The sequence below is a fragment of the Solanum tuberosum genome, unplaced genomic scaffold, assembly GCF_000226075.1.
Source record: "Solanum tuberosum cultivar DM 1-3 516 R44 unplaced genomic scaffold, SolTub_3.0 scf00237, whole genome shotgun sequence".
Taxonomy (NCBI): domain Eukaryota; kingdom Viridiplantae; phylum Streptophyta; class Magnoliopsida; order Solanales; family Solanaceae; genus Solanum; species Solanum tuberosum.
Genome location: NW_006239161.1, coordinates 290,985 through 363,073, shown reverse-complemented (window position 1 = coordinate 363,073; position 72,089 = coordinate 290,985). Strand labels below are relative to the sequence as shown.

The window sequence follows — 72,089 nt, the reverse complement described above, 5'->3', positions numbered from 1 at the left end:
ATATGGAATAAATATTTTCATTTTTTCCCTACACTAAATTAATATATAATAATTATAAAAAAATAGTAACATTAAGTAAAAGTCCTATTTATTTATGTAAGTATAACAATTTATTAGAAATTCAGCTATTGCACATTAATTTTTTAGTTATAACATTATAAATTTTCTTAGTTATTACAAATTATTGCAAACGTTATTCACACTCTTTTACATTCTTTAGTTATAATATTATGAATTCTCATAGTTATTACATTAATTATTTATATCTTTCATCTTTCCTTATATTAACCTTTGACCAATAAATTTTCATATTATTATACCGCCCCTATATATGTGATAATACGGTGTTGTCAACCAAGCATGAATCGTCCAAGAAAAAATAACAAGTATCTGAACTATATCTTTGTTGGGTGTAAGATAAACAAATGATTATATATATGATTTCATATATAGTATATATTTTTTAATTTTAATTATTAGTTTTTCGGTAAAAAAAAGAAAACTTTTCTCAATTAACTATGGACAATCAGATAACTATCTTTGATTTATGTAGACAATCAATCGAGAAGTCAAATATGTGAGCCAACAATAAGAACGTCATCTATTATGTTATAACATATAAAATAAACATTAATATACAAAAAATAGTTCTAAAAAAATAAAATATAGTTGTTCTCTTCACATGTTCATATGACATCTAAACAGTTTAACGCGGAATACACGTGCAAAGCACATTTGGTTAGGTGACAAGAAAAATGCACAACAAATATCATCTATAAGATAATATTAGTGAGATACGACTAATTAATCACATGATTGAACCCAAACAAATTGAAATAAATATATACATTATTGCATTTAACTAATACATTTTTTTATTCACCATCTTCAAAAGTTCGCGTGAATAAGCGATATATATGAGGTTCAACATTGAACATTCACAAAAGAATCTGTAATATTATTTGTGCAAAGCTTATTATTCAAATCTTTGCTTAAATAAGCAATACTATTTACTATAACATATATTTTCTGAATTGGTAATCACGTGCAACGCACGTATCGAAAAGCTAGTTACCTTAAGAGCCTGAACTCCTAATTTGAATGTTAAATTACTATAATATAACTTAAAACACTCATCTATATCTATTTGAAAAACATATGTTCTCTTGAAAGGTTGTGATTTTTTTCGATGAGTTGTGACTTTTTTCGATAAGTTGCGACTTTTTTCAAAGGGTTGTGATTTTCCGATGTGTTGTGACTTTTCTAAAGAGTTGTGAATTTTCCAAAGGATTGTGACTTCTAGAAATATCAAGATTTTTCAGATAAGACATAAAAAACACTTATTCATACTATCCTTTATTGACTATAAATATATGGGTTTCCTCTCATTTTTCAACGACAATTTTTTTAATCTTCTACTCTTCTTCTTCTTGAATTTTATAAAAAAATGTGTGATTTATTTTCATTGATTTATTTATTTGGGCTATTTATTCAATCTTAGTGAGTGATTCATATTATTTAGGAAAAATTACCTAACTACACATCATTTATCATCATATTTTCTTATTTTCCCTACCATTTCAAAAAATATCAAAAATTCCCTCTTTTGCTCCCATCATTCCCTTTTCCGGATACATTTATTTGAAATCTCATACCATGATTTTCTTTCCTTTTTCCAAGCCACAAATCTCTCTACAGTTACCACATTAATCCACTTTTGAATTTCAAATCTTTTCTCTTTCCAATTAATGATTTCAAGTTATTCAACAAATAGATTTCTTTCCATCACTTCAATTTTCAACTTCTTTTTTTTATTTTTTTATTTTTTCATCTTAAAAAATTATTGAATTTGTTAGTCCCGATCTCTTTACTGGAAGAGGGGTGGAAAACGTTGCTAATGCAGAAAGTTCATCTTGGAGTGCATTTGAAATTGTTCCAGAAATTTCTAATGGCGGTCTTGATACACGTCATTCCATTAAATCGATCTTTTAGTAGTGGGCTTACCCAATTAGTCTGAGAAGGATACATCTTCGTTGCTTTCCGTTGATTAGATTGTTGATTTTTTTTCCGATTGTTTGGTGGTTCATCTTTTCTGATACATATAGGTTCAAATTTTTTAATGTATCTAGTTGATTTTGTTTCTTAAACTAATGTATACTGCCTTTGTTTCAACATTATGATACATTACAATTCTAGCATGCACAATGTATCGTGTTCAAATATTAGTTTAGATACATAGCCTTAATTGGTATTGATACTTGATACAGAAATTCTACTAAATGTATCATTATCATGTATCAGCCTTTTCATCTACAAATTTTTGATACATATGGATTCTGCTCTCAAACAAAATAAGTCACATAAATAATAATGTATCATGCACTAATTTTTTAGGCATGATACGTAAATTTGAATTTATACTAAATGTATCTCATACATAACAATTACCAAACAGTAATGTATCGATCTCAAACCTAACATCTTATGGGCAACAATTTTTTATTTAATGTATCTAGTAGAAATACAACACTTGTCAATTTAAATAAAATACATAAATAGTAATATATTGATAATCTATCCATCTCGGAAACATAATTCAAAAAACGATTACTTAACATTATAAAAGGTATGAATGATCCATCAAAGCTATGCATTTCTTCAACCTTTTTGTTTGTTGTATCAATGCATAACAGATACATTGAAAATACAAACTCTTGTTTCTTCACGTCAACGATGTATCAGATCTCCAAATTTTTTTCAACTCATCGATTTCTAAGTCAATTGCAATGACTGATTTGAGATTCACAAACTTCAGTTAGTTCTCTCCACAAAACAAAACATATCAACCTTTGAATCTCAAATTCTGATAAAGATCCAAGATTCTTAAATCACTGAACCAAAAATCTCATTTTTAAACAGATAAAAGCAAAAAATACAAAAGGGTGTTGATTAACTACAAATTTCACATCAGTCACTACTCAAAATAACATCTCAAATTCCAAGAAAAGAACCCCATTTTGAGAAAAAGGGAAAATGGAGTTTAGCTGGGGGGAAAATGGATTGGATTCTCACCAGAAAAGATGAATCTTGATGAACAATAATACAGTATCAATGGAGGTTCTGTAATTGAAAAGAAAAAGTATTAGAAATAAAATGTGAAATTATAATTAGGGTAGTAAAAAGTAGGTGAGGAAAAGACGTGGGATTTTGGGTATCCATTGGGAGCAATTTGAAATTTTGAATTTCTTCGTTCTGGATTTTCCATCGTACTGATTGAGAGTAAGAACAAAACTAAGCGTAATTTATGGGATTTTATTAGATTTTCAGAATTTATTCCCTTTTTAGCACAACAGAAGGCTTCTTCTTGTATTAGAATTAATGTATCCGGATGGTGAATTAATGTATCCAGATGGTGACTTATGTATTCGGAAGGTACACATTTTAAGGGATTATTGTAATTAAAAAAAAAAAAGGGATAAAATGTAATTTACTCCTTACACTATGGGATTTATGTAAGTTTTGAGGAACGTAATTGTTTGATAGCTTGATCAACAACTGAACTCTATCGAATTTTGATTTTTAACTTTAATTTTTGGTTCTTCAAAATAACGTGTTTGGGCTTGGCTTAGTGAGTTTTGAGGAATTTACTTATTTTATATACATTTGTTATTATTTAAAGTAATATATATATATATATATATATAAATATTTATTTTTATTTTTAGAAATAATTTAAAACATCTTATATTTTCTCTATCATTTTTTTTTATTTTGCTTTATAGTTGTGCTATCAATTCTGGATAAAGTATGTCTGGTTTGTGTTTAAGTTTGATTTATTTGTACTAATGATCTTTTTTTTTTAACATGTACAAATTTCATTTACAGGTTTATTTTGGCTGTAATTTAACTGTAATTTTTTTTTAACTTGATCAAAACTATCATGAATTTCACGAAGTCTAATTACATTTTTTTTCTAAGGATTAATTAATCTTTCTTGTACCATAAAAAAAAGATAAAATTTCAAGAATTTAAAATTTTGTAGTATTCCAACTTGCAACAAAATTATTATACTTGGTCAATTACATTGTAAACCTCCAATTCTAATTAAAACACGACGTAATTAAATATATTTGACTTGTTATAAGTATATTTTATAAGAATGATGTTACATTTACCTATAAAAATTTATCGATTTATATATTTGGTTATGTCAAGAAACAAGAGTAGAAAAAAGAACAGAATATATTTATGTATGATTAAAAACCAAATAGTCGAACCAAAATCAATAAAAATCTATTTTGGTTTGATTTAGTTTTAATAATTTTAAACCTACTAAAATGATTTGATTTTAATTTTAATCAAAAATCGATCCAGACTACACGAACACCCCTGCCTCCACCTATAAGAAACCGGCTTTTGAAGAGAAAAAAAGTCAGCAGTTCACTAGGTTTACGTTAGTGTTTTTCGTTTACGTGTAACTTATTGATGGTCTTGTCTTCTATTTCAAAGAGAGCGGTATTCACACATTTGGGCTACTTTGAAATCGTCAAAAATGTGTTTAATAGGTACACGTTTGAATCACGTTGGAGTGCTTAATAGGTGTAAATTACCTTTAGTTCAACTGGCAAAAGGAAAAAGAGTCAAAAATACCTCTAAACTATTCAAAGGAAGTCAAATTAACCAGCGTTACATTTTCGGATCGAAAATGCCTTCACTATAACATTTTTGGCTCAAAAATATCCTTAACTATCCAAATGAACAAAATATACTCTTTCGTCTAACAATTGTTCCAAACCAAGGAAAAATGGGGCAATTTTCACTAGAACTATTTGAAATGGATTAATTTTGTCATCCATTTAAAGTTCAAGACAAGTGCTCTTAATTTTAAAGATTTATTTTGAAGATTATAAGATTAGTTTAACTATTTTAAATGGCAATTATATATCATACAATGGCAGCTTTATAAAATATTAAGTTTAATTATTATTAATATTATTTTTTCAAATAAACATTTATTCTATTGTTTCTCTTCAAAACTATTATTTGAAATCTGGGATGACTTAAAAGTTGAAATACTTATAAAGCATATCAAGGTATAATTGAAATTGATTTCTTTTATCAAATCATTCTTAGAGTTAGTAAGAAAAAGATACATAATATCATATTCAGAAATAATAACTCACACCAAGTATGCAAGGAACCAGGAGTAAAAAAGAACAAGCTATGACATCTTTTTTATTTTTTTAAATGGGAAGTGTTTATTAAACTACTCAGTTTCTTATCTTATAAAATTTCTCACATTCAACAATCCTACTCCCCCCAAAAAGAAAAAAATTTAAAAAAAACAAGGGCAAAATTGTCTCATTTTGAATAGTACAAGGGTAAAATTGACTCTTGTCCCTTGTTTTGGAACAACCGTCATAAGGAAGGGTATTATTTGTCCAATTGAATAGTATTTCTTTGTTAGCTTATCTTTCTCATCTCATTCTAAAAAAAAGGCTTAAAAATGTAACTTACCAATCAAAGAGCTACACATGAAGAAACTAGTCATTGCACAAAAGAAGCCAAAAACCGTTGGCTTATAATGTAGATATTAAATAAGATAACTGTGACTTAAAGCTGATATTCTTCTGATATCATGTTTGATGGAAAATGGCTAGTAAAAACATTATGCAATACTGTTCAAATCAAATACCTAGAGGCTAAGCACAAAGCAGCAACTTACTATAACGCAATTGCTTGTGGATAACAAGCGTTAACCTCCATTTGTAGGGATGTCCAAATTTGATTGCATCTTTCTTGCTTTGCCTTTACGCGAGTCAAAAATGTCTCTACCCATGGTTCATCCATTCCCTCCAAGCTCAAGTCATATGGCACAGAGAAACTGACACAGAAAAAGTCTAGCACCGTAAGAAAACAAAAGCTAACGCATAGTATAAACCAATATCAAAAGAATGAGTTTGTCAATTCCAAATGTTCAATGTAATCAACAGTGTGAAGTATAGAAACTACATTCGATTGATACTTGAATGAAAATAATGATCTTCTTGGCGCTTGTGACAATCTTTAAAGACATCTAAAGCAGCAATGCAGGTATGAAGATAGAAATTGAAAAGGTGAAATAGGCCAAAAGCAGGAAGCCTCTAGTCAAACATAACCACTAGGTATGGAGTAGGAAGAGAGCGACAAATGACAAAAGAAGGAAGCCTCTATCCAAGCATAAACTCTTAGAAGCATACTTGAAAGAAACTTATGTGGCTTCATTACTTCACTATCTAACTGAAACATACGCTTAAACCAGGTGTAAACTGGTAAGGTCAGAAACCGATCTTTTATAACTTGGAAGATGCAAAGGTCATATTTAGGCGGTATTCAGGATATTGAGAGGTCGCTTCATTTCATTTGGTGAATATTTGAAGTATCCAGATAATTCAAGTTGTCCCTTAAAGCACAATGGCTGCATCACTGGTCAAAAGTTGCACAAAGCATAAAATCAAGAAGAGAATGAAAAGCAGCAGTAATGTCACTTTTGCTTTTGCATTGGATACATAGCATCTCATTTCAGCTACCATTCAATATTGGGCCTAAACTGAAAGAAACAAAATAAGGTCCAAAAATGCAGATTCAGAGCATAACTCCACCTCACTCCTCCAAAAGAGGAACAATAAGAAAACAGAAAAATAGACAGCTAGTAATAGGAATGTATCATACTATGATGCAGTTAGTACGGAATGTCTTTTCACAGCTGACTTATTCAGACATAAGGTGATTCAGATAACAAATGCTGAACTGTATCATATGCACCTTCGGAAAAATATAGTGACCTCAAAAAAAAAACAATATTTATTTAAAATGAAGGTGGCCTTCATTTTGTCTTAACCATACCAAATAGAGAAACATGCTCCTGTATTATTACATTGTTGCTGCAATCTGAGAAGCACTTTTCCCAAGAACAATAAAAAGAGTAAAGAGAGGCTGAAAAAGCTTTTGGTAAGTTCTCAAAAACACAGAACTGAGAAAAAGAAGGAAACATCAAGATGCACACTTGCATCAAAGGAAGAGTTATAGAAGATGGAAAGAAAAGAGAATGTTTTCTAGCATCACACAATTGGGAACCCTACCTCATTAGTTCCTCTTTTTGAGCCTGAGATCCTTTATTGCATCTGGCACTCCTGTAAAATTTTGAAGTTGAGAATCAGAAGACTGCTAAGCCTTTCTAAATCTAATGAAAACTAAATATTCATAAGAATTCAGAAGACCAAAGGTTTGACACTGATGTTGTCAAATTGATGCAGGAAAGATGGCCAGAGGGTCATAAAAGTCAACAATCAATTCTTTCAGGTCATTCCAAAAATAAAATGCATCCCTCCATAAACAAGTTGCAGTTACTAACTTCAATCAACACATAAGCCTCAATCCCAAACTAGTTGTGATCGGTGATAGGATCCTCCATAATTCTGGTTTAAACAGTTAAAATTTGATGACAAAAAATATCATGAAATGTGGATAAAGAAATCAACTAACCTGCAAACAAGGATTTGGAAAAGATTCAGAGACTTGGTAGAGAGGTTATATATGGCATTTTCAATATGAGCCATTCCAAATAGGTAAACTATAGGATAACCAAGCAACCATCTGCAGCAAGATTGTAATTGAATACATGAAAATCATTAGATGATGGCAGATGGTTCTTAGGAAAATAAGTAAAAATTACTACCTGTTATTCAGAAGATTTGCATGCTAGATAGTCAACTTTAAATATCCAAAAGAAAATAGCCCAATTTAGGAACAGGACATGTTGCATCTAATAGGCTAGTTGCAAAACTGTGAAACACAACACTCTTTCTTTATAACCGAGAAATCCTCGAAGCCACGCACGGTTTTGGAACTCGATGGATAATGGGTCCATCCCTCCACCGTTCTCCACTTTAATATCAAGATTTTGCTTACAGTATGATTCAAACCCTGATATGTGCCTAACCGACACATCACTCATTGCACTCTTACCACTAGATCAAAAGTCTTAGAGGCTGGAGAGACACTACTTATCAAGTCAAGTCACTTTAGATACCTGATCAGTTGGTCACATATCCCCTAGGCCATACCTACCAGTCATAAGCTGGCAAAGGGTTAGAACACACATTCAGACCTTCAAAAGTACAGTTTTTCAAGGGAAAAACATTTTCTTTAGATCTAGAACCATTTTGCAAACATCTGGTATGAGGGAACCTCCTGAGACAATCTTTGATGTAGTTCCTTTTTTTTCCAAATTGAACTTCAAGTATCACAATTTTGTAGCCAACTTAAAATTTTGTAGAGAAACAATTCTCCTTCACATTATTTTCACAGCAGTATAATTTGTTTAGTGAAACAGTCAAGGGTTTCACAATTCATGATGCACTAGAAGTATAAATTGGGAGAGATACCATTGGTCTCATAAAGACTGTACAATAAATGAGACAACAAACTTAAAAATTACTGCATACTTCCTTCTGTTATAAGTTGAATGTCACTTTGACCTTTTGAGGCCAAATTAGATTCTTTTCTGTAGGATCTTCAATAAATAAGAAGAATATTCATCTTTATAAGAAATATTATCATATAAAGTTAAGTAACACAGGATGCAAAGAAATCCACAAAAGACTACATAATTGTCGATCGACTCTGTTCCACTTAGTTCTTTAAGTACAAGTAACTTCACTAAAACTCTTAACTAAGTGATCATCACATCAGTGACCCATAAACCATAACTCAGTTGAAGCAGACCCTGATAATTAATTGAAATTACCTTCCTGATTCACAAAGGTAATAGTGGGAGAACTTGAAATGGAGGAAAATATGGGTTTGATGTCACCTATGTTTGAAAGTGACACCTTTCTCTGTCATGTTGAAAAAACTTGATGATTCTGGACTGAAAAAGGAAGATATTAAAGCCCCAAAAGTACAGACCAATTGAGGGAGTAAAAAAAAGAAGTAATTTTGAGCACCACAACTTTAATTTCGTTAGTGAAAGCAACCCGATAAGTGGGCGATATTGACCTGGCGGACTCACTAGCTCCAGGCGAATCGATTGTTACTGGTAGCAGTTGGTAAGTACTCAAAACAACATTCAAAGCAAAAGATCCGACAAAAAAGGTCGCTGCGTAATAGGTCCCTTTCCGGGGGATGTGTTAGACTCTAGTGAGTGGAGAGGCATTACAAGGATTTCAGTAGTAAATTTTAAGGGAAACCATTGTTGAGAGCCTGAGACCTTGCAACCTTCCTAGAGAGGTCTCAGCCTTGGAAGGTCCTAGGAATGGGAGATGAGGCTCCGACAGTGAAGTAGTTTTCCCTAGTGAGACTCAAGCCACTTTCTAACAACTTTTAGAATCTTTAGAGACCAGCTCCCTGGTTATGACACCACAAAGAGATTGAGATTTTCACAAACTCGATTATTTCCCTGAAGCTTGGTTGGGATTTATAGTAATTACAATATGTACAATCTTTGTAATGTATAATTAATTACACATCAAAATCCTAATCATATCCCTAATGAAATCATTCCTACACATATGATATCTGAACACAATGTTTAAATGATTACATAGATGTTTGAAACCCATAAAAGCAATAAAAAATCTCATCAAGTGTAATATAAACATGCTGATTTAGACAAGGGAGTTACCCATTTAGAGTTGGGACTGTAACATGACTATCTTTAATGCATTCAGTGAGATCAATTACATCCGAAGACGGTGAAGAAGTTGGCTTATATAAAGATGAGTCGGAGTTTGCTCTAACTTCTGGTTTCTGATGTTCCAAGTGATCCATCTTTATTCCATTTTCAGAAAAGACGGACGAAAATGTCTTTTGTGCCAATACAAGTTCTGCAGCCACACAGCTTTCTTCTGCTTGTGTTATCATCTGTAGTAACTCTATCAATCTTGGTAAAGAAACATGAGAAGGAAAGGACATAAGAACAAAATGGTTCAATGCTATAGAAGACAATAAAGGAGCTACCTTTGGAGGATCATGTTCAAGGTCTACAAAGATCAGTCTCGTCTCCAAGTTCAAACTAGACTTAACAAACTCCGCAAATGCTCTTGCGTGAACCAAGTATATCATATCTTCTATAACCATGACATGTAAAGGCTTAAATATTGAGCAATCCTGAAAGCAATAGCAGATAGCATATTTTTATTATGTGGTACTTCAGTTTCCTACACAAAAGTCCAATATATATATATATATATATATTGAGTCTTTATCATGTTTATACTTGAAGAATAACCATTATAACATGGACTTTGACGGGTAAAATTGGGGATTTGAGACACAAGCCCTAAGAACACTAAATTGATTGTTTGAACATCGAAACGAACTTGAATTGGAAATTTAATTATAGATTTGACTCATAGGGTTATGGGTACCCCGTGCACATAATTTATTTCAAGGTTTGACCATAGGGTTTGGGGTTTATTTGATTTTCATCGTGACTTTAATTATGAAATACACCTCTGCGGCAAAATTTGACATCATTGCATGATCTTTAAAAATAGATTGGAGCCGTCTGATGGAATCCGAAAGCGGTAAAGCTATTTGGAAGGTTAAAGTCTCCTAGGACTGAAATAAGTGTAAGACTTTGACCTCAATGGGGAAATTTCCCCAAGTTGATATTACCTTCATCCCAATTTAAGTGTCTTAGTTTGACTTGAAGAAAAAAAGTGCAGCACCAATAAATCCATGAGAGATTATTTGTAAAAGGGCTCCATTAAGTCCCGTATCGGTTAGAGAGAACACGTACGTCCTCCCTCTTATTGTCTTGTCTTTGTTATGGTTTTAGGGCCTACGTCTACCTGTATGGAGCCACCATCATTCGCAAGACTTGCTTTACATTGGACCCGGTGAAAATATGAAATAAAAAAAGATTATGATGTCAAAATCTTGCGCCCTTGTGTCGTTTTGATATAAGATTTTATCTTGTTTCCATTTTATTTATTATTCCTAATCCGGAAGTAAGCTATGCGAGCCTGTCACTACGCTCCTTTGTTACAGAATTAATGGTCAGAAACTTGTCTTACGAGTAGGCAATGCTTATGGAAGACGGAAGTCAGACAAGGCGATGACACATCATACCAAAGTCGTACAATTAGGACCTCAATATGGTTTTATTCTGCGAGAGCCAGGAACGCAATAAAAAGAATTTCCCTCTCCCTGTAGGTCGAGCTGAATTACATCCACCCTCTCACTTCGTTCCAGCGACTTTGTCCTTGAAGTCATTCTATTTCATATCCACCGAGCCGTGGAAGAGACCAAGGAAGAGTAAGATAGATTTAGGGCCGGCAGGCGAAACGAGAGTAAGGCTTTCTCCATGAGAGAACAGATTGACTACTTGCACGGAGTTTAAGAAACAAAGGGAGATTTTGAATCTTGTGGTCTCAAAATTAAAGATCTGTGTAGTGTTTAAAACTTGCCATGTAGAATGTTGGATTGGAAAACCTACTAAATATAGAAAGAGACTTTTTTTGGACAGACAAATAAGGAAAGTAAGACACTTAAATTTGGATGGAGGGAGTACTATTTTACATATAGTATGTATCGAGGTACCATATATATGAGATGATGCATATATATGCGAACACCGGGATTGTAAATGTTGTGCAGGGTATAGGTTGATGTTGATATACATGCTAGCTATGTTCTTTCATATGTCATGACTACTTTAAGCATTTTTACACTATTATAGGCACTATATTTATGCTAGTTTAACAATAGGAGCTATATGTGTGTCAGATTACATGTTGAGCTGATAGTCATGCACTGTACATAGGCATTCTAATTTGCACATCTGCTTCCACACCTGGATGAGGCTATGGCACATGAGGTTGTTCATGCAGGTTTATGATATAGAGTGTGAATTGTCCGTGCAGGTTATGTTATGGCACGTGAGTTGTTCGCGCGGCATGTGGATATGAATTCGTCCCTCATGAGTAGTTGCATCACCTAAAACACCCAAGCAGTGAACATTCAGGATTGATATGTGATGGAGCGCTGGTGCTGAGTGAAGCTTGAGTTTTGTTCAGGCATATTAGATTATTGATTCATGTTCACAGAATTCATATAAATACTAAGTTGTGTATATCATTATATATGTTAATTTGGTGCATTCGATGCATTGAACTTGGATAGTTGAGATAGTGCATTCTATGATATGTTATATTTGTACCTATTTGTATATGCTTTTGTTGTGCATATTTAATTGAGTTGTTTTATGTGCTTCATAGTTCATACTACACTTGTTGCACTTTGTGTGCAGATATAGATTGTGTTGTAGCGTAATTCGTGAGAGCTTTGAAGATCTACAAGCATTACAGTGTCGAGTTGTCAGCTAGTTCGTGGTAGCTTAGAGTCCTTAACTTCTGTTTTTTATTTCAAGCAGATGGTGCATTATTCATATCAAAGTCTTATTTCCTATTCCTAGTAGCTCGTCACTTGTGACATTTATATTAGATTACACGGTATTTGATGCCCTTATTTATGTTAATGTCTTTCATATTGGGAGTAATGATTATTCCCCTGATGAAATAAATTAGGTTAGGTGTCATCACAGCTTTCTGAGATATGGATCGTAATAGTGTTCGGGATCACTTCTTATGTTTCATTGTCATAGAAGTGAAGGAAGCCAATATTCCCCTTTTGGCCAAAATATTTTCCTTGGAGACTGCATCTCCCACAATTGATTACAATTAACCACAACATTGACAAAATAAATAAAATATAGCAAACATGTCAAAGAAATATGAACTATGAAAACTATAAGGGAGTGCGGGAATCAATTCTTTTTAGTTTTCAATCCGTTCAAGGGACAGAAAGTCAGCATATATCACTATACTTTGAACTTGCTAACCTCTTTGCAATGCTTAAGGAATGCACAAAGCCGTTCTTGCAGTTCAGGCATCTTCCCTCCATAGTCCACCATTACAACTGGCCTCATCTCAGTGCACAAGGCCAAAATGTCTGTCCAAATTCTGATTAAGATTATCTACTCATGCAACTAAAGATGAAAACACTGCTAAAGAATTCATATTCCATTGATACTAACAATTGACAACTTGTACATTAGTAAATTCTGAAAGCTCACAATTCCAACTTAAAAACAACAGCCAAGTAAATAAAAAGAAAACAATATAGTATTTTTCTATAATCAAGAAATATCCGAGGGCCAGTGGCGCATGGTTTTAAACTAGTATAACGGTTCTGCCCTTCTATCCTTCTCCACTTGAATACAACGCGAGTTTGAACCTGTGACTTGTAAGCATAACTCATACACCATGTGCTATGCTCTTATTATTTTCTATTGGGCTTGATTACAATGATATTTTCTCTCTTGTGGCTTAAATAACATTCTTCCACCTTTTCCTATCCATGGATATTTTTATCTTTGACTTTTTCATCAGTTGGACATTAAGAATGTTTTTTGCATGGTGACCTTGAGGAAGAAGTTTATAGGGAGAAACCACCTGATTTTGTTGCTCGCTCATGGGGAGGCTAGTAGCCCTATATGTCAATTTTGTCGATCACTTTATGGTCTTATACAGTCTCCTCGAGCCAAGCTTGAGAAGTTCGGCACAGGTGCACACTAATTCAGGAGTTAGGCATGACTCGTAATAAAGTTGATCACTCTTTAACTTTTATGGGCATTTTGCTCCAAATCTGTGTATTTATTTGGTGGTTTATGTTAACGATACCGTTATCATCGGCAACGATCAAGATGGTATCATTGATTTAAAGCAACACTTCTTTCAACATTTCCATATTAAAGACCTTGATAGACTGAAGTATTTTCTAGGTATTGAGGTTGCTCAATCCAGATCAAATATTGTTATTTTGTAGCGCAAGTATACCTTAGACATTCCTGGGAATATTAGAATGATGGGATGTAGACTTATTGACACTCCTATGGATCAAAAAGATAAACTCTTGCTAGGACAGGGGAGCTACTTAGGGATCCTGTAAGATATAGGTGGGTGGTTGGTAAATTGAATCATCTCACAAGTCACAATGATATTTCTTTGCTTATGAGTGTTAAGAATATGAATAGGAGGAATCGGATTGTATATAAGTTGCTTATAATAGGGCTCAGATAGATACACAATTCATTACTATATTCCTCAAATGCATTAGCCAAAAACCTTTTTTTGATTTTGAATAAAGTATACACAAACTTCATTCTCGGCATAAATGTGACACAAAACCTCGAAACTGAATTAAATTTCAATTGGAAGGAACTAACTCATAAAGAAAATAATCTTTCACTTCATTTTCATCATACAATCGCAAGAATAAAAACAAGAGAATGAGTAACCTGTTTCAAGGCGACGCTTGGATGAAAGTTTGAGGCGCCATTTAATTTGGGACAAAGCAGATTCAAATGTCTTCAGTACCGTCTCCAATTCTGCAACCTCCATTGTTGAGTACTTGGAAATGGTTGATTCGTTTCAAACTTACTGTAAGATTGTTTTTATTTACCCTTTCTCTCTACTCTTTTCGACCTATGTACCTCCGTCAAAGGTTTTGACCAACTATTGGAGTAGCTCTAAAATAGTTTTTTTTTTAATCTATATTTATCGAATTTAATTTTTGTTAAGTGTCAAAAATACTTAAATTTTATTTTTTTATAGTTTCATTCCTAAATTATTCAGAGTGTGAGTTTTATATCTAAATTATCACTTATTAATTTGAGAAATATATTTTTCTCTTTTATAATACTCTCATTATGATGGGTGTAATACACTCTCTTTTAGGCTTAAGTCATCGACAATCACTTAAAGTTGTCCTCATAATTCATTTGAACACCTCAACTACAACTAAGGTTTGTACCTATTGAACACCTCTACCCCTCAGAATTGATACATTTTTGATATTTTTTTAATAATCAGTCAAAAATTTAAAGCGTTTAAGCTACACTCGCGATGATATGGCACAATAACGAATTAAATTATGACATGTGTCATTTGGGTTCAAAAAATTATTTCAGAAAATATTATAATTTTTTAAAAAATAAATAAAAAATAATAAAAAGTAAAATTTGGCCCACTCAAAGCCTTCCGGTACGAATCAGCCACCACTACAGTCCGTCACCCCAGTCGGTCCACCAGCTCGGCCACCACAGTCTGTCCACCCTTATTTTTGTCATCAACACCATAGATGCCATCTACTCTCTCCCTTTTATTTCGATTTGTGATTTTCGTCACCACCATAACTGCCATTTCTCCAATCTCATTTTCTTCTTCAAACATTAATTAAAATTTGTCGATAATTTTTGTATTGTGAGTTCTTTAGAGTTTGAATTCTTCAACAATTTCAAAAAAAAAAATCAGATTTGTATTAGTCTTGCCGGAAAAAATGGAGGTTCACCGAATTTTTCCACTTTTTGATCCAAGTTGGTTTTTATTCTTTTGATTTAATTCCCTTAGACAACTTTAACTCTTTTGAAATTTTCAATTAGAATTTTTCAGATTTATATCAGTTCTTTTGCATTTTTCTGATTTGACTGTCATTTGTTTAATAGGTATTTTTCCGATAAAGATAACGATGACGATATTGATGATGACGGAATGATATTAGAAAGGAAACATGAAGGAGAATATAGAGAGGGGTGAGGCTGGGACGGTGGCAGAAGGATTGGGCTGGTGGAGAAAGGTGGAAGATTAAAGTGGTGTGGAATTTTGAGGAAGAAGAGTGTGCTAAAGATTTATTTTAAATTTTTTCTTATGTTTAGAATTTTGCTCAACTTTTAAAATGTTGACATGCCAATATGTGAATGGCTTGTAACTAACTTTTTTTTGTTTCACGCGCTAACCAAAGGTGTAATACATCTATGATGTCATATCATTAAAATGTACTTAATAGGTACATGTTTTGAATAAAATAAGTGTTCAATAAGTACAAACATTAGTTGAAGTGTTCAAGTGAATTATGGTTAAGTGATTGTCGATGACTTAAGTCATCTCTTTCATTTAAAAAATTGTCACATCACACTCCACATGGACAAAACATTTCACCTTGACAAAAATTAAAATTAAATTATTAATATTGGTTAAAATTAAAGATTAAAGTTATTATTCAAAAAAAATTTACAAAATAAAATGTAAAATATTTTTTTACCTCACTCCATCACTTCTTTTCATCATACCCCCCCCCCAATTTTATATTTTTTTTGTTTAAATTTCTTTTATAAAAGTATTTAATTTTTTTACTTCATCCTCCCCCTTCAAATACTAATTTAGATATTATTTTATTTTAAAAAAAATAATAACTTTACCCACTCCATCTAACCCTCCGCTTCCATTTTTTCTCGTTTTGTGTTAAATATATACATATCGAAAATACTTTTTACTTGTTGCTGCATGACTTTTTTTAAATAAATTTTTTATTTATGTTATATTCGGTACAAAAGTAGAAAAAAAATCCTAAAAATATATGTACATATCTAACACAAAACGAGAAAAAAGTAAAAATAATAATAATAAATTAAGAAATTCAAATTTTTTTTTAATTTTTTTTTTTTTTTTGGGATAGTAATACTTTAATCTTTAAATTTTAATTAATATTAATGGTTTATTATTTAATTGTTGTCAAGGTGGAATATTTTATACATATGAAATGTCATGTGTCAAGGTTTTTCGAATAAAAGAGAGAATGCATTACACACAACACTGAGGTGTGTTTCTCAAACTAATAAGTTATAGTTTAGTTATGAAACTCACACTTTCAATAGTTTAGGTATGAAACTCAAAAAGGGGATAGTTTAGGTGTATTTTTTTATACTTATCTCTTCAAAATATTATTAAGTTTGGTCTCTTAATTATATGCTTACCATTTTTAGTTCCTTAACTATACATTTACTAGTTTGAGTATGTATGACATTGCTGCTAAAAACAACTTTCAAAGCCAAATAATCTATAAACAAGCAAGTAATCACAATCACTTTCCAGAAACAACAACACCCACAATAATTCCCTTGAAAGGTGGGTCAATCAATACAGTACCCAATTTCAAAAATTAAGGTTTGAATCCAAAATTTAATACTTGAAAACATTACTTAAGGTTTTAGGAATTCATTAGGGAAAATCATTTCGAAATAGGACTTGAAATCGGTTCACAAACTCTATTTTACTTAAGAACTTGGATTCTTGAAAAACCTCATCATTCACCAATCAAAATCTCATATTTTGATGTTAAAACTCATAATTAATCAATGGAAAATGAAGGTTTAGGATCAAGAATACTTACCATGTTGATCTAGCACAGATGCCACCAAGGGTTTCCAAAATAAAAAATGGTGATATGGGGCGTAACCCTGAAATTTGCATAAAAAACCCTCTCAGGTATCGCACAAGCGACCTGAGTTTGCTTAAGCGAACGAGTCTTCGCTTCTGTGAAGCTCGCCATTGCGAACAGGTCCTTCACTATTGTGAAGGTCAAGGGAAGTTGACCATTTGCGAAAGAGAACAACACCTCGCAAAAGCGAGCCTCGCTTAAGCAAGCCCTTCCTCGCGATCGCGAGAGACACCAGATTCAGGTACTAGAAAAATGATCAACTCTCAAAACATCAAAAGGACCCTCGGGATTCGTTTGGAACCCCATGCACACAAACCACATATAAAAATTAATTATACTCAACATTTCAGACTCAATGGAGCCGTCAAAAAACAAATCTGAGATCTCCTTGACCCGACATTCGTGAAAACCACAAGAAACTAACTCACGCCTAAAAAGGCTAAAACAAGCTCGAGACCTCTCAAAAATCAACCAAGACCTCATCTAGGCCTAAAATCATTCCTCAAATCTAATGGAACTCTCGAAATTCTGATTCAAGCATCCAAACTCCAAATGTTGAGCAAAGTCAACCCAAAAGCTAAAATTTTAAAAATTCACAACTTAGGACCTCAAAAAGACTCGGAATCTGAAACTGGCAACTCTCACTTATCAGATTTCACATTTTCAGACTGATGGAATCAACATAATTTCATTCAGATACTCAGAACTCAAAAGACACCAAAAATCACTTTCTTAACAACTTAGCCTTTTAAACTCAAAACTTACCAAATTTTCAACTTTTTACTCAAAGTTCAAAGCCAACTTTTTAAAATTCAAACACAGGAGACTCGGGGTCAATCACGGGAGGAAAAAATGGTAATTTCCATGAAAAAATAAAAAATAACCAACTGGGTCATTACAAATTAACTTCACCTTAAATGTTTATGTGGCAAAGTAAGTGCATTTCACTCTTCTTGAGATAGTGAACACAATAAATAAACATTAGAACTTTATTTTTAATAATCTCTCTTTTTTCTTTTTTTCTTTTTTACCTCTCTTTCTATCTCTGCAAAATTTCTTCATCAATCCTAATTCTTAAATCTACTTAGTTGTTACTTTTTCATTAATTTTTTAAAAAACAACTCTTTCCACTAGAATTCATATCAAACAAAAATAAAGAAAAATCTCCATTTTTCAATACCACCACATACTCTTCTCTCAAATGTGGACTCCAACAAATATGAAAAACAATTCCATCCTTGAACAAGTTTTCATCAGTACTATCCACATAATCTCTCTACAAAATACAAATCAAGACCCAAAAATAATATAACTAGATGAACAAATATCATTAATTTTACTACTTGGGTTCACTAACAACCTCCGAATTCTAAATTTCAGCTTGTGATTATGCTAGAAAAAAATGATCCATTCTTAAATTTCTTAATCATGAATTGGGTATCTTCAAAAGCAAGCATAAAAAAATTAATTTAATTTTTCACAGTTGAAGAAGGTTTGCTATTTTCACCAACATTAGGAAGAGGTAAAAATTGAATTACATTAAAATTGTGAATTGAATCAGAAATCTATGGTGTAAATTGTGCAATAATAAAAGAAGCTATTGAAAAATTGAATGGGAATATCAATATTACGCCGACTAGGAGATGATTCTTCTATCTATAAAGAGTACTTCTACTCATCGAAAAAATTTATTGTTCTTTCTCTTGCAGGCAGGTTAGACTCGACGAGGAACTTATGGATTGAATTTAGCAGTGATGATGCCATCAATTATAATGAAGATTTTGTAATGGGTATAATTTTTTTTTAAAGATAGAAAAATAAAGATAAAAATAATTATAAAATTTATTGTTTTTATATGTAGCGTTGATATGGCATTGACGTGACATTGATGTGGTGTTGATGTGACGCTGACATAGCTTGGGGGACAATTTGACCATTTTTTCAAAATCTATTTGATGGGCCAATAGTGTATTGCCGATCGCCATATTATTCACTAGTTTTTTCAACCGAAGGTGGTTGTTGTGTTATTCATTTCCACCCGCCTTTCATAGATTTTTTAGCAAACCTTCTATTTGTAGAATGAAATAAAGAAGAAATTGGGAGCTCTCTTTCCTCCAAGAACGTTGAGTTAATCGACTCCATAATATTAGTGGTCATCACATCAATAACTGAAACATAAAAACATATGTATATCAACTAAGAATCAAAACTATAAATAACTAGAAAGTGCTTACACAATTTTCTATTATTTTTTTAAGCAGATTGATTTGCTTAAACAATCACGTGTTGTTTATAATGTACATGTTGCTAGGAAAATGTGCTCTACTCTATCTCTGGAAATCAACCTTGTCAAGATATTCAATAACTTTCATATTCAATGATATGATCAATTGAGAAAGAGGAAGTTGAATCAGCTGCAAGTGTTCTGCAACCTCCCACTTTTCTTTTCTTGTTTTTTTTTTCTACTTGAGATGTTTATCTTTTATTGGTTTTTTAATTTTATTGTTGGTGGGTTGTACACTTTGGGTCAACCCATTAGTTTTTTTTTAAAGAAAAATCTTTCATATTCAAACTCTTAATTTGTTGAAAATGATCATTAAACTCGTCTCTTCGATATGCTTTTGCTGCATCATAAAAATGGTGAATCCAATCTCTATAGTGAAGATTTTTACGGATGCTTTCACCAAGGTGTCTCATGCAAACTTCATAATGAGTGTTGCGGAAGCCGAATATATAGAGAGTAATGAAATCACAATTGCTATATCTAAAGGTAGCTAATAAATAGTAGATGAGACAACAATAAAAAGAACACCAGGAATTAACGAGGTTTGACAAACTTTTGTTTTCTTTTGCCTACTCCTCGGACACAACCAACCAATTATTTCACTCCAAAAGAGTACAAGTGAAATACTACAAGAGAGAAAGAAGATCAAATGCCTTTGAAGATGAGAAGGCAAGTGAGAGGTGTGTTACAAATGAATTAGGAACTACCTATTTATAGGAGTGAATTCTTCCTATTGATGTCATCCATGACATCACAATGTGTCAAAATGTCAAGATTTACCTTGTGAAACCATTTTATGGTTCACCTAAATTTCACCTACAAAAGATGTTATCTTGACTTTTGTACCAATGAAGAATTATCTTCCTAACTACCAAATCTTCACATTAATTCATCTTTGAATCTTGTCAAATTTAACAAATCTCCACCTTGGCAAGATTCTCCATTTTCAACTTTCTCTCAACAACTTTTGATTGTGTCTTCAACCTTAATCTTCAATGTTCAACAATGTTGATCAAGTTCAAACAATGTTGAAACTTGACCGCAGTCACCACCTTTGTCAGCATATCAACAAGATTGTCCGTAGTATGAATTTTCTGCACTGTGACTCTACCTTCTTCTATGATGTCTCGTATGAAATGATATCGGACATCAATGTGCTTCGTCCTTGCATGACAAACTTGGTTCTTTGCTAATTGAATAACACTTTGACTATCACAAAATATTGTGATTCCTTCTTGTCCAATACCAAGCTCTCTAAGCAATCCTTGAAGCCAAATTGCCTCCTTCGCAGCCTCTGTAATTTCCATATACTCTGCCTCAGTGGTAGACAAAGCAATTGTTGACTGCAAAGTAGACTTCCAACTAACTGGTGCGTTTGCAATAGTGAAAACATAACCAGTAGTTGATCTTCGTTTGTCCAAATCACCTGCATAATCTGAGTCACAATATCCAACAAGATATTGACTATCTTTATGCTCATAAACCAAGCCAATATCTACAGTATTATGAATATACCATAGAATCCATTTTACAGCCTGCCAATGATCCTTTCCAGGATTATGCATGTACCTGCTTACAACTCCAACAGCGTGTGAAATATCTGGCCTTGTGCAAACCTTGCATACATCAAGCTACCAACAACATTCGCATATGGTACTCTTGACATATATTCTCGTGCAACTTCATTCTTTGGCGACATAACATCACTAAGCTTAAAATGAGGAGCAAACGGAGTGCTAACTGACTTCGTTTTCTCATTCATGCCAAATCGATTTAGTACCCTCTTCAAATATTCTTTCTGAGATAAAAAAAAGCTTCTTTGAATGTCGGTCTCTTTTTATCTCCATGCCAAGAATCCTCTTTGCCTCACCCAAATCCTTCATCTCAAACTCCTTTTTTAGTTGAATCTTTAGCTTCTCAATTTCCTCTTGACCTTTAGAAGCTATCAACATATCATGAACATATATGATAAGATATATAAAGGAATCGTCTTCAAGCTTGCACAAATACACACAATTATCGTATTTGCTTCTTATGTACCTTTGCTGCAACATAAACTTGTCAAATCGTTTGTACCATTGTCTAGAAGATTGTTCAATCCATACAACGATTTTTCAAGTTTGCACACCATATTTTCTTTTCCATCAACTTTGAATCCTTCTGGCTGAGTCATGTAGATTTCTTCTTCCAAGTCTCCATGTAAAAATGCAGTTTTTACATCCAACTGAACTAGTTCCAAATTCAACTGTGCTACCAAAGCCAACAAAACTCTAATGGAGGAGTGTTTCACAACTGGAGAAAATACCTCATTATAGTCAATTCCCTCATTTTGAGCGTATCCTTTGGCCACCAATCTTGCTTTGTAGCGAACATCTTCTTGGTTAGGAAATCCTTCTTTCTTTGCAAATACCCATTTGTCACCCAATTGCTTTCTTGCCATCCGAGAGATTGGCCAATTTCCATGTATGATTCTGATGAAGGGACTGCATTTCTTCATCCATGGCAAACCTCCACTTATCTTCTTCTGAACTTTGGACTGCATCTTTATAAGTGGTAGGAATGTCATCCGCTGTAATTGAGTCCGCACAAGCCACCACATCTATAAGTCGAGTAGGTTTTCTTATTGTCCTTTTTGGCTTGCTGGTTGCTATTGATTCAAGTTGTGGTTGAGGTTCTTGAGATGGAACCTCCCCTTCGACTGGCTCTTCTTCTAGAGGAAAAACTTTTGTTGTTTCCTCATTTGATCCATGTGTTGGGAAAATTATCTTTCCCTCAAACTCCACCTGCTTTGAAGCACCATTAGTTTGTTTGACTTCTTCAACTGTTACCTTATTTGTCAAGGAAGATTCATCAAAGGTAACATCCCTGCTGAAAATAATTTTTCTTGTCTCTGGACACCATAAACGATATCCCTTGACTCCAGAAGTAATTCCCATAAATAAAGCTTTCTTTGCTCTTGGGTTCAATTTTGACTCTCTTACATGATAATATGCAATTGAGTCAAATACATATAAAGAACCATAATCTTCAGTAGGTTTTCCATACCATTTTTCTAATGGTGTCTTCCCACCTATAGCAGCAGATGGTAGACGATTAATGAGGTGGCATGCTAATGTTATTGCCTCAGCCCAAAATTCTTTACCCAAGCCAGCATTGGATAACATACACAAAACCTTCTCCAGCAAAGTTCGGTTCATGCGTTCTGCCACTCCATTCTGTTGTGGTGTATTTCTGACGGTGAAATGTCTGACGATGCCATTTTCCTCACAAATTTTCTGAAAAAGATCATTTTTGTATTCTCCATCATTGTCTGTGCGAAGACACTTGATCTTTTTGCCACTTTGAGTTTCTATCATCGCCTTCCATTTGAGAAAAATTCTCAATACTCCATCTTTTGTTTTCATCGTATACACCCACAGTCTTCGGGAAAAGTCATCAACAAAGGTTACAAAATAGTGTTTCCCACCTAATGAAGGTGTTTTTGGAAGCACCCCAAACATTTGAATGAACATAATCCAAAATACCTTTAGTATTATGGATAGCTATTCCAAATTTAACCCTTGTTTTGCTTTCCCTTGACGCAATGCTCACAAAACTCCAAGTTGCAAGTTTTTACTCCTTTTAGCAATCCTTGATCTTATAAAGTTTTCAAGGATTTTCCTCCAGCATGTCCCAAGCGCATATGCCACAGCCTGGTCATTTCTGCCTCCTTGTCGTCATTGGATGTTGTTGTTGCTGTCCCAATAACTGTACTACCTTGATAGTGGTACATGTTATTATTTCTTCGAATTGCCTTCATTACCACCAGCGCACCGGAGCATATTCTCATTACGCCATTATCTGCAATGACTTTGAATCCCTTTGACTATAGGGCTCCAACAGAAATGAGATTCTTCTTCAAATCTGGTACATACCGAACATCTGTTAATGTTCTGGTCAACCCATCATGATTCCTCAATCGAATTGAACCAACACCATATGCAGTCAGAGGATTATTGTTTGCGGTGTGAACAACTCCACATTCTCCTTCTTGTAAATCAACAAACCAGTCCTTATTGGGACACATATGATAGCTACAAGCTGAGTCCATCAACCATACATCAGATGATTTGGATGGATCTGTTGTAACTAGTGAGTAATCAGAGTCATCACAATCAGCCACATTTGAATCCATGACAGCCTTCCCATTATTTGGTTTGGCTTTGTTTTTCAACTTTGGGCTGTCTTTTGGCCAGTGCCCTTTTTCTCGGCAAAAGGCACATTTATCTTTGCTGAGTCTGGATCTTGACTTGGATCTCCCATTCTTTGTTCTCATATGATTTTGAGAACGACCTCTCACAATCAGAGCTTCTGCTTCTCCGTCCCTTTTTTTTTTTGTTCATAACTATATAAGGCAGAACAAATTTCTTTGAGAGGTACTTCATCATTCCCATGTAGTAAAGTAGTTTCAAGGTGCTCGAACTCATCGGGAAGTGAACTTAACAACATTAAGGCCATATCTCCATCCGTAAAAGTCGCGTCCATATTCCGCAAATTTGTCGCCAACTTAATTAAGCTGGTGATATGATCATTCATTGTACTACCAGGAATATAAGTGAAGCGTAACAGTCTTTTTTTCATGTAAAGTTTATTTTGACTGTTTTTCTTCAAGAATTTCTCCTCCAATGAATTCCATAATTTATTTGCAGATGTTTCCTTTGTGTATGGATACTTTTGTTCTCTTGCTAGGTAAGATCGAATGGTACCACAAGCAACACGGTTGATAATCTTCCAATCTTCTTCTCCTACACCGTCTGGTTTCTTTTCTTCTATGGCAATATCTAGCCCTTGTTGAAAAGAACATCAAGGACCTCGCCTTGCCACATTCCGAAATGTCCTGACCCGACAAAAATTTCAACTGCAAATTTTGCATTTGACACAATTCGTGTCATAAGCGAAGATGTCAATGATGAGGTATTATTGACATTCGATGTGGACTAATCATTTTTATTGTCTCCCATTTTTGCTACAAATACTATTTACTAGCTAACAATGCAAAAACCAAAGTAAATCTTTTCTGATGTGGAAGTTCAGACTGTGCTGCAACCACAGAGCATACTTAGATAATACCTTGGCTCTGATACCAATTGTTGCGGAAGCCGAATATATAGAGAGTAGTGAAATCACAACTGCTATATCTAAAGGTAGCTAATAAATAGTAGATGAGACAACAATAAAAAGAACACCAGGAATTAACGAGGTTCGGCAAACTTTTATTTTCTTTTGCCTACTCCTCGGACACAACCAACCAAAATTTATTTCACTCCAAAAGAGTACAAGCGAAATACTACAAGAGAGAAAGAAGATCAAATGCCTTTGAAGATGAGAAGGCAAGTGAGAGGTGTGTTACAAATGAATTAGGAACTACCTATTTATAGGAGTGAATTCTTCCTATTGATGTCATCCATGACATCACAATGAGCTCAAGTGAAGATTTTTTAAACTGCTTTTTTTATAGATGGATGGCGGTATGAAATTATGCACAACTCATTAGTATTGGAAGCAATGTCGAGCAATTGTCCAAAAAAAATTGGTAAGACGTATCATACTCTGAACTTACTACACAAAATGCCACAGAAAAAATGTGATTTCGTGTATTTTGTGCCATAGCAGATAACAACACTTCACCATACTTTACACTCAAATGCGTTCCATCAATAACTAGAACTTTTCTTGTATGAACAAATCCGCCAATCCAAGCTCCATAGGATACAAAAAGATGCAAGAACCTTCCATAATCATCAACCTTCAAATTTGTCTTACTTTTTTCATTTACAATATGAATCATATAACGATAGTTATTTATCACTTCATATTCATGTTCTGGTGTACGTTTCATTTGTCAAAGACTTTGCAATTCGACTACCCATCAAACACTTCCCGTAACTAATTTGACATTCATTTCTACACGAATTATTTCTTAATATCTTTGGTAGATAATTATTTTCCTTCAACAAATTTATTTTGAATGTATTTAGCAATGACGTCAGCTGATGCATGTCTATGATGACTTGTAAGATGTGTACTCCATAAGTGTGCATATTGTTGTACTGGCTTATATAAAATCTATCAACACCCTTAAACTTCATAGCTCGTAGTCAACACTTGCAATTCTTATTTGCACATTTGACATTGTTGATTTTTTCGTGTTTTTTACATACCTAAAATAGAAATTATTCTTCAGAGTAGCAAGGTTCAATGGCACTGTTAATTTATATTATTTTTCTAAAAGTTAATATAACACATCAGATTTGGAAAGAAGGAAGAATGTAGTTTTTGGGTTGGTGTCTATGTCTACGGGTCTCATCTACGAACAGTAGAAACTTCTATGGGCCATAGATGACAACCGTTGAAAGTGGAAAAATATTTTTTTCAAAATAAGTCTCAGTACCCTTTTTACGGTTTACCAAGACGGCCCATCATTCCATGAAAGAGTCGTAGATAGGTCTCGTAGGTGACCCCCAAACTTAGTGAAATTTTAAAACTTAAAGTTGATTTCTATGGTTGGCATGTATGGTCTGTAAGAAGACCTACGAGCCGTACATGGGTTCTGTTAAAAAGTTGGTCAATTAAGAGTCTCTGATCATTTTCTACGGTTGACTAGTACGGTCTGTAGGTCCAAACCGTAGATGGGGATATACAATTATTTTTAAGAGCTTTTTAGTCTTTTCCCTAATCGACTAATGCCTAAACTCAGTCGTTTTGATCCTAATCCTAAGCCCTATATAAGTTTTCTAAGTCTAAAAACTACCCATTCTAAAGCATTCTTCTAAAATTCCTAAATCCCTTTCAAGACCACCCCCAAATTCTCTCAAGTCTAAGGAAGAAGAAGAAGAGTGACGGTTCAACTACAAGTCTCCAATCTTTGTGAGTTTTTAACATTAAGGTATGATAGTATTCACCTATGACGTCTTTTCCTTCATAGGGTTCCTAAATTCTCCAATTTTACAAGTTAGATTTTCCAATTAAAGTTGGTTTTATTCAATCTTCAAGGGTTCCTTTAAATTATGATCTAATTGATTGTTTCTATCATTCTAAGCATGAATTGAAGTAATTACATGTTATTAAGTTGAATTCACATGAACCCATTCATGATCCATGATTTCCAGACTATGATCATATGATGAACCTTATGAACTATGAAAGATGAATTTATGAAGATATGCATGTTTCTTTATAAAATTGATATAGATGATTTAACGTTGCTTTGAGAGTAAAAAATCGATGTTATTGTTGTTGTTGTGAAGGATTTCTCACATACTACTCAAAACATGATTGTGAAATGGGCTTCTCAAAAAAAGAATTCATAAGGTTAAAATGTTTTCTCATCTAAATTAAATCAAGATTAAGGCGCTATCCTAAATATACTCTAGCTAAGATTGACTACTTAATTGTGTCTTTCCATGGATAATAAGATGAATATGATTAATGACTATTCTGTGAATTTATGCTTAGCACCGAATGGAATAACGGTGATTACTCATGTCCCATAACTATGTGTCAGCATGGGTTTTTGTCTTAGATATACATTAGCTAGTGGATCCACTTTACCTCAAGTTTATGGTTTTTACCTTGGAAAGTACGGACATCTCTTCGGTATGGGATAGACACGATTCCATGGTATAGCTCACATGGTCTATGTCAGTTAAAGGTAAACTTCCCACAATAATGAACTAAGGTTACTTTTTAAAGTATCTCACAAGTGTTTTATAAGATGTTTAGCTTGCATTGACTATGATTATGACTTATGTTTTGTAACATGTTAATTTATGATTTAGCTTGGTCATTGCATGTCATATAAAGTCTTTTTAACATGATATCATAATTCTTATGCATTGCTATCATACTTGGTACATTCCATGTACTAACACATATTTGTGCCTATATTATTTCACTAATGTTGGGTTTGACGCTCCTATTCCCCATACTGGTGGCTAGTTGACCCTTTTGAGCTTTTGAAGATTGGTGAGTCCTCATGATCCGAGGGTCAAGATTCTTTTATTGTTTTCATGTCATTTTCTTTTCCAGATTTTGTATGTGATGTATGGGGTACGTCTCAATCACTTTCTTTATGATGTAATAGATGACTTTGAGACTTATGTTTAGACTTTCACTTTTGTCACACTTTTTTGTACGAAATGATAATTTTTGAACTCTTTACTTCTATTATCTTGTATGATGTATGCTAAGTGGCTTGTATAGGGCATCCCAGGTTCTATATGTCATGTTACGCCTAGGGTCTACTTTGGGTCATGGCAGTTAAACCAGCAAAAAAACCTGTGCCGTTTCATAATTGTGGCAGCTTTGTGTTGAGCCTTCAACTCTCTGGAAAATTCTGGACTTTCCTTTGGCCTTTCAACTCCTACAGTATTGTAATTAAATTCGGACATCTATAAAGTGTTTGTTGTATCTTCTACTTCTTTTACCTCTTCTACCTCTGTGGTATTGTAATCAAATTGAGGCATCTTTGAAGTATCCTCTATCCTTATTGTATAATTGTGAAATTCAAATTTTTTTACCATTTCTTCTAATTCTATAGTATTGCCAACAACTTCAGGAAACACTCCAGCTACTTTTTCAAATTATGAAACTTTCAAAAGCTCAATTTCAAGTTTTCAACCACATTTATTTTGAGAATGGGTTGAAGATCGGCGTTACCAATATCAGATAAATAGAAGTCCAAATCACCATCATCCTTTATTTAAGAAAAAAATGAGTTTTTTTGCGATGCAACAATATATTGAGCATGTAAGTTACTAAAATATATTTTGGCTCACAACATAACTTACACACCTAGTAATGATAATACTAACAAACTCATTGTATGTAACATCCCTCTTCACCCGTATTGATACTGTACAACCTCCTTTCGACTTCCAACCATAACACTTATTGTTCTCTATCCATTCTCCATGTAAATCAATTCCTAGTAGTACTTGATCCCTCATAATTATTTGTCACTATACCTGCAAATGTTATAGAGATACATGTATTAAAAATAGTAACAATATTATAATTTGTATATGCAGATTGTTTTCGTGTAAACAACATGTGGATGTTTAAACAAAGTATGGTTGTTTACATGAAGCGTGTATGTACAATATTGCAAACTCTTAGTATAAACATCATGCAGTTATTTAAACTGAATATAAATGTTTAAATACATCAGAATGTGCATTTTTAAATGTAAATACAACAAGGGTGTTTAAATAAATAATGTAATATTTATGTAACATCATACAATTGTTTAAACAACAAGCAAATATTTAAGTCTTTGTATAAATATTTCATGCTTACTAAAAATAACTAGATGTTATTTATTAAAAGTTCAAAAGAAGCAAATGTTTATTTCACAAAAAAATTACAGAAGTTAAAATATTACCTCAAATAAGAGAAATGGTCCGTCTTTTCCTCTTAAAATAACGTCCAAGTAATGTATCCACAAATCACTATAAAGAATAAAAAATAAATACATATTAAAAAAATGGTTCAAAGATGAAGAGAAAGATAAATATAGATATATTATGAAGATAAATGAACCCTAATTTGAAAATATCAATTTGATTAGAATATTGTAATACACTTACATTCAAAAAACAAAAGAAAGGAAGAAGCAAAGATAACCTGAAAAATCATGAAACTCTAGAGAGCGATGCTGATGAGTTGCGGATGTTGCTGAAATGAGCTAAAATTTTGGGCACTTTTTATTTTTTATATGTTAAGTTGTTGTGTAAATACTCAAATTTTAAAGTACGTAAAAAAGTATGTTTTATATAAACATAATCCTAATTAAAATGAAATCCTTTTTACCAGATATTTAAGACTTGCTTCCCTTTTTTATTTACTAGTTTTTCGACACGTGCGTTGCACGTGATTACCAATTCAAAATATATATGTTATATTAAATAGTATTGCTTATTTAAGCCAAGATTTGAATAATAATATTTGCATAAAATAATATTGCAGATTATTTTGTGAATTTTCAATGTGGATCATCATATATATCTCTTATTCACGCGAACCTATGAAGATGATGAATGATAAATTTTATTAGTTAAATGCGATAATGTATACATTTATTTCAATTTGATGAGGTTCAATCTTGTAATTAGTTGTATCTCACTAATATTACCTTATAGACGATATTTGTTGTGCATTTTTCTTTTCATCTAACCAGATGTGCTTTGAACGTGTATTCCACGTTAAACTGTTTAAATGTCATATGAACATGTTAAGAGAACAACTATATTTTATTTCTTAAAACTATTTTTTGTACACATTAATTTTTATTTTATAAGTTATAACATAATAGATGGCGTTCTTGTTGTTGACTCTCATATTTGACTTCTCGATTGACTGTGTACATAAATCAAAAATTGTTATCTGACTGTCCATAGTTAACTAAGAAAAGTTTCCTTCTTTTTTTACCGGAAAAACTAAAAATTAAAATTAAAGAATATATTCTATCTGTGAAATTATATATATAATCACTTGTTTATCTTACACCTAACAAAGATATAGTTCATATACTTGTAAACGATTTTCAATTTATTCAACCAAGCATGATTCATCCAAGGAAAAATAACATCACCATGTTATCACATATATAGGGGCGGTATAATAATATGAAAAATAATTGGTCAAAAATTAATATAAGGAAACATGAAAGATAGAAACAATTAATTTAATAACTATGAGAATCCATAATATTATAACTAAAGAATGTAAAAGAGGGTGAATAACGTTTTCATTTTTTTGTTATAACTAAGAGAATTTATAATGTTATAACTAAAGAATTAATGTGCAATAGCTGAATTTCTAATAAATTTTATACTTAAATAAATAAATAGGACTTTTCATTAATGTTACTATTTTTTTTTTATAGTTATTAGATTTTAATATAGTGTAGGGACAAAATGAAAATGCTTATTACATATTACTGAATATAAAATTTATTTTGTAAATGATAAATTTTAAATGATTCATATATATTCACATATTTTCACATTTGTTGTGAGTAAAAAAAAACTCAAAACATTATAAAATAATATATTTTGAAGTTAGAAGATCTTTTTAGTTTTATAATACATTCGTGCATTAATGAAAATATTTATCTCATAAAAATTATTTATTAAATAAATAATAAAATTTAAACTAGTACCAACTTCAACTGGCATTATTACAAGTCATATGAACTTTTCTTTATCTAAAATACTCAAGTTTTAAGAAATAGTAAATAAGTAAAAACAAAAGGGCAATATTTATATAGTAATAACTATTTTGAAGCAAACTTCTTGACAATCTAAATCACATAAGTAGAATTGATAAATAAAGTCATTCTTTTGTCTTGAGCATCAAACACACAAATGGTGACAATTATCTAACTCTTAAGAAGTATAATAATTTTTGAAAAAAGTTATTCAGAAGCATATATCTACATCACAAGAAAAATTGTTAACAAAAACAAATGAATTTAGACTACATCATGTTAACTTAATATATTAGAACATTACATACTAATATATATACTAAGTAAAAAAAAAGTTATTATATCATAAAAATTATTTTTCTCAAGTACTCGAGGTTATGGAATATACAATCTTAGGATAGAACGATTTACATCATCAGAATAGTGGTACCCCATATTCCGCTAAACATTGAACTCACTCAATGTCAATAAATCACACGATTTTTTTTTAAAATGCAAGAAGAAGAAGAGTAGAAGATTAAACAAAAATTGTGGTTGAAAAATGATAGGAAGCCCCTCTATTTATAGTCACAAAGGGTAGTATGAAAAAATATTTTTTGTGTCTTATCTGAAAAGTCATGACCATTCCGACAAGTCACAACCCTTTGAAAAAGTCACAACTTATTGAAAAAGTCACAACTCTTTGTAACAGTCACAACTATTTGGAAAAGTCAAAACTCATCGGAAAATCACAACCCTTTGAAAAAAATCACAACTTATCGAAAAAGTCACAACTCATCGAATCACAACCTAAGTTAGGGATATTATATAATTTAACATTCAAGTTAGGAGTTCATGCTTTTAAGGTAATATATAAGATATAGATTTATACTCTCAAAGGTCTTTTTTTATTTATTTATACACTCAAAGACTTAGGAGCCGTTTGGTTGCTGGTTAGAGTTATGCAGGTATTAGTAATACATGTATTAGTTATGCATGTATTAGTAATACATGTATTAGTTATGCATGTATTAGTAATACATGTATTAGTTATGCATGTATTAGTAATACATGTATTAGTTATGCATGTATTAGTAATACATGTATTAGTTATGCATGTATTAGTAATACATGTATTAGTTATGCATGTATTAGTAATACATGTATTAGTTATGCATGTATTAGTAATACATGTATTAGTTATGCATGTATTAGTAATACATGTATTAGTTATGCATGTATTAGTAATACATGTATTAGTTATGCATGTATTAGTAATACATGTATTAGTTATGCTTTTAGCAGTAACTAAGCTCAAGTAGATGCTATAGTTGAAATGACTGGAAACATACTATTCTGTTGTACAAAATCAAATTTTCTGGGAAGATGAACAATCACTCTAGATCTAGAAATGTGTAGAGAGGATCTGAAAGTTTTCTAAAAAAAAGTGAAGTATATTTGATTGAGAGTGAAGGGTAAAGTTGTCAATTTGTATTTTTATTCATGTATTAGTTATTCAGGTATAACTTATTCCATCTACTATCCTGCATAAAATAATACATAAATTGACTCATAACTTATTCATGTATTAGTTATGTAATTTTCTAATTTTCTAACCAAACGTAGTATTATGTGTGTTGAATTTTATACCTGACATAAAAATGCTACCAAACATAGTAAAACTTATGCAACATTTTATACTAACTCATGTCTTATCCAGTAACCAAACGGGCCCTTAGGTTATTATTTTGAATTAAGTTTTCTTTTTAAATATATTTTTTCAATTAAATTAGTTTTCCTTCATATTGTAAAAAATAATGGATTTCATTAATAATATATTTTAACCCCTCAAGAAAAATAACTAAACTTTTAAGTTCCAATTATCCACAACAAACATTCATCTTATATAGTACATTGCGTTTGCTTTGTGAAGTGCTCCTTCCCAAATTGAACCACAATGCTTGCTGCACCAATACCACCAGCCCTGACAGTCGGATGTTTCAAATTCCAAAAGCCATCTGCGAATGTTAATCTTGTACAGAGAAACGCTGGAAGCAGTAATTGCAAAAGGGTTGTGGTTGCAACGAAAGCTACATACAGTCGTGTGCCTTTGGACACTCCTGGGGCTTACCAGCTCACAGATGAAGACACTGGAGAAAAATTTATTGTTTGGGGAGGTGCTGAAGATGACTCTTCTAACTCTCCTATCCCTTCCAACGAAGTTCTCTCTTGGAAACCTCTCCCTTCTCCCAACAACAACAACAACGACATCACTATCAATCAAGGTAACGAAAACTGTTTTGGCTTGTTGAAGCACAACCTTTGATTTTAGGGTCTGTTAACTTTTGAATTGTACTATCCAAAATGAACGGGTATATGATGCTAATTGGATCTGTGTATTGAGATTTTCTTGTGAAATGTGTTGTGTACTAGCCAATATGAGCTATCCGAAGGGAAAAATGAAACAAAAAAGGACTGGGTTCTTTTATTTGTTTCAGTCTGTTTTCTACTAATGGAGAATATGAAGTTTACGCGTATTTAGTTTATAGTTTCCAAAACGAGGTATAAAGTATAGAGGAAAGGAATGTGTGGTGCTGTTTACAGTGTATATGGAACAATCTTCCCCTTGTTTATTTGTTTACTCCCGTTACTTATCCTCTTATAGAGAGAAGTATTGAGTTCACTGTTCATAGGATTGTAACTTATTTATCATGTTTAAATTATCAATTGAAAAGAAAACGTATATAATTTAATTTGTTAGCTACTTGCCAAGCCATGTTGTTAGATAGTGTACGTTCACCAACTGATTATAACATGAGAATTGAAGGATTGAAATTTCCATAATGTTTCGGATGTGTATTGCTTTCTGTTTTTAAGTCAAAAGAATAATCAGATATGTTGTATCCCTCTAGTAAATCTGCAAATGTGCTTGGCAATTATTTTCTAAGGTTTTCCTTGAGATGTTCTGTGTTACCGTTCTGCAGCTTCTAATAGGGGATCGACAGGGAACTTTGGCAGACTGAAATTTCGAAGAATGAGAGATCTAGTTCGAAAAAGCTACACAAAAAACAAAGAACGTGATGTTATTGAAAACGATGAGCACAATGTTAGAAATGCCTCTTCTCAATCATCAACAAGTTCATATGGTGAACCCGATCATTTAAAAGAGAAACAAAAGCTCAGTGCTCGAGCTCTTGCCAAAATTCAACAGCTAGAATCCAGAAAAAATTCCCCAAAAATAATCAGAATGGAAGATGAAGGCTATAATGGTGATTTTGATGCAGAATCTGCACAATTAGTTGATTCTGGATCAAAAGCTTCTGCTTCTTCCTTGCGTGGATGGGGCGGAGGGCAATCAATTCATCACAGATCTATGGGGGAAGAAATTTCCAGAGGAAGGCAAAACTTGGATGATCGGAACAATTTCTTTAGTAGAAAATCCTTTCAGGATATGGGATGCAGTGACTATATGATAGAAGCCTTAAGGAATCAGCATTTTGTGCGCCCTTCACATATTCAGGTAGATTATTTATTTTATTTCCAACTATATTGCTCGGACTCTTCAAAAATGCTGATGGGTGCGTATCGGATCCTCCAAAAGTAGTGCATTTTGAAGGGTCCAACAACAATTTTGAAGAGTCCGAGCAACAAAGATTTCCTGCATTGAATAGTCAATGTTCCAGTCTACCTCATTGCTTTGCTGCAGTTCTGATGCATAGTAGAGGTTAGCATGCCAACAATCTCGTGTATATGATAATATGATCTGCATCATCAATTTATTTTTGGTAATGGTAAGGTATTATAGATGAAACAAAGCAAAAAGAAAGTGCTACAAAGGTTTACAGCTTACTGCCTCATCAATATATCTATCTTGGTATCTTTACCTCTGCTTCAATGAACTATTACATGGCCACTGAATAGACTGCTTTTAAAATATTTCATCTGCATGTTTTCAAGCTATTCGTGATTTCATGTAGTGATTCCTGTGAAGCATCATTTCCGTCAAAATACAGTCCAGTAATTCCAGCTTTAAGTATTTTTTCGTGTTGCAGTCTGTCATCTGCTTTTAGATGGCTCCCCCATGTTTTATTTTGAGAAATCTCTGTTGATGCTTCCTACAAGGAGTAATTATAGACTACTTGCAGTCTATGACATTTGAACCCATTATGGCTGGAAAGAGCTGCATAATATCTGATCAAAGTGGATCTGGAAAGACCTTGGCTTATCTACTACCACTTATTCAACGTCTTAGGCAAGAAGAACTTCAAGGACTTAGCAAACCGTCACCTCAAAGTCCTCGTGTTGTAATATTGGCACCAACAGCTGAATTGGCTTCTCAGGTTTGTCAAATTTCCTCTTTCACTAATGAACATCTGCCACTTATCCCCCAACCCTCTGCTAACCACACCGAGAAAAAGAGAAAATGGAAAGAGAAAAAGAAGCATAGTCAATTACCAGCAGATACCTTTACGTGTGTGATATTTTCCAACTTCACCTAAATCATCAAAGATGTGTGAGAACTGCTATAAAATATATTTTGCACTGATTTCCTAGTCAAGGTCCCCATGCTGTATTTTTATAATTTTCATGGTGTATCTTCAATATAAAACATTTGCTGCTTTTCTACCATATGTACAGGGAAAGTACAATTTGCCATTACAGTGATTACTGTTATGTAATAACTCATTGGCTAACTATTTTTTGTTAGCACCTGAATCTCGTAATGTATGAAGGGTAAAGAACCTAAACAGGTGCTATTCCTTCCTTAGTTTCAAATAGACCATTCCCATGATTCGGCCTTGATACTTTTAGCTTTTCATGTATTCACCTTTTCTTGCTTCTCATTCTTTTAATAGTTAAAACTTTAATTCATTCAGCCACTTACTGGGTTATAATAGTAGTTCTTGAGAGAGATGTTTGTAAATTAGAGTATGTATTGATTGTAAGTCTAATGTTTTGTGGATAAAGCACATGAGATTATCAAAAATTGCAAATGGTTATAATATACATCATGCTTTATCACCCCCAATTACTTTCTCTTGCCAGTTCAAATTGCTTGAGAGATCTATATAGTTTATACTCAGAATTTTACATTTTGAACAAGAATTGATGATTTTGACATCAGTGTCCCCCTTTTCCCAAAATGTGTAGCTAGAATTTCGGAGCATGTTTTGTCTCAACCAGCTAGTACACCGTTTGGTTTAGCGCTTACTGATTTTTTTGCCTGATGAAAGGATCTTCTGTTTGTAGTTTGACATTTTTTGGTTTCTTTGAATCTCTCTTCCAAGTTCCAAGGGTGAATTTCTTGTTTCACATGCTTGTTCTTTCTCTTTCCCTCCTTTGTTAAATCTGATTTTTCTAATTCAAAGCCTCATCATACAATCTATTGATAGACTATGCTGAAATTTGAATTGTATTTTTTAATACGTAAGAACTTACATTGCTTAGCTGTATTTTACTTGTCAAAATGACAAAACAAACTTACTCTGCTCCTGCAACTTTTGCAGGTCTTAAATACTTGCCGTTCATTTTCAAAATCTGGTGTTCCATTCCGTTCTATGGTTGTTACTGGTGGTTTTCGCCAGAGAACTCAACTGGAGAACCTAAGACAGGATTTGGACGTTCTTATTGCAACTCCTGGTCGGTTTATGTTTCTTATCAAAGAGGGTTACTTGCAGTTAACTAACCTCAAGTGGTATTAACATTTTGCTTGAATAGTCAAAACTGTTTAATTTGCCTCAGTAGTATTACATTTCCTCGAGTAGTTAAAGCCGTTTTTCAATTTCTTGCATTTTAATATCTTTAATGCAATTGTTCAATTCTCACTTTTACTTGGGGGGGCTGAAGGAATTGATGTTGACGTTGTGGATATATTTACTGTCTTGTTTTTACTCCCTCCGTTACAATTTGTTTGTCTGGTTTTGACTTGGCTCGGAGTTTAAGAAAGTAAAGAAGACTTTTGAATCTTGTGGTCTTATATTAAAAATATGTAAAGAATGTACCAAAATGCCCTTTGATCTTGTGGTGTTATACATGCCATGTGGTAAGTTAGAATTAAAGAGTGACCAATAATTAGAATTAAAGAGTGACCAATAAAAGGAAAGAAGCATTTTTTTTGAAATGGACTAAAAAGGAAAGTAAGACAAACAAATTGAAATAGAGGGAGTATTGTGCAAGGTCTGATGAGCTTTGGCTTAAAAGTAGTAGTCTTAAATCAAATAAAACTGTACAATCACCATTCACCAATGGCTAGCATATTTGAGTGTTGTTGCTTTCATAATACTACTATTTTATCCTTCAGTTAATTTGATAACTATTGGAGATTTTGACGGTCGAGGAAGGTGTTTTTTCACATGGCTAGCTGCTAGAGGGGTGATCTTGACTGCCAAAAATTTTAGGGAAAGAATTTTGTGTGCATCAGTTGGTGTTACTTATGCAAGGTGGCGGGTGAGGATATAGATCATCTTTTACTACATTACAGCCTGACCACCAGACTATGGTGGGATATGTTTAGCTGGTTTGATATATCTTGAGTGATGCCTAAATTTGTGAAGGACTTGTTGTTTTTTTGGAAAGTTGGATGAAGCAGGAGGAAGAGCAGGAAATGAAATGTTTGATGTTGTTACTTTGGTGTTGATGTGGATCAACTGGAAAGAGAGAAATAGGGGTAAAAATAAGTTCTGGGTTGATGAGTAGCTTCTGATCCCTCATTATTTTTCTGTGCACCCATGTAGTTCTGGGATGTATAGAGGATTGAGCGTCTTTTGTAGAGAACCTTATCATTTTGTAGGTTCTTTACTTTTTGGTATACTTGTATACTTCCAAATACTTGCTGATACTTTGAATGGAAGAATAGGAGCTCTTCCTACTAACTACTTGGGCAGTGGCCATGACATTGGGAGAAAAGAGAAAATCAAGAGGGGTATGGAATGCAATACTAGAGAAGTGTGAAAAGAGGTTGACCAATTGGGAGAGTCAATTCATCTCCCGGTGAGGAAGATTGACCTTGAGTAACAGCGTGCTTGATGCATTACCTACATATATGATGTCTATCTTCCCTGCTCCTGATAATGTATTACAGAGATAGATACTAAGGAGGAATTTCTTCTGGCAAGGCAATGAAAAGGAATATTAGAAAAAGTTTCACTTAGCCAAATGGGAAATTCTGACAAAAAGCAAGATACATGGGGGAATGGGAATAAGGAACATGAAGATTCACAATAGAAGCCCAATGACAAAATGGTTTTGGAGGTACAATACAGAAGATAACCAGCTATGGAAGAAAGTTATTAAAGCTAGGTATGGAGAAGAGGACAACTAGATAACACAGGTGATGACAACTCCATACGATTGCAGTATCAGGAGATGCATCAGAAACCTATGGCCAATCTCCCAATCAAGGGTAGACTTCAAAGTGGGGAATGGGATGAAAATATCAACGAGAAATGGATAGGGCAGGACACACTAAACCATCTATTTCCAGAGATGTACACTTTATGTGAGAAACAACAAGCAATAGTGGCTGAAGTATGGAATCTCAATCTTAGAAGATATCTCAGGATTGCTGATCTCTATAACACCCTAGTCCAGTTCAATGGTTTGACAGAAGAGGAAGACAGATTGGTTTTGTAGTATGATGTTAAAGGAAAATTCACTGTTAATTCTGCATACAGAGATCTTAATGCCTCCAACAATCAGGTGGGTTGTTGGCCATTGAAGATGATCTGGAAGTTGAAAATACCTAACAAGGTAGCTTGTTTCACATGGCTCTTGGCCTAAGAAAAAGTTCTGACTCCTAAACATTTGAACAAAAGAAGAATTAATTATGCTCCAGATGCTACCTTTTAATGAACAGGCAGAGACGATTAGCCATCTTTTTTACCCTGTAAATGGACAAATCAGTTATGGAAGATTTTCATTACTCTGAGAAAAATCAAGTGGGTCATGCCAGGTAAAATAAAGTATGTTTTGAATTGATGGAATGGAGATGGAAATGCAGCTTACAGAGAAGAGAGATGGAAGATTGTCCTTGCATGCATTTAGTTGTCCTTTGGACAGAAAGGAATCAGAGATGGTTTGAGGACAAGCAATGTTATATTCAAAAGTTCATGATGAATTGCTTAGTTCCCTATAATACAAACTGAAAATATTTTTGATGTTTTAGACAGGTTGTGTAAGTTCTTGGTTGATGGGGTTCCAATTTATAACTGACCTTCTTTTGAGGACTACACTGTTTTGGTGTAGTATACCTGTTGATATTAACATAACTGTTACCTTTATAAAAAAATAAGCACCTAAGGGTGTGTGGCCTAGTGGTCAATTAAGTAGATTGAGAACCATGAGGTATCAGTAGGTTTGAATCCCAGCAGAGACAAAAAACACTAGTTGAGTTCTTCCCATCTATCCTAGTCTTGGTGGATAGAGTTACCTGATACTTGTTGGTAGTGGGAGGTGGCAAGTACCCTGTGGAATTAGTCAAGGTGCGTACAAGCTGTCCCGAACGCCATGGTCATCAAAAAAAGAATAGGGATATGAAAAGTTCCTTTAACTAGAAAAGTAATGGCAAAAGAAAGATTAATGAAGTTGAAGAAGTTGCCACTTTTATTTTTTTTGAGATAAGCTGCCATCTATATGGTTGCTACATGATATTTAATAAATTGCAGATGCTCTTTAGTTTACCAACTTTACTTGTACCCCCCAAAAATTGCATGGCTCCTCTTTCTTAATCTTCATGTGTTTTTTGAATAATACTGTGTAACTGTCTATCAAACCTTAAAAGATGGAAATCACTTAGGGCCTAATTGGAAAGCCACCCTGGTAATTAGATTTGGTGTAATTGGGTGTAATTACACTGTCTGGTGTGTTTGGTTGACCATGTAATTACTTGTTGAGGTAATTGAGTGTAATTGCCAGGGGCTAATTACACTATCCAATTCTCAGGGAGAGGCTGTGAATTGCTGGTAATTACATGGTGTAATAACAAGCTGATTACTTTTTAATTTCTTCTTTTTATTTTTTCGTTTAATTTTTTTTTTTTTTTTTTTGAAATTGGTAACATGTTAACCCTAAAAAAAGGCCTGGTATATCATATCTACAGATACAACCTCAAACAGAACTTACAAAGAGGCCATAAAGTCTAGTAATGATTCAACATCATCAACTAACTTTTCTTTACACCAAAAATAGAGAAGAGAAATGCAGGAGTTCTTGATCTTCTTGATTGAACTGCACCTGCCTTCAAAACATCTTGCATTCCTCTCTTTCCAAATTGTCCACTATATGCAAGCTGGAACAATCTTCCACCACTCTTGACAAGTTTCTCCTTGTATATTGTTCCAACCACATATTAGGTCAAACGTACTCTAGGGCATCACCCAAGCAATTTGAGCTAATGCTGCAAAAAGTTGCCAAAGTTGTCTGGTAAATGAACAATGCAAGAAAAGATGCCCATTGGTTTCAGCTTCCTGATGGCATAGAAAACACCTAGAACATAGATGAAAACCCCTTCTTTGAAGTTTATCATGAGTGAGACAAGCTTTCCAAACAACTAGCCAAGTAAAGCAAACCACCTTAAAAGGAGCTCTTGCTTTCCATATCTCTTTCCATGGCCATGGGTCATTGAACTGCTCCAAATCCATTAAGTAGTTGTAAGCTATTTTGACAGAGAAAACAGCCTTGGTGCCGCCTATCCAAGTGAGAGAATCCTCCTCCTCCTTTAGGCCTGAGAAACCTTCGAGTTTACCAAAGAGATCAGTAACTCTTGGGATTTCCCAATCATTAAGGAGCCTTCTGAATACAATATTCCACCCTTGTAGAGTCCAAAGTTCTTCAACTGTAGCATCAGGAAAGGAGGATAAAATGAACAGATCATGAAATTGATCTATCAAAGGCCCATTCCCTAACCAGTCATCTCTCCAGAAAGAGATTTTCTTCCCATTGCCCAACCTGACCCTTGTATTTGCTATAAACACCTCCCATAGATTCCTGATGGATTTCCAGTATCCCACTCCATAGGTGGATGTCACTGGTTTGGTAGTCCAGTGTCCCATTTGTTCATGCCTGCACTGTATAACCTGTCTCCATAATGCTTGCTCTTCAGTGTTATATCTCCAAAGCCACTTAAATAATAGACTCATATTCTGTATTCTGAGATTCTTGATTCCTAGTCCTCCCGCCTTCTTACTAGAAATGAGGGTCTTCCACTTGACCAAATGCAAACGTTTGCTATCCCCGTTCCCCTCCCAAATAAAGTTTCTCCGCAACTTATCTATGCTTTTCCTCACTTTGTCTGGAATAGGAAGGGAGTCTAGAACACTGTTGACAAGAACGACCCTTCCCCCTGATGACAGGTACTGAGCTTTCCATCTTGCAAGCCTCCTTTCACATCTATCAAGTACCCCTTCCCATATATCAACAGCTTTGTTTTTTGAGCCCAAAGAAAGACCCAAATATTTAGTAGGTAGAGCACCCACCTCACAACCTAAAATACCGGCAAGAATTAAACAATTTGGGACTTCATTGACAGGAAACAGTTGGCTCTTTCTCCAATTGACATGAAGGCTGGAGATACCTTCAAAAACAGTAAGAATCAGCCTCAAATGCATTAGTTGGGAAGGCTCTGCATCACAAAGTATCAAAGCATCATCTGCATAAAGAAGATGTGAGATCTGTAAGATGTTTTCCCTGTTTTGAACAGTGAACCCCCTCAAATCACCATTGGTTGTAGAGATTCTCAACATACTGCTAAGCCCCTCCATGGCTATGATGAAAAGAAAAGGAGAGAGAGGGTTTCCTTGCCTTAATCCCCTTTTGGATTGAAAAAATCCTTCAGGGGATCCATTAATAAGAACAGAAAACTTCACTGTACTAATACAATAATAAATCCATTTAAGCCATTTGTCCCCAAAACCCATGACCCTCATAATATTGATCAAATACTTCCAGTTAACATGATCAAACGCCTTTTCAATGTCTAGTTTACAAAGGATTCCAGATTTCTTAGCCTTCTGCCTAGCGTCAACACATTCATTTGCAATAAGGGAAGCATCAATAATTTATCTACCCTTAATGAAGGCCAACTGGTGTTTGCTTACTATCTACTCAATCACCCTTTTCATTCTTTCAGCTAGAGTCTTGGAGATAATATTGTAAATACTACTAATCAGACTGATTGGCCTATAATCTCTCAATTCTTTGGCCCCATTAAAACTTTTCTCAAAAAAAGCATGAGAGTGAAAATTTTCCATAGTCTGGAGAATATCCACCTTCAAAAAGTCCCAACAAGCACTGATAAATGAATAGCCATCGGGACCGGGGGCTTTGTCTTCTGCGCATAATCTGACACTGTGGAGCACCTCCTGCTCTTCAAAAGGCCTCTCCAACCATAATTTTTCCTCATCTGTGATTGTGGGCTGATTCTGAATTATAAAAAATAGATAATATGAAAAAATTTCATGGAATCATATGAAGTAAAGAATAAAAAAAGAACTTAAAATAAAAAATAAATCAAGCCATGTTTATTTTTTCATCAACATAATTTTGTTAGTATTCTAATTTTTAAATTAAAGTAGAATTAATTGTTGAGTAAGGTTATACACTTACATTTTCCTTTTTAAAAAAAAATCATATATATGTATGTTATGTTGAAATTTCACATACGAGTATTATGTTGAATTTTTGGTTTTGAATTTAGAACTTATGTTATATTTTCAGTCTCATTTGTTTTAGTAGTATTGACTTGAGACTTCACATTGCAAGTCACTTATTTTTTAGTTAGACTTGATTGATTATCTTTTTGTTAAATATTTTAATAATTTATGACATTTTATTTATAATATATTTTTTGTCAAACATGCATTTCATGATGTTCATAGAAATCTTGTACTTTTAGTTTTTATGATTAATTCAATTGAAATATACTAATTTGAAAAATATAAATCAATTGTGTTTTTAAAATATTAGTTAAGAACATATGTTTATTAATTAATATATTTTTAAAAGACAATCTATATCTTAAATATTTAATTTAATATCATTTATAAAGTTTCTTATTTGTCTAATATAAATTTTAAATAATTAACTTTTATTTTTAAAATTTAATATAATCTTATGATTGCAATTGTGCATCCAAATAGTACATTTGTAATTACAAACAAACAAATCAGTGTAATTACTAGGCTGGTAATTACTACCCTAGTAATTACACCAATTCCAATTACCAGGTGGCTTTCCAAACAGACCCTTAGTGTTTTTCCTTTAATGAGATTTGCATCCTGGTCTCTCGTGGTTCAATCTAGCTTCATTAACCGCTAAGCAACACACTTGGGTGCTTTTACATGTCCTTTTCTAAATTGATATACTTCTTTACCAGAAACTGAAAATATGATATATCAGTTACTTATACAGTTTTAACACTTCATGTTTATCTTTGTTCAGTGCTGTGCTTGATGAGGTTGACATCCTCTTCAATGATGAGGATTTTGAGACTGCATTTCAATGCCTGATTAATTCATCACCTATCATCACACAATATCTATTTGTGACTGCAACTTTGCCCATGGACATATACAATAAGTTGGTAGAAAGTTTTCCTGATTGCGAACTAGTGACTGGTCCTGGTATGCACCGTACAAGCCCTGGTTTGGAAGAGGTATTTCTTATTTTACTCCTATAAGTACAAATTTACTGAATGGCGCAAATTAGTTTCTGGTTGTAGCCTTATTCTCTTGTCAAAGCTGCGCCCTAATATTTTGTATAAACTTGGTGATAAGAGCATCTTTAAAAAGGTTATGATTTCCAGATATAAATTCAAATCCTTAGTATTCCTAGGAAAAGTTGTAAAGAATGTTCTTTGTTTCAGGTTATCAAAAAAAATGTTCTTTGTTTCAGCTGTAGGATATGTCTAATTGTAATGTTTCAGCTGTAGGATATGATTTCCAGATATAAATTCAAATCCTTAGTATTCCTAGGAAAAGTTGTAAAGAATGTTCTTTGTTTCAGGTTATCAAAAAAAATGTTCTTTGTTTCAGCTGTAGGATATGATTTCCAGATATAAATTCAAATCCTTAGTATTCCTAGGAAAAGTTGTAAAGAATGTTCTTTGTTTCAGGTTATCAAAAAAAATGTTCTTTGTTTCAGCTGTAGGATATGTCTAATTGTAATTTCTGGTTGATTGCCTTGGTCAAAGTAAATTATTTTTAATACGCGTACTTCCAGGGTTTCTTCTTGCCTTAGCGAAGTGAGATCTTGATTTCCATATAAATGATTAACCTCATATGCTAGCAGTGAGCACTAGCCCTGTTATTCCTGTCTATGAAAAAGAGACAAGTAGAAGTCTTTTGGTGTGGTCAATTATTTGATCAACATTTCATCATGGTAAGAACAGTTTATGATAAACCGATGATTCTCCTCTCAAAGTAATTGATAGAATATTTTTCTATTTAGACTTCTATCAGTGGGATGAAAGAACTCTCCATTTCTATTTTGTTGTTTTGTCCTGTCTGATAGGAAGAAAGTTTGACCCAAAGAGCCCCTCTTTAATTTATTACTTTAGGTCCTGGGTGTGGGGGCGTTCCATACAACATTACGACTGAGACAAAGTGGTTTATGATCCCATCAGTGAACAAACGGAACTAACTGCTTGGAAATGAAAGTTTAGGTGGGTTGTATTCCTGCACCCTATGCCAATACCAATAAAAAGAAGAAAAAGAGATCAAATTAAACATGATTGATGTTGGATGATTTTTTGGTTGTTATGTAGTTCTCACAATTATCTTCATTGTGGATGAAAAAGAATGCTTTGCACTTTGACTTTTCATTATCCAAGTTATTGAGTAGATACGTTGCATTACTTGAAATACTCTATTGTAAACTAACATTGACAATCTAGGGAAATCCCAATAGATATCTAGTACCAACACTTCTCTTCCGTACTTGGATTTGCATAAGAGTTGAGTGTGAAGCCCATGATGGTCGAGCATTAGAAATCTTAAGTTCTAATACTTGTTGCTTATGATGTGTTAGATTTATCATCACTCCTCCCATATACTTATCTTCTTCTTCGATTTACCCTTCTAATATTTGTGCTTCGGCAATTAAACTATGTCATTTTCTTTGTTCACACTACGGTAGCAATTTTGTTGCAACCTACATTCTATGGAGGTGATTGTTTCTCAGTCCATATCCTAGTAAAATTGAATTTTCACAATTTTGTTCCATGCTAGGAGAAAAGAATATCAATATGGATGTGTACAAGTGAAAATGGATAGAAATTTTTGGATGTTATAATTACAAAAAGTTCAAATGGAAACAACAAAACTACAGAAATTTGAGAATATCTCGCGGCAGTGCAAGTAATAGACTCCTGCCCAAAAAATTAGCAGCTTTTCTTGAAGAGAACTGGGCTAACATATGCTGCAAACAACACCTAGACAATTTCCTTTTTCGAACAGCGAGAGGCTTCTTCCATGATACTCATAAAAAAACGATATGGGCATGGTGTCATGCATGTCTTCATAACTATGGGACTGATGCTGTCTGTTTTTGCACTACCAGGTCCTTGTAGATTGCAGTGGAGATGAAACAGCTGAAAAAAGTCCGGACACAGCTTTTCTCAACAAAAAGAATGCCCTACTTCAGCTGGTGGAACGTAGCCCAGTTCCAAAAACAATTGTCTTCTGTAACAAGGTGAATAAAACTTAGTTCCTCCTGCAAGTATGTTTATTACTCTTGGGTCGCACATAGGACAATTCTCATTCCAAATTAGATCCTGCATGTATATGCAGATTGATAGCTGCAGAAAAGTTGAGAACGCATTGAAGCGCTTTGATAGGAAAGGATTCGCGATAAAAATTTTACCGTTCCATGCTGCACTGGACCAAGAAAGCAGACTTGCAAACATGAAGGAGTTTCGTAGCTCAAAGGTGGTGGACGTTTCTTTGTTCTTGGTGTGCACTGATAGGTATGCTGTAGCAGAGTCCTTTATTGATAGTTATTTGTGTCAGTTAGATGACGCACTTCAGCTGTTTCCCTCACTAGAAGAAGGGACAAGAAATCTGAACTGATGTCTTCTAAACAATGTTGCAGAGCATCCCGAGGTATTGACTTTGAAGGTGTAGACCACGTAGTCCTCTTTGATTATCCCCGAGACCCTAGTGAATATGTACGTCGTGTTGGCAGAACTGCCAGGGGTGCTGGAGGAAAAGGAAAGGCATTCATATTTGTCGTTGGGAAGCAAGTTTCTCTTGCTCGAAGGGTTATGGAAAGAAACAGCAAAGGCCATCCACTCCATGATGTGCCATCAATATTGACTTAGCATATTGCACAAGGGAGCATGGAACCTGGAAAACAAGACAGAATTCAAAAAGGCTTTTATTTTGCAAAACCTTATCGTCATCTGCCATTATGTGCCTCCCCTCTATTGAGCACACCTATTTCTTCTCATACCTGGATCGCAAATGAGGAGAACTGATCATCCTTTCTGTTGTCAAAGATCAATCTTGTTCTAGCTCTATCCTTTTTTCGGCCGAAAAAGGACTAATTTTCATTAATACTAGAACAGTTAATTACATAGCTTGATTTGTCTAGGATATCTTGTACCTGGACAATTATTTTCAAACGAAGACAGAAAAACCAGGGGGTAAATTATTTTCAAACCTGTTTTTAGTGCCATGATTTCAGCATAGATGTTTGTTGTGTATGGAATATTCTTGCTGAACCCTATAATCCAGTTTCTGTGTTTCTCTGATTACTCCATCGATTCCTCTTGGAGTCTACATGTTTCTCTATTCTTGAGTTTACAAGTACATTCATCCAGTGGTTTACCATTTTATGTAGCAACTTTGAGTACATTATCTTTTCCTATCTATTGTTTCTTAGTTAGTAGACAATATTCAATAGCTATGAGAAAGAACGATTTTGTTGTCATGTTTCCTATTTTTTCACTTGAATTGTTTGAGGATAAATAATTGTTATCTTTATTAATTGATCACTCACAAGATGTTTATTTTCAATTTAAAAAAGATAAACCATCTACTTTTAAAATTGAAAATTGGTCAACAATGGTAAGATTGAATAAACCATCTACATTTACACATAAAAAATGCAAGTTATAGTTTTAATATGTGGGAAAGTGCATAAGTACCCCCCAACCTATGCCTGAAATCCCAGAGACACACTTATACTATACTAAGGTCCTATTACCCCCCGAACTTATTTTATAAATAATTTTCTACCCCTTTTCGGCCTACGTGGCACTGTCAACCAGATAGTTTGAAAAAAATTGTCAACACGCGTTGGGCTCAGAAGATACTGCCACGTAGGCCGAAAAGGGGTAGAAAATTATTTATAAAATAAGTTCGGGGGGGGGGGTAATAAGACCTTAGTATAGTACAAGTGTGTCTCTGAGATTTTGGGCATATGTTGGGGGTACTTATGCATTTTCCCTTTAATATGTATGTAATTTTTTAAATTGTTCATAATACATTAAATTAAGATTGCAAACGTCATGTAGTGATATATTTGCCTTTTTAATTAGTAAATGTTAAATAACTCACATTTCAAATTTGTGTTGGATTTAATTAGTAACAAACAACTCTCTTTAAATAATTTGTAAGCTAATTTATTTAAATAATTTTACTAGTACAAATATAAAACGTAAAATCAAGAAAATAATTAAAATGATTTGAGGGATATTTTTGTCTTTACATTAACTTATTCCATGGTATTATATCCTATGTATTACTAATACCTCCAAATGGAAGGTATTAGTAATACATCCTATAATACCATATAGGATGTATAGCTGATTCATGTATTAGTTATACATAGACTCTAATTTCTACCAAACATAGTAATACTAAATAATAGCATACATAATACATTGACTATTTCTTTTAATGCGGCCTACCAAACAACCCCATAATTTTAGGTTCTTGACCGTTGGCATGACATATGGTATTGTTGGTAATACCTCTTTCGTAAAGGGGCTGTGTAGTGGGCAACCTGTTAAGAGAGACTATCTAAATAAAGAATTTATGAGAATTGAGTCTTCCAAATCTATTTGAAATTATGGAGAATCAATGTTAATCATTCTGTTGTGCCTTCTTCTATTGTTTAAAGCAATCATATGATAAACACTTTTAATTATCCCTCTATGGCAATTTATGTGATACCCTTTACTTTTTATAAGAATCTTTGTAATGAGTTGAAAAAACACCACGTATACTCACACCATTTTTTTAACGCCTATTTCAGCATTTACAAGCCCCTTTTTTAGGAATTATCAAAAATCCTCGATTTTTCGTGTATTATAACCTATGGATCTGGCGCCCCATAACATCCAATTTTTTTTTCTCAAAAAAATTTATGAGGACCTCCTTAAGGATTTGGGGAACCACCACGTCTACTCACACCATTTTAATGCATATTTCTGCATACAAGACCTATTTTAGGAATTACCAAAAATCCTCGATTTTCTCGTGTTATAGCCCATGGATCTAGAGCCTCGGAGCACCCAAAATTATTTTCTCAAAATACTTTATGAGGACCTCCGTAATGAGTTGGGGAACCACCACGTATACTCAAACCATTTTTTAAAGTCTATTTCCGCCTTGCAGGCCCTTTTTTAAAATTACCCAAAACCCTCGATTTTTCGTGTGTGCCCATGGATCTAGTGCCGGAACACCCAGTTTTTTTTTCTTAAAAAACATTATGAGGACCTCTGTAATGAGTTGGGGAGCCATCATGTATACTCACACCATTTTTAACGTCTATTTTCAAATTTACAAGTCTTTTTTTTTTTTATAAATTACCCAAAATCCTCGATTTTTCGTGTGTTATAGACTTATAGCCATGGATTTGGCCGCGGAGCACCCAAAATTTTTTTCTCAAAAAATTTAATGAGGACCTCCGTAATGAGTTGGGGAACCACCACGTATACTCACACCATTTTTTTAATGCCTATTTCCGCATATGAAGACCCCGTTTTAGGAATTACCCAAAATCCTCAATTTTTCGTGTGTTATATCTCATGGATCTGGCGCCCGGAAGCACCCAACATTTTTTTCTCAAAAATCATTTTGAGGACCTCCGTAATGAGTTGGGGAACCACCACGTGTACTCACACCATTTTTTAACGCCTATTTCCGCATTTACAAGCTTTTTTTAAGAAATTACACAAAATCCTCAATTTTGTGTGTGTTATAATAGCCCATGGATCTGGCACCCGGAGCACCAAATATTCTTTCCTCAAAAAAAATTATGAGGACCTCTGTAATGAGTTGGGGAACCACCACGTATACTCACACCATATTTTTAACTCATATTTCCGCATTTACAGGCCCTCTTTTAGGAATTATCCAAAATCCTCAATTTTTCATGTGTTAATATAGCCCATGGATCTGGCTTGGAGCACCAAAAATTATTTTCTCAAAAAATATTATGAGGACCTCCGTAATTAGTTGGGAAACCACCACGTATACTCACACCATATTTTTAACGCCTATTTCCACATTTACATGCCCTTTTTTAGGAATTAGCCAAAATCCTCGATTTTTCTAGTGTTATATAGCCTATAGATCTGGTGCCCCGGATCACCCAAAATTTTTATCTCAAAAAAGTTTACGAGGACCTCCATAGTGAGTTGGGGAACCACCATGTATACTCATACCATTTTAACGCCTATTTCGGCATTTTAAAGCCCTTTCTTAGGAATTACCCAAAATCCTCGATCTTTCGTGTGTTATAGCCCATGGATCTGGCACCCAGAGCAACCATAATTTTTTTCTTAAAAAAGCTTTATCAGGACCTCCCTAATGAGTTGGAGAACCACAACGTATACTCACACTATCTTTTTAACGCCTATTGCAGCATTTACATGCTTTTTTTTAGAAATTACCCAAAATTCTCGATTTTTCGTGTGTTATAGCCCATGGATCTGGCACCCAGAGCAACCATAATTTTTTCTTAAAAAGCTTTATCAGGACCTCCCTAATGAGTTGGAGAACCACAACGTATACTCACACTATCTTTTTAACGCCTATTGCAGCATTTACATGCTTTTTTTTAGAAATTACCCAAAATTCTCGATTTTTCGTGTGTTATAGCCCATGGATTAGGCACCTCAGAGCACCCAAAATTTTATTCTCAAAATTTTTTATGAGGACATCCGTCATGATTTGGGGCACCACCACGTATACACACCATTTTTTTAATGCCTATTTTCACATTTACAAGTCCCTTTTTAGGAATTACCCAAAATCCTCAATTTTTCATGTGTTATAGCCCATGGATCTGGCGCCTGGAGCACCTAATTTTTTTTCTCAAAAAACTTTATAAGGACCTCCGTAATGAGTTGGGGAACCACCACATCTACTCACACCATTTTTAATGCCTATTTCCGCACTTAGAGGCCCTTTTTTATGAATTACCCAAAATCCTCAATTTTTCGTTTGTTATAGCCCAATGATCTGGTGCCCCAGAGCACCCAAAATTCTTTTCTCAAAAAATATTATGAGAACCTTCGTAATGAGTTGGGGAACCACCATATATACTCACATAATTTTTAACGCCTATTTCCTTATTTACAAGCCTTTTTTAGGAATTAACCAAAATTCTCGATTTTTCGTGTTTTATAGCACATGGATCTAGCGCTTGGAGCACTGAATTTTTTTTCTCAAAAAACTTTGTGAGGACCTCCATAATGAGTTGAGGAACCACCACGTATACTCACACCATTTAGGAATTACGCAAAATCTTCGATTTTTCATGTGTTATATAGCCTATGGATCTGGTGCCCCGGAGCACCCTAAATTATATTTTCTCAAAAAACTTTCTGAGGACCTCCGTAATGAGTTAGAGAACCACCACGTATACTCACACCTTTTTTTAACGACTATTGTTGCATTTAGAGGCACTTTTTAGGAATTACCCAAATTACTCAATTTTTCGTGTGTTATAACCCATGGATTTGGCGCCCCTAAGCACCTAATTTTTTTTCCTCAAAAAACTTTATGAGGATCTCCGTAATTATTTGGGGAACCACCACGTATACTCACACCATATTAGAATGCCTATTTTTGAATTTGCAGGCCTTTTATTAGGAATTACCCAAAATCCTCGATATTTCGTGTGTTATATAACCCATGGATCTGGCGCCGCGGAGCACCCAAGATTTTTTTCTCAAAAAACTTTATGAGGACCTCCGTAATGAGTTTGGGAACCACGACGTATACTCACACCATTTTTTTAACGACTATTTCCTATTACAAGCCCTTTTTTAGAATTACCCAAAATCCTCGATTTTTCATGCGTTATAGCCCATGAATCTGGTGCCCCGGAGCACCACAAATTTTTTTCTCAAAAAACTTTATGAGGACTTCCGTAATGAGTTGGGGAACCACCACGTATTCTCACACCATTTTTAATGCCTATTTTCGCATTTACAAGCCTTTTTTTCTAGAAATTACCCAAATTCCTCAATTTTTCATGTGTTATAGCCTATAGATCTAGCGCTTCAGAGCACCCGAATTGTTTTTCTCAAAAATATTATGAGGACCTCCGTAGTGAGTTAGGGAACCACCACGTATACTCACACCATTTTTAACGCCTATTTATGCATTTATAGACCCTTTTTTAGGAATTACCCAAAATCATCGATTTTTCGTATGTTATGACCATGGATTTGGCACCCCGGAGAACCCTAAATTTTTTACTCAAAAATCTTTATGAGGACCTCCGTAATTAGTTGGGAAACCACCACGTATACTCACACCATTTTTAACGTTTATTACCGCATTCACATGCCCTTTTTAAGAATTATCCAAAATCCTCGATTTTTCGTATGTTATAGCCCATTGATCGGGCGCCTCGGAGCATCCAAAATTGTTTTCTCAACAAAAAATATGAGGACCTCCGTAATGAGTTGGGGAATCACTACATATACTCACACCATTTTTTTAACACCTATTTTCGCATTTATAGGCCATTTTTAGGATTTACCCAAAATCCTCAATTTTTCGTGTTAGCCCATTGTTCTGGCGCCCCGGTGCACCCAAAACTTTTTTCTCAAAAACCTTTATGCGTACCTAAGTAATGAGTTGGGGAACCTCCACGTATACTCACACCATTTTTAACACCTATTTCCGCATTTACTGTCCCTTTTTTAGCAATTACCAAAAATCCTCGGTTTTTTTGTGTGTATAGCCCATGGATCTGACGCTTGATACGTCCAAACTTACACTTCAATTAAGAATTATAAACGGTCAAAGTCAATTTATAGAACTCAACGTGAGTTGAGGTCGATCCCACAGAGAATTTCTTTACATAAATGATTTCACTGTCGCGTTTACCCAAATGTTATTATTATTTCCTAGAGAAAACAATTACAAAATGTAAATTGGGTTTAGCTGTAAAATTTTAGTAACTAAGATTGTTAAAATAAATCCAGATTAACAATTAACAGAGTGTTGATTCTAAAGTTGTTTTGATAAATAAATAGAACCAGGGTTGTGTTTTCCATGACATTACATCTATTGTTCATCCGTAACTGAGTTTCAGGTAATTTAGTCTTTGCAAATTATAAGCGAGTTGACTATATCTAACACTTCTCAGTCTAGTTAGATAATTTTCACTCAATTCCTCTCGATCCTTGAGCATTAACAAATTCTACCCCCGCGTACAATGATGTTAAAGTTCGCTTTTCTCTCCGCTTTTTCCCAACTATCTCTTTTCTGTCAAAGAATTGATAGATACATGCTGACTCTAATACGTGCACTCATTAGAACAAATGAACAACGAAAGTTGAGTTAAATATTGCAAATACAATTCACCTTCTACTCGTGTTACGAATTCGCGTTTAGATTTCTGTCATAGTTCCCACAATCCTAGTTGTGGTGTTTAGCCACTCATGATTTCTACTAAATGAACAAAGATTAGTAATGAAAACATTAAGAAAGTTTACTTACGAAAATCTGCAAATTCAATGAACGCTTGATATTGAGAAAAATCAAAATCCAACTTCCAAGATCGATTCAATGTTAATCGATAAAAACTAAAGTCAAGAGTACTTCAACCATCGCCGCTCGTTCCAGATATGACAAGATAAAAACAATAAACGACCTAATTAATTCAAATAAAGTGTCTAAAAAGAGTCCTACTCGAAGTAGGAATGATCTGTTGCGCATATTCACGAGTGCCTTGACGGTCCGTGATGCCCTTCGTGGTCTTTACTTGGCACCTCTCCAAACTTGGGTCTTTAAGGCCTGCACACTGAAAAAGCACCACGAACATCACCCCGGGTCGTGACAATGACCACGGTTCGTATAGGTGCCCGTGGTCTTCACTTGGCCAATTCACTCTTCAGCTTTTTGATGCCTATTTACTGGATCCACTTCACGATCACCTCCACGAACCGTTGTGAGAACCACGGCCCATAAGGTCGTCCGTGGTCCTTACTTGCTCCACTAAAATGTAATTCTTCCATGCCTTCTCACTGGTTCTAATTCACGAGCCATATCACGATCAGTCATGATCTTCATGGCCCGTCTAAGTGTTCGTGATCTTCACTTGGTTCAATTCACTTTCACTCTGCATTTTCTTCTTTTCTTTCTTCTTTCAAGTCCACATGTTTTACCTGCACAAACACTACCAAACACTTCATATCCACATAAATACACTCGATTCTAGTATTAATCCTTAGTTTTCAAGCATCAAATGTGCCAAGATTTCGCGGCACATCAGCGCTCCGGAGCACCCAATTTTTTTTTATCAAAAAAAAACTTTATGAGGACCTCCGCAATAAGTTGGGGAACCACCACATATACTTACACCATTTTTAACGCCTATTTTCGCATTTACAAGCCCTTTTTAGAAATTATCCAAAATCCTCAATTTTTTGTGTTTAGCTCAACGATCTAGTGCCCTAGAGTACCCAAATTGTTTTCTCAAAAAACTTTATGAGGAGCTTTGTAATGAGTAGGGGAACCACCAAGTCTACTCACACCATTTTTTAACGCTTATTTCCGCATTTACAATTTTTTTTTTTAGAAATAACCCAAAATCCTCAATTTTTTCTTGTGTTATATCCCATGGATATGGCGCCCCAGAGCACCCAAATTTATATTCTCAAAAAACTTCATGAGGACCTCCGTAATGAGTTGGGGAACCACCACGTATGTTCACGCCATTTTGTTAACGCCTATTTCCGCATTTACACACCCTTTTTTTAGGAATTACTCAAAATTCTTGATTTTTCGTGTGTTTTATCCCATGGATCTAGCGCCCCGGAGAACCCAAATTTTTTTTCGATAAAAACTTTATGATGACCTCTGTAATGAGTTGGAGAACCACCACGTATACTCACACCATTTTTAACGCATATTTCCGCATTTACGAGACCTCTTTTGGAAATTACCCAATATCCTCGATTTTTCGTGTGTATAGCCCATTGTCTGCCGCTCCAGAGCACCAAATATTATTTTCTCAAAAAACTTTATGAGGACCTACGCAGTGAGTTGGGGAACCACCATGTATACTCACACCACTTTTTAACGCCTATTTCCACATTTTCAGACCTTTTTTACGAATTATCTAAAATCCTCGATTTTTCGTGTGCTATAACCTATGGATCTGGTGCCCCGAAGCACTCAATTTTTTTCTCAAATAAATTTATAGGACATACGTAATGAGTTGGGGAACAATCACGTATACTCACATTAATTTTTAACGTCACTTTCCGCATTTACAGTCCCTTTTTAGGAATTATCCAAAATCCTCGATTTTATGTGTGTTATAGCCCATGGATCTAGCGTTCGTGAGAACCCAAATTTTTTTTCTCAAAAAACTTCATGAGTACCTTCACAATGAGTTGAGGAACCACCACATATACTCACACCATTTTTAACGTCTATTTCCGCATTTACAGGCCCTTTTTTGGGAAGTACCCAAAATCCTCAATTTTTTATGTGTTATAACCCATGGATTTGGCGCTCTGAATCACCCAAAATCTCTTTTTCAAAAAACTTTATGAGGACCTCTGTAATGAGTTGGGAAACCACCATGTATACTCACACCATTTTAATGCCTATTTCCACATTTACAGGCCCTTTTTGAAGAATGACAAAAAATCCTCGATTTTTCGTGTGTTATAGGCCAAAAAATTTGTTCACAAAAAACTTTATGAGGACCTACGTAATGAGTTGGGGAACCACCACGTATACTCACACCATTTTAAATGCCTATTTCCGAATTTACAGACCCTTTATAAAGAATTACCCTAAATCCTAGATTTTTTGAGTGTTATAGCCCATGGATATGGCGCCTCGAAGCACCCAAAATCGTTTTCTCAAAAAACTTAATGAGGACCTCCGTAAAGAGTTGGGGAACCACTACGTATACTCACACAATGCCAATTTCCACATTTACAGGGCCTTTTTTAGGAATTACCTAAAATCCTAAATTTTCCATGTGTTATAGCCTATAGATCTGGCTCCCCAGAGCACCCAAATTTTTTTTTCACAAAAAACTTTATTAGGACCTCTGTAATGAGCAGATCCGCATTTATAGGCCCTTTTTAGGAATTACCAAGAATCCTCGATTTTTTGTATGTTATAGCCCATGGATCAGGCGACCCGGAGCACCTAATTTTTTTTTCTCAAAAAACTTTATTAGGACCTTCGTAATGAATTGGGAAACCACCGCGTATACTGACACCATTTTTTAACGCCTATTTCAGCATTTACATGCCCTTTTTTAGAATATCCTCAATTTTTTTTCTCAAAAACCTTTATGAGGACCTCCGTAATGAGTTGAGAAACCACTACCTGTACTCACACAAATTTTTTAACACCTATATCCGCATTTACAGACCCTTTTTTTTAGAAATTACCCAAAATTCGAGATTTTCGTGTGTTATTGCCTATGGATTTGGTGCCCTGAAGCACCCAAAAAGTTTTTCTCAAAAAAATTTATGAGGACTTCCGAATGAGTTGGGAACCACCATGTATACTCACACAATTTTTTGAACATCTATTTTCGCATTTATAGGCCATTTTTTGGGAATTACCCAGAATCCTCAATTTTTTGAATGTTTAGACAATGGATCTGGCGCCCCGGAGTATCCAATTTTTTTTTCTCAAAAAACTTTATGATTACCTCCGTAATGAGTTGGGAACCACCACGTATATTGACACAATTTTTTAACGCCTATTTCCGCATTTAAAGGCCCTTTTTTTAGGAATTACCCAACATCCTCGATTTTCATGTGTTATAGCCCATGGATCAGACTCCCCGGAGCACCAAATTTTTTTCTCAAAAATCTATATGAGGACCTCCATAATGAGTTGGGAAACCACCACATATACTCACACCATTTTTAACGCTTATTTTTGCACTTACATGCCATTTTTTAGAAAATACCCAAAATACTTGATTTTTCATGTCTTATAACCCATGGATATAGCGCCTCGGAGCACCCAATTTGTTTTTTAAAAAAACCTTATGAGGACCTCTGTAATGAGTCAGGGAACTACCACGTATATTCACATTATTTTTTTAACACCTATTTCCGCATTTGCAGGCCTTAGGAATTACTCAAAATTCTCAATTTTCGTGTGTTATATATATAGCACCATAGATCTGATGCCCCAGAGCACCCAAATTTTTTTTTGTCAAAAAACTTTATGAGTACCTCCGTAATGAGTTGGGGACCACCATGTATACTCACACCATTTTTAACACCTATTTTTGCATTTACTAGCCCTTTTTTAGGAATTATCCAAAATTCTCGCTTTTTCGTGTGTTATAGCCCATGAATCTGGCGCCATGGAGCACCAATTTTTTTTTTTAATCAAAAAATCGTTTGAGGAGCTCTGTAATGTGTTGGAGAACCACCACGAATATTCACAGCATTTTTAACACCTATTTCCGCATTTACATTCCCTTTTTAAGAAATTACCCAAAATCCCTATTTTTCGTGTGTTATAGCCCAAGGATCTGGCATCCCGAGCACCCAATTTTTTTCTTCAAAAAACTTTATGAGGATTCCGTAATGAGTTGGGAATCACCACGTATGCTCACACCATTTTATTAAGGCATATTTCCGCATTTACATGCCCTTTGTTAGGAATTATCTAAAATCCTCAATTTTTCGTGTGTTATAGCCCATGGATCTAATGCCCCGGAGTACCTAAATTTTTTTTTCTCAAAAAACTTTATGATGACCTCCACAATGAGTTGGGGAACCACCACACATACTCACACCATTTTAACGCCCATTTTCGCATTTAAAGGCCCTTTTTGAGAAATTACCTAAAATCCTCAATTGTTCGTGTGTTATATCCCATGGATCTAGCACCCCGGAGCACCTAATTTTTTTTTCTCAAAACACTTTATGAGGACCTCGTAATGAGTTGGGGAACCACCACGTATACTCACACCATTTTTAACACTTATTTCTGAATTTACAAGTCATTTTTTGTGAATTACCCAAAATCCTCAATTTTTCGTGCGTTTTAGCCCATGGATCTGGCGCCTGGAGCACCTAAAACTTTTTTGTCAAAAAAACTTTATGTGGAGCTTCGTAATGAGTTGGTTAACCACCACATATATTCACACCATTTTTTTAAAGTCTATTTTTGCATTTTCAGGCTCTTTTTAGAAATAACCCAAAACCCTCAATTTTTTGTGTGTTATTGCCCTTGGTTCTGGCGTCCAGGAGAACCGAAAGTTTTTTCCTCAAAAAGTTATGAGGACCTCCCGAATGAGTTGGGGAACAACCATGTATACTCACGCTATATTTTTAAATTCCTATTTCTGCATTTATAAGCCCTTTATAGAAATTACTAAAAATCCTCGATTTTTCGTGTGTATAGGAAATAGATCTAGCACCTCGGAGCACCCTAAATTTTTTTCTCAGAAAATTTTATGATGACCTCCGTAATGATTTGGAGAACCGGCACGTATACTCACACCATTTAAAACCCCCATTTCCGCATTTACAAGCCATTTATTAGGAATTATCCAAAATCCTCAATTTTTTGTGCGTTATAACCCTTGGATCTGGTACCCGGAGCACCTAAAGTTTCTTTCTCAAAAAAATTATGAGAACCTCCGTAATGAGTTAGGAAATCACCACGTATACTCGCACTATATTTTTAGACACCTATTTTTCGCATATACAAGCCTTTTTTTAGAAATTACTCAAAATCCTCAATTTTTCGTGTGTTAAAGTTCATGGATCTGGCGCTCCTGAGCACTAAAAAAAAATTTCTCAAAAAATTTTGTGAGCACCTCCGTAAAGAATTAGTGAACTATCACGTATACTCAGACAATTTTTTTTACTCCTATTCCCGCATTTACAACCCCTTTTTATTTAGGAATTACCCAAAATCCTTAATTTTTCATGTGTTATAGCCCATGAATATGGCGCTTTGTAGGACCCAAAAAGTTTTTCTTAAATTTTTTTATGAGGACCTTCGTAATGAGTTGGGGCACGACCACGTATACTCACACAATTTTTAACACATATTTCCACATTTACAAGGCCTTTTTTAGAAATTACCCAAAAGCCTCAATTTTTCGTGTGTTATATCCCATGGATCTAGCGCCTTGAGCACCCAAAGTTTTTTTCTCAAAAAACTTTATGAGAACCTCCGTAAAGAGTTGGGGAACCATCACGTATACTCAGAGCATTTTAACACCTATTTCCGCATTTAACAACCCTTTTTTAGGAATTACTCAAAATCTTCAATTTTTCGTGTGTTATAGCCCATGCTTCTGACGCCTAGGAAAACCCAAAGTTATTTTCTAAAAAAACTTTATGAGGAACTCCGTAATGATTTTAGGAACCACCACGTATACTTACACCATTTTAATGCAAATTTCAGCATTTATAGGCCCTTTTTAAAGAATTACCAAAAATCCTCAATTTTTCATGTGTTATAGCCCATGGATCTAACTCCGCGGAGCTCCCTAAAATATTTCTCAAAAAACTTTTTTAGGACCTCTGTAATGAGTTGGGAACCACCACGTATACTTACACCATTTTAATGCAAATTTCAGCATTTATAGGCCCTTTTTAAAGAATTACCAAAAATCCTCAATTTTTCATGTGTTATAGCCCATGGATCTAACTCCGCGGAGCTCCCTAAAATATTTCTCAAAAAACTTTTTTAGGACCTCTGTAATGAGTTGGGAACCACCACGTATACTCACACAATTTTTGAAACGCATGTTTCCTCATTTATAAACCCTTTTTTAAGAATTACCCAAAATCCTCAATTTTTCGTGTGTTATAGCCCATGAATCTGGCTCCCGAAGCACCAATTTTTTGTCTCAAAAATATTTATGGGGATTTCCATAATGAGTTGGGGAACCACGACGTATACTCACACCCGTTTTTTTTAACGCCTATTTCTGCATTTACAGACCTTTTTAAGAATTACCCAAATTACTTGATTTTTTGTGTGTTATAGCCAATGGAACTGGTGTCCCAAAGCATCCAAAAAAAAAATTCTCAAAAAACTTTTTGAGGACCTCCTTAATAAGTTGGGGAACAACCACGTATACTCGCACCATTGTTTTAATGCCTATTTACGCATTCATACCCTTTCTTAGGAATCTCCCAAAATCTTTGATTTTTTCGTGTGTTACAGCCCATGGATTTGGCGCCTCGGAGAACCCAAATTTTTTTCTCAAAAAACATATTGAGGATCTCCATTACGTGTTGGGAAACCACCATGTATACTCATACCATTTTTAATTTCCATTTCCGCATTTACAAGCCCTTTTATAGATATTACCCAAAATCTTTGATTTTTCATGTGTTATAGCACATGGATCAAGCGCCCAGAGCACCATAAATTTTTTTCTCATAAAATTTATGAGAACCTCCGTAATGAGTTGGGGAACCACCACTTATACTCTCACAATTTTTTAATGCTTATTTTCGCATTTACAAGCCTTTTTAAGAATTAACCAAAATCCTCGATTATTCGTGTGTTATAAGACCATGGATCTGGCGCCCAGAGCATCCCAAATTTTTTTCTCAAAAATTTTTATGAGGACTTCCTTAATGAATTGGGGACCACCACGTTTACTCACACCATTTTTAACGCTTATTTCCGCATTTACAGCCCCTTTTTAACAATTACTCAAAATTCTCAATTTTTCGTGTGTTATAGCCCATGGATTTGGCGCCCTAGAGAACCCAATTTTTTTCTCAAAAAACTTTATGAGGACCACTATAATGAGTAATGGAACCACAACGGATACTCACACCATTTAAAAAACATTTTTCTGCATTTACATATTTTTTTTTAGGAATTAACCAAAATCTTCAAATTTTCGTTCCAAAACTTTTTTCTGAAAAACTTTATGAGGACCTCCGTAATGAGTTGGGATCCACCACGTATATTCATACCATTTTTAAAGCTTCCGCACTTATAATCCATTTTTTTAGTAAATACCCAAAATCCTCGATTTTCCATGTGTTATATCCCATTGATCTGGCACCCAAAAAATATTCTCAGAAAACTTTATGAGGACCTCCGTAATGAGTTGGGGAACCACCATGTATACTCATAACATTTGTTAACGCCTATTTCTGCATTTACAAGAAATTTTTTAGGAATTACCCAAAATCTTCGATTTTTCATGTGTTATAGCCCATGGATCTGGCGCCCCAGAGCACCCAAATTTTTTTTCTTAAATTTTTTTATGAGAATTTCTGTAATCAGTTGGGGAACCAACATGTATACTAAAACTATTTTAATGCCTGTTTACGTATCTACAAGCCCTTTTTAGGACTTAACCAAAATCCTCGATTTTTCGTGTGTTATAGCCATGGATCTGGCGCCCAGAGAACCCTTAATGTTTTTCTCAAAAACTTTATGAGGACCTCTGTAATGATTTGGGAAATCACCATGTATATTCACACCATTTTAAAGCCTATTTTCGTATTTACATTACCCTTTTTAGGCATTATCCAAAATTGTCGATTTTTCGCGTGTTATAGCCCATAGATGTGGTTCCCCTAAGCACCCAAATATTTTTTTTAAAAAAACTTTTAAGGATCTCCGTAATGAGTAGCTGAACAACATCGTATACTCACACCATTTTTAACACTTATTTCCGCATTTATAAGTTCCTTATTAGGAATTACCCAAAATACGATTTTTCGTATGTTATATAGCCAGTGGATCTGGCGCCTGGAGCATCCAATAATTTTTTTTTCTCAAAAGATATTATGAGGACCTATGTAATGAGTTGTGGATCCACCACATATACTCAAACCATTTTTAACGCCTATTTCGGCATTTACATGACCGTTTTTAGGATTTACCCAAAATCCTCAATTTGTCGGGTGTTATAGCCTATGGATCTGGCTCCCCGGAGCATCAAATTGTTTTTCTCAAAAAACTTTATGAGGAAATCCTTAATGAGTTGGGAACCACCAGTTTTACTCATACCATTTCTTAACGCTTATTTCCACATTTACATGTCCTTTTTATTGAATTACCCAAAATCCTCCATTTTCCCTATGCTATAGCCCATTGATTTGGCACCCCGGAGAACCCAAAATTTATTTCTCAAAAAACCTTATGAGGACCTCTATAATGAGTTGGGGAACCATCACGTATATTAACATCATTGTTAATGCCTATTTCCGCATTTAAAATCCTTTTTTTTTTAGAAAATGACCAAAATCCTCGATTTTTTCGTGTGTTATAGCCTATGGCTCTGGCGCTTGGAGCACCCCACTTTTTTCTCTCAAATTTTTTTATGGGGACCTCCATGATGAATTGGCGAACCACCACGTATACTCACACCGGTTTTTAACGTCCATTTCCGCATTTACAAGCCTCTTTTTAAGAATTACCCAAAATTCTTGATTTTGTTGTGTGTTATAACCCATAGATCGGATGCCTCGAGCACCCAAAACTTTTTTTCAAAAAACTTTATGACGACCTTTGTAATGAGTTAGGGAACCATCATGTATACTCACACCTTTTTTAACCCCTATTTCCGCATTTACAATCCTTTTTTTAGCAATCACCCAAAATCCTCAATTTTTCGTGTGGTAATCCATGGATCTGGCGCTCAGAGCACCCAAATTTTTTTTCTTAACAAACTTTCTGAGGACCGCCATAATGAGTTGGCGAACCACCACGTTTACTCACACCATTTTTTTAACGTCCATTTCCTATTTACAAACCTCTTTTAAGAATTACCCAAAATTCTTAATTTTTCGTGTGTTATATAGCTCATGGATTTGGCGCCTAAAGCACCCAAAACTTTTTTTCAATTTTTTTTTATGACGACCTCTGTAATGAGTTAGGGAACCACCATGTATACTTACACCATTTTTAACCTCTATTTCCGCATTTACAAACCCCTTTTAGGAATTACGCAAAACCCTCGATTTTACGTGTGTTATAGCCCATGGAGTTGGCGCCCCGAAGCACCCAAAAAAAAATTCTCAAACAACTTTAAGAGGACCTATTTAATGAGTTGGGGAACCACTATGTATACTCATAATATTTTTTTAACGCCTATTTCTGCATTTAGAAGCCCCTTTTTAGGAATTACCCAATATCCTCAATTTTTCGTGTCTTATAGCCCTTGGATGTGGCACCCCGAAACACCCAAAATATTTTTCTCAAAAATCTGTATGAGTACCTCTGTAATGAATTCGGGAAACAACACATATAACTCACACCATTTTTAATGCCTATTTCCGCATTTACAAATTCTTTTTTAGGACTCAAAAAGCATTATGAGGACATTCGTTATAAGTGGGTGAACCACCAGGTTTACTCATACCATTTTAACGCATATTTCCACATTTAGAAGCCCTTTTAAGGAATCACCCAAAATCCTAGATTTTTCGTGTGCTATATAGCCCATGAATCGAGCCCCCAGGAGCACCGAAATTATTTTTCTCAAAAATCTTTATGAGGACCACCGTAATGAGTTGGAGAACCACCATGCATACTCATACCATTTTTAACGCCAATTTCAGCATTTACAAGACCTTTTTCAGGAATTACCCAAAATCCATGATTTTTCAGGTGTTATATAGCCAATGGATATGGCGCCCAGAGCACCCAATTTTTTTCCATAAAACTTTATGAAGAAATCCGTATTGAGTTGAGGAACCACCACGTATACTCACACCATTTTTAATGCCTATTCCCGCATTTATGTCCTTTTATAGAAATTACCTAAAATCCTCAATTTCCGTGAGTTATGCCAATGAATTTGGCGCCCTAGAGCACCCAAAAATTTATTCTCAAAAAACGCTATAAGGACCTCCGTAATAAGTTGGGAACCACCATGTATACTCATACAATTTTTAACCCCTACCATTTACAAGCCCCTTTTTAGGAATTACCCAAAATCCGTGATTTTTCGTGTGTTATAGCCCATGAATATGGCGCCCGGAGCACTAAAAATTGTTTTCTCAAAAAACTTTATGAGAAAATCCATAATGAGTTGGGGAACCACCACGTATACTCACACCATTTTGTAACGCCTATTTCCACATTTACAACCCCTTTTTTAGGATTTACCCAAAATCCTCAACTTTTTGTGTGTTATAGTTCATGAATTTGGTGCCCTGGAATACCAAAAAAAAAAATTCTTAAAAATCTTTTAAGGACCTCTGTAATGAGATGGTAACAACAACGTATACTCACACCATTTTTTAACGCCTCTTTCCGCATTTACAAGACCTTTTGTAGGAATTACCAAAAATCCTCATTTTTTTGTTTGTTACAGACCATGAATCTGGCACCCGAAGAATCGATTTTTTTTGCTCAAATAGCTTTATGAGGACCTCCGTAATTAGTTGGGGAACCACCAAGTATACTCACACAATTTTGAACGCCTATTTTCACATTTACAAGCCTTTTTTAGGAATTACCCAAAATTCTCGATTTTTTGATTGTTATATAGCCCATGAATCTGGCACCCAAGAGCATCGAAAATTATTTACTCATAAAACTTTATTAGGACCTCCATAATTAGTTGGGGAACCACTACGTATACTAATACCACTTTTTTAACGCATATTTCCACATTTACAAGCCCTTTTTAGGAATTTCCAAAAATCTCAAATTTTTCGTGTGTTATAGCCCATGGATTTAGCTCCCCGGAGCACCCAATTTTTTTTCTCAAAAATCTTTGTGAGGACCTCCGTAATGAGTTGGGGAACCACCATGTATACTCGCAACCTTTGTTTAATACCTATTTCCGAATTTACAAGCCCTTTTTTAGGAATTACCAAAAATCCTCGATTTTTTCGTGTGTTGCTCATGGATTTGGAGCTCTGAGCACCCAAATTTTTTCTCAAAAAACTTTATGAGGACCTCCATAATTAATTAGGGACCACCACTTATACTCACACCTTTTTTTAATGCCTATTTCCGCATTTACAAGCTCTTTTTTAGGAATTACCCAATTTTTTTGATTTTCAGTGTGTTATAGCCCATGGATCTGGCGTTCGGAGCACCCAAATTTTTTTTCTCAAAAAACCTTATGAGGACCTCCATAATGAGTTGCGGAACCACTAAGTATACTTACATTATTTTCTTAACGCCTATTTCTATATTTATAGGCCCTTTTATAGGAATTACCAAAAATTCTCAATTTTTGGGTGTGTTATTTCCCATGGATCTTGCACCATGGAGCACCCAAATGGTTTTTTCTCATAAGATCTCCGTAATGAGTTGGGGGCCACCACGTATACTTACAACATTTGTTTAACGCATATTTTCACATTTACAAGCCCATTTTTTTAGAAATTATCCAAAATCCTCGATATTTCGTGTGGTATAACCCATGGATCTGGCGCCTAGAGAAACCCAAAATTTTCTTCTCAAAAAACTTTATGAGGACCTTTGTAATGAATTGCGGAGCCACTAGGTATACTCACACCAATTTTAACGCCTATTTCCGCATTTACTTGCCCTTTTTTAGGAATTACCAAAATTCTTGATTTGTCGAGTGTGCCCATGGATGTGGCGCCTTAGAGCACCCAAATATTTTTTCTCAAAAAAATTTATGAGGACCTCCGTTATGAGTTTGGGAACCACTATGTATACTCACACCATTTTTAACTCCTAGTTCCGCATTTACAAGCCTCTTTTTAGGAATTACTCAAAATCCTCAATTTTTCGGTTTGTTATAGCCCATGGATATGGCGCCCTAGAGCACCCAATTTTTTTTCTTAAAGAGCTTTATTAGAACCTCCGTGATGTGTTGGTGAAACACCACGTATAGTCACAACATTTTTTCAACACCTATTTCAACATTTACAATCCCCTTTTAAAGGAATTACTTAAAATCCTCAATTTTTCATGTGTTATAGCCCATGGATCCGGCGTCCGGAGCTCCTAATTTTGTTTCTCAAAAAACTTTTTGAGGACCACTGTGATGTGTTGGGGAACCACCACGTATACTGACACCATTTTTTGAATGCCTATTTACGCATTCACAAGCCCTTTTGTAGGAATTACTTTAAATCCTCTATTTTTCTATGTTATAACCCATAGATCTGGTGCCCCGGAGCACCCAAATTTTTTTCTCAAAAAACTTTAAGAGGACCTCGTAATGAGTTGGGGAACCACCACGTATACTCACACCATTTTTAACGCATATTTCCAAATTTACAAGCCATTTTTTGGGAATTACCCAAAATTCTCGATTTTTCGTGTGAGCCCATGGATCTTGTCATGACCCAAGGGTACCTCCTAGATGTAACATGACACATAGAACTCCGGAAGGCTCCATGTAAGCCACTTAGCATATCATAACATCAGCTGAGAACAATAAGGAGTAAAAACATATTCCAAGTCTTAAAATTTTCATAAAAGAAAAGCGGAAGTCTAGACTTGTCTCAATATAGCCATCTATTACAATACTTGAATGATATAAGGCCTAGCCCATACAACATGTCCAAAAAGGAAATACGATAAAGGAAACTACTATGAGATAAAATTCGTCCTCAAATCTTGAGGACTTACCAACAGCTAGGAGAATAAGCAAATTCAAGCTTCTAGCCACAATGATTAGCACCTTGAGAACCGAACCCTACACTTGGGAAAATGTAGGAAAAGTAGGTGTTAGTACAAAAATCCACTAAGAATGATAGTCATGCATAAAAACATTGAAAACATGCTAAAAAGGACATTTCATTTGAAACACATGCTATATGCCAAGTTTAAACATCATATGAGGCATTAGAAGTCATAAGTCATAATCATGGACAACATAGTCATTGGCATACTTAATGTATCTAACTCATCAAAAGATAAAAGGGAAACCTTTCATAAGAAACCTCAAGGCATGCTTGTGCAATGCATGGATAAGACCCTATAATCCCACCCATGCTAAGCAAGTTACTTTAGGCCCTCATTCATACTCATCATCTTCAATACAAGCTAACATCATCATAACATAAAAGGACATACCATAATCACCCTCAAAGCATACTTGTGCAATGCATGAATAAGACCTCATAAATCTCACCCATGCTAAGTAAAGCTCCTTGAGTAACCATACTTCATAATTCATATTTTTGTTGTCTATGAACACTATGAGATACCTCCATAATCATGTCTTGGTTCATTATTGCATTTGAACAATGTGAGGTGCTCCTACAAGCATATCTTAGTTCATTACTTATCTTGTTATTCTTTGAACACTATGAGATACTTCATTAAGCATGTCTTGGTTAATTTTTACTTTGAACACTTTGAGATACTTCTTCAAGCATGTCTTAGTTCATCTTAGTCTTGTTGTGACTTGGGATATTGCCTTAACCGACACGAGACCATGTGAGCTATCATATGATCCTCTCCGATGTTACCCACACCGTCAAGGTTTGGTCTACTTGCATAAGGTAGAACCGATTTTTTAGCTTAGTTGGATCCACTAGCTAACTTTCCTACGGGGCATGTAGTTATGGGATACGAAGATTGCTACTGGAAACCCGTACTTTTCTAGGTGAAGGCTTCTATCTCATGAGACATACTTTGGAAAACCCGGACTCTACTAAGTGTGAGTTCCTATTTTGGATGACCGAACTCAACTAGGTGTGAACCCCCATCTCATTTAAATATCCACTCGGTGCTAGGCATAAATCCCACAAGATAGCTTATTAAGTCTTACTTTAACTCATGTCTCATGGAGAGATGTCCTTGACATTCAATCCATGTTAATTCATCAGATTAACTATGTAGACCATGCATGAGCAACTACCACCATCCATGATCACTTCTACTCTTAGATTCAATTAGGTGAGAAAGTCTTTCAACCCTAGAACCATCATATTGTGAGAAAACTCTTTCACATCACATAATATTCATACTTAAGTGTGTATATGAGAATAACCTTTCAACAACACAACAACTAGATCATAATCATATTCACTTCACTCTCAAAGTGTTCTTAGAGCATATAAACATGCATAATACCATAATTTGTCCTTTCAAGGATCAAAGCTCATATCAATCAACACATCTAGAATTCACTACATTTGACATGGATATTAACATAATTCAAGTAACCCAATTACTACAAGCATAATTTCATAACATTCTTCTGTCACCCACAAACCCACATCACAAGATCATAATAGGGAAATATGGGGATTTCATGAGTTCTTGAGGATTTCAACATAAAAACCATAATAAATCATCAATTCAATCATAATATAAAGTAATTTAAGCATTAGAATTGTTTTTGAAAGGAATCCATGACTTTGGAATCAAACCCTAACCTTTGGGGATTTCTATCTTTGAAATTGGGGTTTTGAAAGGGCTCCATAGATGAAGAGCTACCATACCTTAGCAATGAAATCCAATGAATTTTAGAAGAAAACCTTGCTCCTTGAACCCTAGCTCCAACTTCCTTCTTCTTCTTCCTTGAAGTTCTAGAGAGAGAATTTTTTGGAGAGGAGATGAACTTTTGGGAATAGTTTTGGGTTTTAGAAATAATGAGGCAATTGCCTTAGTTTAGTGAATTAAAAGCCTTATATAGGTGATCTACTAAAGGCTAAAACCACCTCACTTAGTTATTAATTAAAACCAGAATACCCCAAAGTACCCCTACACTTAACCACCCAACTGCCTTATTTTTGCCCACCCACAAGACCACGTCGACGGACCGTGGATGGACCTACAGTGCATCCTTTTCATCTGTGGTCTTGACAGAGACTTAAGGGAAATTGATGACCCACTGACCTATGGGTTGTGGACCCACCTACGGGGTGTGGGTCCTGGTGTGGTCCACTGTTTTTTGGCAGTTTTCAGGGTCCTCCTCAAGGGCACATGGTTGGTCCTTGAGGGGTCGTACCTTGACGTCCTAACACAAAGTCCTTTATTATAAGTATGAGGAGTTATATTTACGACTCTAACCCTCATGTTAAGCTGTAGCTTAGCCTACTAGTTTCCGGGGTGTTATAGATTTGGTGCCCGAAGCACCTAATTTTTTTTTTCAAAAAACTTAATGACGACCTCCGTACTGAGTTAGGGAACCACCACGTATACTCACCATTTTTAACCCCTATTTCCGCATTTACAAACCTTTTTTTACGAATTACCCAAAACCCTCGATTTTACGTGTGTTATATCCCATGGATCTGGCACCCCAAAGCACCCAAAAAAAGTTTCTCAAAAAACTTAAGAGGACCTATGTAATGAGTTGGGGAACCACCATGTATACTCATAACATTTTTTTTAACGCCTATTTCTGCATTTACAAGCCCATTTTCAGGAATTACCCAATATCCTCAATTTTTCGTGTGTTGTAGTCCATGGATCTGGCACCCCGGAACACCCTAAAAGTTTTTCTCAAAAAATCTTTATGAGTACCTCCGTAATGAGTTGGGGAACCACCATGTATACTCATAACATTTTTTTTAACGCCTATTTCTGCATTTACAAGCCCATTTTCAGGAATTACCCAATATCCTCAATTTTTCGTGTGTTGTAGTCCATGGATCTGGCACCCCGGAACACCCAAAAGTTTTTCTCAAAAATCTTTATGAGTACCTCCGTAATGAGTTGGGGAACCAACACGTGTACTCACACCAATTTTTAACGCCTATTTCCACATTTACTAGCTCTTTTGTTGGAATTACCAAAAAGTCTTGATTTTTCGTGTGTTATTTAGCCCATAGATGTGGCGCCCAGAGCACCCAATTTATTTTTAAAATAAAAACTTTATGAGGACATGCTTAATGAGTTGTAGAACCACCATGTATATTCACATCATTTGTTTAACGCGTATTTCTGCATTTACAAGCCCTTTTTATGGAATTACCCAAAATCCTCGATTTTTCATGTGTTATTATAGCCCATGGATCTGTCTCCCGGAGCACCTAAATTTTTTTTCTCAAAAACTTTATAAGGACCTCTATAATGAGTTAGAGAACCACCACGTATACTAACACCATTTTTAACGCTCATTCCCGCATTTACATGTCTTTTTTAGGAATTACCCGAAATCCTCGATTTTTCGTGTGTGCCCATGAATTTGGCACCCCAGAGCACCCAAATTTTTTTTCTTAAAAAACTTTATGAGGACCTCAATAATGAGTTGGGGAACCACCACATATACTCACATCATTTTTAATGCCTATTTCCATATTTACAGGCCCTTCTTTAGTATTTACCCCAAATCCTCAATTTTTCGTGAGTTATAGCCCATGGATCTGGAGCCCCGGACCACCAATTTTTCTTTTCTTAAAAAACTTTAGAAGGACCTCCATAATGAGTTGGGAACCACCACGCATACTCAAATCATTTTTAACACCTATTTCCTCATTTACAAGCCCTTTTTAGGAATTACCCAAAATCCTAAATATTTCGTGTGTTGTAATAGCCCTTGGATCTAGCGCCCGGAGCTCCTAATTGTTTTTTCTCAAAAAATATTATGAGGACCTCCGTAATGATTTGGGGAACCACCACATATACTCACATCATTTTTTAACACCTACTTCAGCATTTACCAACCTTTTTTAAGGAATTACCCAAAATCCTCGATTTTTCGTGTGTATAGCCCATTGATCTGGTACCCAGAGCACCCAAAAAAAATTTCTCAAAAAACTTTATAACGACCTCCGTAATGAGTTGGGGATCACCACGTAGACTCATAGCATTTTTTTAACTCCTATTTCTATATTTACAAGCCATTTTTTTAGAAAATATCCAAAATCCTCAATTTTTCGTGTGTTATAGCCCATACATCTGGCGCCTGGGGCACCCAAAAAATTTTCCTCAAAATTTTTTATGAGGATCTCTATATTGAATTGGGGAACCACCACGTATACTCACACCATTTTTTTAAGGCTTATTTCCGCATTTACAAGCCTTTTTTTAGGAAAAATTAACCAAAATCCTCGATTTTTCGTGTGTTATATCCCATAGATCTAGGGCCATAGAGCACCCAAAATTTTTTTCTCAAAAACTTTATGAGGACCTCCGTAATGAGTTTCGGAATCACCATGTATACACACATCTTTTTTAACTCCTAGTTCCGCATTTACAACCCCTTTTTAGGAATTACCCAAAATTCTCAATTTTTGGTGTGTCATAGCCTATGGATCTGGCGCCCCGGAGAACCGATTTGTTTTTCTTAAAACGATTTATGAGGAGCTCCGTAATGAGTTGGTGAAACACCACGTATACTCACACCATTTTTCCAACACCTATTTCAACATTTACAATCCCTTTTTAAAGGAATTACTTAAAATCCTCGACTTTTCATGTGTAATAGCCCATGGATCCGGCCCAGAGCTCCCAAAATTATTTTCTCGAAATTTTTTTTGAGGACCTCTGTATTGTGTTGGGGAACCACCACGTATACTCACACAATTTTTTTAACTCCTATTCCTGCATTTACATGCCTTTTTTAGAAAATATCCCAAATCCTCGATTGTTCGTGTGTTATGACCCATGAATCTAGCGCCCCGTAGCACCCAAAAAAAATTCTCAAAAAATATTATGAGGACCTCCGTAATGAGTTGGGGAACCACCACGTATACTCACACAATTTTTAATGCCTATTTCCGCATTACAAGACCTTTTTTAGGAATTACCCAAAATCCTCGACTTTTTGTGTGTTATAGCCCATGGATCTGGAGCCCGGAGCACCCAATTTTTTTTTCAATAAAAACTTTAAGAGGACCTCCGTAATGAGTTGGCGAACCACCACGTATACTCAAGCTATTTTTTAACGTCTATTTTCGTATTTACAAGCCTCTTTTTAGGAATTACCCCTCAATTTTTCGTATGTTATAATATCCCATGGATCTGGCACCCGGAGAATCGAAATTACAAAAAAAACCTTATGAGTACCTCCGTAATGAGTTAGTGAACCATCACGTATTCTCATACCTTTTTTAATGCCTATTTTCGTATTTACATGCCATTTTTTAGGAATTACCCAAAATTCTCAACTTTTTGTGAGTTATAGCCATGGATCAAATGCCCCGGAGCACCCAAATTATTTTCATAAAAAACTTTATGAGGACCTCCGTAATAAGTTGGGGAACCACCACGTATACTCACACTATTTTCAATGCCTATTTTCTCTTTTATAACCCTTTTTTAGGAATTACCAAAAATCCTCGATTTTTCGTGTGTTTAGCTAAAGGATCTGGCGCTTAGAGCACCCAAAAAATATTTCTCAAAAAATTTTATGAGGACCTCCGTAATGAGTTGGGGAACCACCATGTATACTTAGACCCCTTTTTTTAACGCCTATTTCCTCATTCAAAGGCACTTTTTAGGAATTACCCAAAATTCTTGATTTTTCGTGTGTTGTAGCCCATAGATCTGGTGCCCCAGAGTGAGGATCTCCGCAATGAGTTTTTGAACCACCACGTAGACTCGCACCATTTATAAAGCCTATTTCCGCATTTACAAACCCTTTTTTAGGAATTACCCAAAAATCTCGATTTTTCGTGTGTTATAGCCCATGAATTTGGCAGCCGGAGCACCCAAAACTTTTTTCTCAAAAAAAATTCATGAGGACCTCCGTAAAGAATTGAGGAATCACATTGTATACTCACACAACTTTTTTAATGCCTATTTCCATATTTACAAGCCTTTTTTTAGGAATTACCCTAAATTCTCATTTTTTTTTGTATGTTATAGCCCATGGATCTGGCGGCCCGAAGCACCCAAAAAGAATTTCTCAAAAAAAATATGAGGACCTTCGTAATCAGTTGGGGAACCACCACGTATACTCACA

At 34.6% G+C, this 72,089-nt stretch overlaps 2 protein-coding genes across 2 annotated transcripts; one reads left to right on the top strand and one right to left on the bottom strand.

Moving 5' to 3' along the window:
• Window positions 1-5,547: 5,547 nt before the first annotated feature.
• On the bottom strand, window positions 5,548-14,526 carry LOC102598413 (uncharacterized). The gene is made up of 7 exons (XM_006356878.2): window positions 14,345-14,526; window positions 12,887-12,996; window positions 10,000-10,149; window positions 9,665-9,903; window positions 7,525-7,635; window positions 7,122-7,172; window positions 5,548-5,884 (listed from the first exon to the last, which is right to left on the bottom strand). The coding sequence occupies exons 1-7, from the start codon at window positions 14,445-14,447 to the stop codon at window positions 5,725-5,727; spliced, it is 924 nt and encodes a 307-aa protein (XP_006356940.1). The 5' UTR covers window positions 14,448-14,526; the 3' UTR covers window positions 5,548-5,724.
• Window positions 14,527-32,726: 18,200 nt separating this feature from the next.
• On the top strand, window positions 32,727-46,584 carry LOC102598079 (DEAD-box ATP-dependent RNA helicase 50). The gene is made up of 8 exons (XM_006356877.2): window positions 32,727-33,118; window positions 33,818-34,353; window positions 34,979-35,173; window positions 36,341-36,528; window positions 43,269-43,482; window positions 45,387-45,518; window positions 45,617-45,792; window positions 45,918-46,584. The coding sequence occupies exons 1-8, from the start codon at window positions 32,791-32,793 to the stop codon at window positions 46,144-46,146; spliced, it is 1,998 nt and encodes a 665-aa protein (XP_006356939.1). The 5' UTR covers window positions 32,727-32,790; the 3' UTR covers window positions 46,147-46,584.
• The last annotated feature ends 25,505 nt before the right edge of the window (window positions 46,585-72,089 follow it).

Coding starts and splice junctions, on each gene's coding strand:
- LOC102598413 (XM_006356878.2), bottom strand. CDS start 14,447: ATGGAGGTTGCAGAATTGGAGACGGTACTGAAGACATTTGAATCTGCT. Junction 12,997..14,344: donor CAAGCGTCGCCTTGAAACAG/GTTACTCATTCT, acceptor GAATTTGGACAG/ACATTTTGGCCTTGTGCACT. Junction 5,885..7,121: donor CAAAAAGAGGAACTAATGAG/GTAGGGTTCCCA, acceptor TTTCTGTGTCAG/TTTCTCTGTGCCATATGACT.
- LOC102598079 (XM_006356877.2), top strand. CDS start 32,791: ATGCTTGCTGCACCAATACCACCAGCCCTGACAGTCGGATGTTTCAAA. Junction 34,354..34,978: donor TGCGCCCTTCACATATTCAG/GTAGATTATTTA, acceptor GACTACTTGCAG/TCTATGACATTTGAACCCAT. Junction 36,529..43,268: donor CAGTTAACTAACCTCAAGTG/GTATTAACATTT, acceptor ATCTTTGTTCAG/TGCTGTGCTTGATGAGGTTG.